This window comes from Bos indicus, chromosome 3 (assembly GCF_029378745.1).
Source record: "Bos indicus isolate NIAB-ARS_2022 breed Sahiwal x Tharparkar chromosome 3, NIAB-ARS_B.indTharparkar_mat_pri_1.0, whole genome shotgun sequence".
NCBI lineage: Eukaryota > Metazoa > Chordata > Mammalia > Artiodactyla > Bovidae > Bos > Bos indicus.
This window is the reverse complement of record NC_091762.1, coordinates 13669580-13741668: the sequence shown is the minus strand read 5'-3', so window position 1 is coordinate 13741668 and position 72089 is coordinate 13669580. Positions and strand designations below refer to the sequence as shown.

The following is a 72089-nucleotide window of genomic DNA, read 5'->3' as shown; positions in this document are numbered from 1 at the left end:
CCACAGGACTGGAAAAGGTCAGTTTTCACTCCAATCCCAAAGAAAAGCAATGCCAAAGAATGTTCAAACTACCGCACACTTGCACTCATCTCACATGCTAGCAAATAATGCTCAAAATCCTCCAATCCAAGCTTCAACAGTAAGTGAACCGTGAAATTCCAGATGTTCAAGCTTGTTTTAGAAAAGGCAGAGGAACCAGAGATCAAATTGCCAACATCCGTTGGATCATCAAAAAAGCAAGAGAGTTCCAGAAAATCACCTATTTCTGCTTTATTGACTAGACCACAGCCTTTGACTGTGTGGACCATAGTCACAAACTGTGGAAAATTCTTCAAGAGATGGGCATAGCAGACCACCTGACCTGCCTTCTGAGAAATCTGTATGCAGATCAAGAAGCAACAGTTAGAACTGAACAAGGAACAACAGACTATTCCAAATCAGGAAAGGAGTACATCAAGGCTGTGAATTGTCACCCTGCTTATTTAAGTTATATGCAGAGTACATCATGTGTGATGCTGAGCTGGAATCAAGCTGGACTCAAGACTGCTGGGAGAAATATTAATAACCTCAGATATGCAGATGACACCACTCTTAATGGCAGAAAGCAAAGAAGAACTAAAGAGCCCCTTGATGAACGTGAGAGAGGAGAGTGAAAAAGTTGGCTTAAAACTCAACATTCAGAAAACTAAGATCATGGCATCTGGTCCCATCACTTCATGGCATGTAGATGGGGAAACAATGGAAAGAGTGATTTGAGGGGCTCCAAAATCACTGCAGATGGTGACTGCAGCCATGAAATTAGAAGATGCTTGCTCCTTGGAAGAAAAGCTATGACCAACCTAGAGAGCATATGAAAAAGCAGAGACATTACTTTGCCAGCAAAGGTCCGTCTAGTCAAAGCTATGGTTTTTCCAGTAGTCATGTATGGATGTGAGAGTTGGACTGTAAAAAAAGCTGAGCACTGAAGAATTGGTGCTTTTGAACTGTGGTGCTGGAGAAGACTCTTGAGAGTCCCTTGGACTGCAAGGAGATCCAAGCAGTCAATCCTAAAGCAAATCAGTCCTAAATATTCTTTGGAAGGACTGATGCTGAAAGCTGAAGCTCCAATACCTGTGGCCACCTGATACAAAGAAGTGACTCACTGGAAAAGACCCTGATTCTGGGAAAGATTGAAAGCAGGAGGAGAAGGGGATGACAGAGGATGAGATGGTGGGATGGCATCACCGACTTGATGGACATGAGTTTGAATAAGCTCTGGGAGTTGGTGATGGACAGGGAAGACTGGCGTGCTGCAGTCCATGGAGTCTCAAAAAGCTGGACACGACTGAATGACTGAACTGAACTGAAGTTAGCCTCTTAGCGATTGGCAAAATTAAAATTTGGATGAACAGCTAAACCTTTTCTGCCTCTGGAGGGTTCTAAGGTAATTTCTCTACACACAGGTTCATGTGACAGAAAGAAGCAATGTAACACTTATTTTACTAATTCATATTGGGGAGGGGTTAGGGTTAGGGTTAGGGCCTTGAGGTGTATTTCGAATTGTTTTTTGAGAGAGGCTTTTGCACCTTGAGTTCTCACCTGAAGGGTGAGCTTTAATTAAAAGCCTCAGTCACTTGTAACAAAGACTCTGCACAAGTCATTTGCAACAGTACTGAAAGCAGAGTTTCTGCTAAATTTTTGAAATGAACATAAACCCCTTGAAGCCAAAGCTATTGGATAAATATAAAAATCAACAGTCAATAGATCTTAATGAGTGCAGTGAATGAACCTGGTCTCACATGACATTTTGTTTATAAAGGAGAAAGTGTAGAAATGATACATGGTGTCTAAAATAATTAAATCACCTTCACAGTATAATACATTTCACCATATCAAAAGTAAAGTACATTTTCCCCATTTACTATCTTGATATAAAACTCTCAATGGTGGGCTCATAAAAATCATAGGTTTAAATTTTGTTTTAGAGGTAATGTTCCATTCTCTCTTCAGATACAACTTTCAGGTTTATAAAACAATTGAATTTATCCAGTAGTTTGGAGCATCTCTCTGTAATAGAAAGATAACACTATTTTTGCTTGAGCCTAGCATCTGTATTTGCATCAAGAAGTGTTGATGATTTAGCTTAAAAAAATATATATATATACTATAAAAATGTCAGCAAAATGATTGCAGTGGTGGCAATAGTGACTACAGGCCAATAAAATGTAGGAATCTTGTACCTCTGTGTTATTTGTTTTCTAAGTCTTATATCTCCCCCCCCCCCCTCAGTTAGTTCCTTCAATATGTTTCTTTCATGTTTGGCTAATTTTTGTCTAGTGTACCATTTTGATTTCATTTAACTGCCTTTTCTGTATAGTTTCAATTATTCTCCAAATGTCTGCTACCATGAAATAGTAAACATTTTAAATATTAACACCCTTAATTTATAAAAATATAGTTTGCTAGATTGATACCATTTTAGCTTCAATAGGCTGCTTTAATTCTGCTCCTGTCCAGTTCCATCAGCTACTTTATTTTGTTACTGTCATGAATTACAGCTTTATACACTGTGTGCTCATTAACATAGGTATAATTATTGTTTAAGCATTTTTCCTTTATATTGCATAGGAAGCAAAAAGAGGAGCTACATATCAAAAATACAATAACTCTATCTTCTATATTTAACAATGCAGTTACTTTTACTGGTGATCTTTATTTCCTTCTATGGCTTCTAGCTGAGTGCTGAAGAATTGATGATTTTGAACTGTGATGTTGGCGAAGACTCTTGAGAGTCCCTTGGACTGCAAGGAGATCCAACCAGTCCATCCTAAAGGAGATCAGTCCTGGGTGTTCATTGGAAGGACTGATGTTGAAGCTGAAACTCCAATACTTTGGCCACCTGATGGGAAGAGTTGACTCATTGGAAAAGACCCTGATGCTGGGAGGGATTGGGGGCAGGAGGAGAAGGTGATGACAGAGGATGAGATGGCTGGATGGCATCACTGACTCAATGGACGTGAGTTTGAGTGAACTCCGGGAGTTGGTGATGGACAGGGAGGCCTGGCGTGCTGCGATTCATGGGGTCGCAAAGAGTCGGACACGACTGAGTGACTGAACTGAACTGAACTGATGGCTTCTAGTGTCCTTTTGTTTCAGCCTGATTCTAGTGCCCTTTTATTTGAACCTGAAGGCCTATCTGAAGGCAGATATATTAGCATTGAATTCTCTTAGTGTTTGTTTTTCTGGGAATTTCTTAATTTCTCCTTCATTTTTGGATAGTTTTGTAAATAACAGAATTCTTATTTGACTATTTTTTTTTACTTTCAGAACTTTAATTATATGATCCCACTATCTTTTGGCCTACATGGTTTCTTATGACAAATACGCTGTTTATCTTATTGAGCAGCCTCGTATATGTATGTGACAAGTCAGTTCTTGCTGCTTTCAAGATTTCAGTTATTTTATAACATCACATAAAGAACTGCCTTAATATTTTGTATGGTTACTATATATCAATAACATATTAATCCTCCTTTGTCTCCAAATAATGAACATTTAAGTACGTTTCATATATATATTTTTTGTATTTTTATATGAGTTTCATTATCTGTCCTAATTTCTGATTTTTAAAAACGTATAGCTAGTTTTACCATGAAAGAAATTTTATTTTTATGTTTTTAACTATATCAACCTTTTCTGGTTTCAGAGATTTTTGATTATTTGTGTGTTTGTCATACTTAAGTTTTTACTGCTCTTGGATATTAAAAAAAATCATTCCAATATTTTTTCATTTTTTTTACATTAGATATTTTGTATTTTGGTGTGGTGTATTTCTTATTGTGGAAAAATAAATGTAACATAAAATTTATCATCTTAATCAATTTAGGTGTACAGTTCAGTGTCATTAAGTATACTCATAATGTTTTGCAGTCATTGGCACTATCCATTTCCAGACACATTCAAGTCTTTGTGAAATTTATTTTTGTATGAATCATGTTGTGTGACTTCATTATTTTTTCCTGATGGTTAGCCAATTGTCTCAAAACATTTTTGTGTCTTATTCTAAATTTTTTATGCCTATTTAGGTGCTGATACCATGCTGCTTTAATAATGGTAGTTCCATGGTATGTTTTAATTTCTTTGGAGTAATCTCTTTTTTGTGTTTATTTTTTAGGATGTCTTTGAATGTTCTTGCTTCTTATATTTTCATATAAAAAACCCTGCTTGTCTGGATTTAAACAAAAATCCTGTTGGTGTTTTTATATTAAGATCATATTAAATTTGTAGATTAATTCAAGAGAACTGGTTATTTATATTTTAATTTTCCTGTTGAAGAACATGGTTTGTTTTTCCTTTGTTCAGGAATTATTTTGAAATCTTCATTGGACCATAAAGAAGGCTGAAGGCGAAAAAACTGATGCTTTTGAATTGTGGAGAAGACTCTTGAGAGTCCTTTGAACTGCAAGGAGATCAAGCCAATCAATCCAAAAGGAAATCAACCTTGAATTTTCATTGGAAGGACTGATACTGAAGCTGATATTGATAATGATACTTTGGCCACCTAATGTGAAGAGCTGACTCAGTGGAAAAGACTTTGATGCTGGGAAAGACTGAAGGCAAAAGGAGAAAGGAGAGGCAGGGGATGAGATGGTTAGATAGTATCACAGACTCAATGGACATGAATGTGAGCAAACTCTGGGAGTTTCCCTGAAGGACAGGGAAGCCTGGCATGCTGCAGTCCATGGGGTTGCAAAGTCAGCCAATACTGAGTGACTGAACAACAACATCATTTGAATTTTATATTTTTTGTCATAAATCTTTCCCATATTTTCTGTTATATTTTTACACAGGCATTTTATTTATGTGGTGCCCAAACATCCCGTTCTTTTTATTAGTATCATGGATGAGGGCAGTGGAAGATGAGATGGTTAGATAGCATCACTGACTCAATGGACATGAATTTGAATGAACTCTGGGAGACAGTGAAGGACAGGGAAGTTTGGTATGTTGCAGTCCATGGGGTCTCAAAGAATTGAACATGATCTAGCAACTGAACAGTAACAACATTAATAACAAGTCTATTTATTTTGCTATATTAATTTTGCACCCGACTCTTTCCCTGAGTTATTCATATCACATGCAATAATTTTCATATGGGTTCTTTTGGCGTTTTCAAGTAAAAAAGTTAAGAGTCTATAAATAATATAAACTCCGTCTTTAAAAATTTTATATTTCATTTCTTTCCCTGGCCTAAGTGTGTTAACTGTGTTAACTAGTATGTCTAACACTGTAAAATTATAGTGATAGAATGGTAGAATTATCTGTTCTCTAAACTTTGGTTATAATTAACCTATGAAATTGCCTAGGTCAGCTTCTTTCTTAGGAGTACTATTTGATGGTAAAAATTTTAAAAATAAGGTAATTTATCTGTCTATCAGTTCAGTTCAGTTCAGTCACTCAGTTGTGTCCGACTCTTTGCGACCCCATGAATTGCAGCACACCAGGCCTCCCTGTCCATTACCAACTCCTGGAGTTCACTCAAACTCATGTCCATCGAGTCGGTGATGCCATCCAGCCGTTTCATCCTCTGTCGTCCCCTTCTCCTCCTGCCCCCAATCCCTCCCAGCATCAGAGTCTTTTCCAGTGAGTCAACTCTTTGCATGAGGTGGCCAAAGTACTGGCGTTTCAGCTTTAGCATCAGTCCTTCTGAAGAACACTCAGAACTGATCTCCTTTAGAATGGACTGGTTGGATCTCCTTGCAGTCCAAGGGACTCTCAAGAGTCTTCTCCAACACCACAGTTCAAAAGCATCAATTCTTCGGCACTCAGCCTTCTTCATAGTCCAACTCTCACATCCATACATGAATACTGGAAAAACCATAGCCTCAAGTAGATGGACCTTTGTTGGCAAAGTAACGTCTCTGCTTTTGAATATGCTATCTAGGTTGGTCATAACTTTCCTTCCAAGGAGTAAGTGTCTTTTAATTTCATGGCTGCAGTCACCATCTGCAGTGATTTTGGAGCCCCCCAAAATAAAGTCTGACACTGTTTTCGCTGTTTTCCCATCTCTTTCCCATGAAGTGATGGGACCAGATGCCATGATCTTTGTTTTCTGAATGTTGAGCTTGAAGCCAACTTTTTCACTCTCCTCTTTCACTTTCATCAAGAGGCTTTTTAGTTTCTCTTCACTTTGTGCCATAAGGGTGGTGTCATCTGCATATATGAAGTTATTGATATTTCTCCCAGAAATCTTGATTCCAGCTTGTGCTTCTTCCAGCATTTTCTTTCTATTTTGGAGTTTGTTGTTGTTGTTTAGTCATTAAGTTGTGTCCAACTCTTTGCAACCCAATGGACTGTGGCCCACTTGGCTTGTCTGCCCAAGGGATTTCCCAGGCAAGAATACTGGATTGGGTTGCTATTTCCTTCTCCAAGGGATCTTCCTAATGCAGGGGTCTAACCTGCATCTCGTGCATTGGCAGCTGGGTCTTTACTGATGAGAATCAGGGAAGCCCTCTTGTGGAGTTACTATTGGAAAATTATTTCTCCCCAGAAAATTATTCTTTTTATCTAGATTTTCAATATATTTGTTTGATATTGGGCAAAGTATTTTGTTTAACTTCCTTTGTATGTGGTTATTTTCTGATTTTTAATTTCTTTCTTTGGTTATTCAGGCATTAAAATGAAAGTTTTTGAAAGATTGGAGACATTAAATCATACTTGTCAGTGGTAATGATTCAGGGGCTTGATCTCTTTCAGATAGGATATTTCAGAGAAGACCTTTTATTTACCCCAAATCAATGTTTGTTTGTTTGTTTTTAACAGAGAACGTACATCTGTATGTCTGTGTGGTCTGTGAGCTTCTTGAAGTCTACTCTTCCTCTCTCTCTCTCTCATATAAAGAAACTTATTAAACTATTTCTCATAAGCTACAGAAACAATTCTTTACCATGACAGGGAGATGGAGTTCTAATTTACAGCCAAAATGAGAAAACATTTGATGCTGGAATCTGTATAAGATCCAAGTTGTTTCCAATTTTTTTTTTTTTCTCACTGCACTTATGGAACCCACAAAAGATACAGGAAGAGGACCGAATCTGAGAATGACTGAAAGTCTGGGTAATAGGTAAGGTCATTTCCATCTCTCATGTATACCAGCACATCCTGTGTACCTGCCTTGAGGACACATGCAAATATGTGTCCATAAGATTTTTTCCTTGTAAACTTTTAAGGAACTAAGAGTAAATATAATGATTTAATGCAGTATGCTTTAAAGTTTTAAAACTTGTTCTTTTATAAAAGACAATTGTATCTCCTTCTCTGAAGGACTTCTGGCCATCACTGGTTGTTGGGTAACCAATAGCACACAGAGAGCTGCTGAAATCAGAGGTGGTTTCCTGGGCACCCTTTGCCCTGCCACCTACACAGCTCTCAGAGAATGATGACAAATGATATAATAGTGGTACTGTGGAAGTGCTCTGGTAGCACAGAGGAGAGCCAGCCTAAATGTAAACAGCAACTCAACGGAAAAAAAAAAAAAAAAAAAAAAAGAAAACCCATTCAGGTTTCCTGGAACTACTCACCGATCCTTTAAACTCCATGACACTGGCCAGAAAATGATAGCGTTTGTTGAGCAGAAAAAGGAACAGGAATACAGATAGGAAAAAGACTCAGGGGGTGGCTGTTTCCCTACTGAGATAATTTTCGTAGAAACTGGGATGGAAAGGGAAGGCCAGAAGTTGTGAGAGGAACTAATTAAAATAATGCACATTCTGACTTGTCTGATATAGGGACACAAATTACTTATGTATGTATTATACTTTTCTGTTTTGATAAAAAACTTGCAAGTAAAAGATGAAAAATGGGGTTTTCTTGTTTCATAACTGATACTTTTTTCATGATTCACAGTTTAAAAACAGAAAAAGCTTTCTTCTGGGAATAGAATGGATATCAGTAACACACAGATTACACACTTTCCTATGTTCTCTAGCCCCTTCCACCTCCTCTATAATAGTGAACATTGTGGAAACTTCTAGAAAAGTCAGTTCTCCCTCACAAATCAGTAATGTTTATCAGGAGAGGAATCTGAAGCTCAGAGGGGTAAAGCCGCTTGTTTTATGGTATATACGAGTTGCCCAAGACTTTCTAGCCAATAATGGGAGAACCAGAAATTGAGACCCACTGTCTGACTGCAGAGTTCAGTCCTTCTTTCCAACATAAGGAAATTCTGGGGACAAGGACGGGGCAGGGTCACCATGTTGAAGCCTGTTTCACATGAGGCAGCATCTGGAGTATACCTGCCTCCCTCCATAGAGAGTGTGTAAACAGCTTGAAATTACAGAGGTCACCAGCCACAGGCTGCAGGGATCCCAGTGCGCCTTCTCTCCTGTGTCTGCAGGTGGCGCTATAGCTCAGCTGTCCCTGAATGATGGGACAATGGAGGGCTGTTCTGGCTTCATACTCACTCTTCATGTTCTTCTCAGCCTGGGAGTAGAAGAAGGAAGGAGTTTGAGGGGTAAATACTGGGTGGAGAGAAGGGCCTCAGGTTGTGGACACTGTACTCCCAAGAAACAGGAAACTGGAAGATAAGACACCACTCTTAAGACTGAAAACAAGAATTTAAGATGGCAGCTGCAGTAGCTGATAGAGCAGGACAAACATTTGCCTTTTGAAATTTAATGGTGATTTTCCTATTCTGAGGGCTGGAATAGCCTGACCTGTTACTCACCAAACACGAGGCTGATTTAGAACATGAGGGTCTAGGTGGGGAATCAGCTGCTGCAGAAAGAACAATGAAAAGTCTCTCCTTGCTTGATGGGCTAAAGGACAAACATATATATGTATATTCTCGGAGAAGGCAATGGCACCCCACTCCAGTACTCTTGCCTGGAAAATCCCATGGATGGAGGAGCCTGGTGGGCTGCAGTCCATGGGGTCGCTAAGAGTCGGACACGGCTGAGCGACTTCACTTTCACTTTTCACTTTCATGTTGGAGAAGGACATGGCAACACACTGCAGTGTTCTTGCCTGGAGAATCCCAGGGACCGGGGAGCCTGGTGGGCTGCCATCTATGGGGTTGCACAAAGTCGGACACGACTGAAGCGACTTAGTAGGAGTAGCAGCATATATATCTATATCTATATCTATATCTATCTATATATATCTACACACACACACACACACACACACACACTTTGATGATTTGAAAGAGATTTACTTTTCATGGACAGAGGAGCCTGGCAGGCGACAGTCCATGGGGTCACGAAGAGTTGGACATGACTGAGTGACTTTCACTTTCAAGGAGGAGCCCTGTGACACTATTTTTCATAGTTCTGGAGGTTAGAAGTTCAAGAGCATGATGTTGGCAGGTTTGGTTTTTTCTGAGAACTCTCCTCTTGGCTTGCAGATGGCCAACTTCTTGCTAAGTTCTCATATGGTCTTGTGGGCATATATACTTGATGTCTCTTTGAGTATCCAAATTTCCCCTTCTTCTAAGTACACAATCATATTGGATTAGCACAAGCATTAAGGCCTCATTTTCATCTAATTTACTTTAGTACCCTTAAAAGATCAAAAGTTTAGATATAAATCTAACAAAGTAGGTACCAGATCTATATGAGGAAAATTATAGAAGTCTGATGAATTAAAGAAGAACTAAATAAACAGAGAGATATTCCATGTTCATGGATAGGATTCAACACCCCAGGATGTCAGTTCTTCACAACTTGATCTATAGATTCATTGCAATTCCAATTAAAATCCCAGAAAAATACTTTGTGAATACTGATAAACAAATTCTAAAGTTTATTTGGAAAAATAAACACCCAGGATAACCAACACAATATTGAAAGTGAGCAAAGGTGAAGGACTAACACTACTTAACTTGGTGACTTAAACAAAGCTATAGTAATCAAGACAGTACGGCAGTGGCAAAACAATACACAAATGGATCAATGAAAATAGACTAGAGAGCCCAGAAATAGTCAGCTTATCTTTGACAAAGAAGCAAAGGTAACACGGTAGAGCAATGACAATCTTCTCCACAAATAGTGCCAGGACAGGGGGGCGGTCCTAAGATGGTGGAGGAATAGGACGGGGAGACCACTTTCTCCCCCAGAAATTCATCAAAAGGACATTTGAATGCTGAGAAAATTCCAGAAAACAACTTCTGAATGTTGGCAGAGGACATCAGACACCCCAAAAGGCAGCCCGTTGTCTTTGAAAGGAGGTAGGACAAAATATAAAAGATAAAAAGAGAGACAAAAGAGTTAGGGATGGAGACCCATCCCAGGAAGGGAGTCTTAAAAGAGACGAAGTTTCCAAACACCAGGAAACCTTCTCACCATCGGGTCTGTGGGGAGTTCTGGAATCTCAGAAGGCAACATAACTGTTAGGAAAAATAAATAAATAAATAAAACCCACAGATTACATGCCTAATGGCAACTCCCAGCAGAAAAGTAGCCCAGACGCTTGCATCTGCCACCAGCAAGCGGGGGCTGAACAGGGAGGCGCGGGCTGCATTGCTTAGGGTAAGGACTGGGCCTGAATGCCTTGAGGGCAATCTGAGGGAGCTAAGTGAGACAGCAACCCAAACTGTGGGATAGCCAGAGAGGGAGAGAGAGAGAGAGAGAGAGAGAAACTATCCTGCGAAAAGCCCAGTGTCAGACTTTATTTTTTTGGGATCCAAAATCACTGCAGATGGTGACTGCAGCCATGAAATTAAAAGCTGCTTACTCTTTGGAAGAAAAGTTATGATCAACCTAGATAGCATATTCAAAAGCAGAGACATGATTTTGCCAACTAAGGTCCATCTAGTCAAGGCTATGGTTTTTCCTGTGGTCATGTATGGATGTGAGAGTTGGACTGTGAAGAAGGCTGAGCACTGAAGAATTGCTGCTTTTGCAGTGTGGTGTTGGAGAAGACTCTTGAGAGTCCCTTGGACTGCAAGGAGATCCAACCAGTCCATTCTGAAGGAGATCAGCCCTGGGATTTCTTTGGACGGAATGATGCTAAAGCTGAAACTCCAGTACTTTGGCCACCTTTTGCGAAGAGTTGACTCATTGGAAAAGACTCTGATGCTGGGAGGGATTGGGGGCAGGAGGAGAAGGGGACGACAGAGGATGAGATGGCTGGATGGCATCACTGACTCGATGGACGTGAGTCTGAGTGAACTCCGGGAGTTTGTGATGGACAGGGAGGCCTGGCGTGCTGCGATTCATGGGATCGCAAAGAGTTGGAAACGACTGAGTGACTGAACTGAAGTGAACTGAAGGCACTGCTGGGCCACTCACAGAACAAAGGACTGAGCAAACACCAGAGGAGAGCTAGCCGGCAGCAGACTGGCCAATCCTCCGCTGGAGGCAGGGAGGTGGGGAGGCAGGTGGGTGGCAGACAGAGCTGGAAAGGGGCAATCTTGGCCCCGGAGACGGCATCCTCTACCAAACTTCAATCAGGCTCCCACTTGCTAACCAAGACTTCCTGGGATTCTGGATGGATTACATCTGCTGGGAGGGTCGCAGCCAGAGATCAGTTTCCCAGAAGAGACATGTGGCACACCTGAGACGGGGCGCCCACCGCACACCCAGGAAACTGAGCAGCTGGCGTAGGGGAGGTGATAAGACACTCCCCCACCTCCAACCTGGGGAGAGTGCCCTTGCCAAGCACCTGGTGGCCTGAGCTGCTTGGACCTGGGAAGGGCACAAAACGCAGGTCCAACCATATCTGTGCCTTTGTGGAGTACCTGAGAACCTGAACCTGAGAGGCTTAGACCTGAGAAGTGCACACAACCCAGGGCCCGCTTTAGATAGTTCCCCTGAAGAGCAACCCGGAGCATGAGTAGTGTAGTGTGGGAAAGCACACACGCTGTGAGTGGGGGAAAACCCATTGTGGCCGAGACACTGAGAGCACTCCTTACACACACCAATGATATTTGTTTGCAGTGTTCCTCCCTCCCCACAGCACGACTGAACAAGTGAGCCTAAATAAGTGACCACCTTTGCCCCATTGTGTCAGGGCAGAAATTAGACACTGAAGAGACCTGCAAACATAAGAACCCCAAATAAACAGAAGGAACCGCTTTGGAAGTGACAGGTGCAAGAGATTAAAACCCTATGGTTAGCACTGACTACATTGGAAGGGACCTATGGATCTTGAGAAGTATAGGCTGGAACAAGGAGCTATCTGAAACTGAACTGACCCCACATTGCCCGCAACAGCTCCAGAGAAATTCCTGGATATATTTTTACCATTATCATTTTATAAAGTTTTAAAATTAAAAAAATTTTAAGTCCTATATTAGTCCTTTAATTTTCATTTTTATAACCTATTACCTTGCAAAAAAAGACTCTATTTTAAAAGCAAACTTCATATATATTTTTAATAATTTTTGTCATTTTTTTTTAATATTGTATTTTTGAGAGTCTAACCTCTACTCTGGGAGAAGGCAATGGCACCCCACTCCAGTACTCTTGCCTGGAAAATCCCATGGATGGAGGAGCCTGGTAGGCTGCAGTCCATGGGGTCGCTAAGAGTCGGATGCGATTGAGTGACTTCCCTTTCACTTTTCACTTTCATGCATTGGAGAAGGAAATGGCAACCCACTCCAGTGTTCTTGCCTGGAGAATCCCAGGGACAGTGGGGCCTGGTGGGCTGCCGTCTATGGGGTCGCACAGAGTCAGACACGACTGAAGTGACTTAGCAGCAGCAGCTGCAACCTCTACTCTAGATTTTTAATCTTTGCTATTTGGTATTTGTTATCAATTTTGTACCTTTAAGAATCCAATCATCAGTACCCATTTTTACTTAGGAGTGTAATTACTGGCTTGATTACTCTGTCTGCCTTTTGACTCTCCTTTTTCTCCCCCGGGTCACCTCTATCTCCTCCCTCCCCCTTCTCTTCTCTACCCAACTCTGTGAATCTCTTTGTGTGTTCTGGGATGTGGAGAACACTTAGGGAATTGATTACTGGCTAGATCTGTCTCTCTCCTTTTGATTCCCCCCTTTTCTCCTCCTGGTCACCTCTGTCTCCTTCCTCCTTCATCTCTTCTCTATGTAACTCTGTGAAACTCTCTGAGGGTTCCAGACTGTGAAGAGCATATAGGGAATTGATTACTGGCTAGATTGCTCGCTCCATTTTTGATCCCCACTCTTCTCCTCCTGGTCACCTCTGTCTCTCTTCTCCCTCTTCTCTTCTCCATGCCACTCTATGAACCACTCTGGGTGTCCCTCATTGTGGAGAATCTTTTCACTATTAACCTAGATGTTTTATCATCAGCGCTGTATGGATGGAGAAGTCTTGAGGCTACTTTAAGAATAAGATGAAAACCAGAGGCAGGAGGCTTAAATCCAAAACCTGAGAACACCAGAGAACTCCTGACTCCAGGGAGCATTAACTGATAAGAGATCATTCAAAAGTCTCCATAGCTACACGGAAACCAAGCACCACCCAAGAGCCAACAAGTTCCAGAGCAAGACATACAATGCAAATTCTCCAGCAACACAGGAACATAGCCCTGAGCTTTAATATACAGGCTGCCCAAAGTCATACCAAACCCACAGACATCTCAAAACTCACTACTGCACACTTTATTGCACTCCAGAGAGAAGAAATCCAGCTCCACCCACCAGGACATCGACACAAGCTTCCCTAACTAGGAAACATTGACAAGCCACTCATCCAACCCTACCCACAGGGAGGAACCTCCACAATAAAGAGGAACCACAAACTACAGAATACAGAAAGGTCAAACACAGCAATCTAAACAAGATGAAAAGGCAGAGAAATACTCAGCAGGTAAAGGAACATGATAAATGCCCACCAAACAAAAGAGGAGGATGTAGGGAGTCTACTTGAAAAAGAATTCAGAATAATGATAGTAAAAATGATTCAAAATCTTTTTTTAAAATTTTTATTTTATTTTAAAACTTTATATAATTGTATTAGTTTTGCCAAATATCAAAATGAATCCGCCACAGGTATACATGTGTTCCCCATCCTGGACCCTCCTCCCTCCTCCCTCCCCATACCATCCCTCTGGGTCATCCCACTGCACTAGCCCCAAGCATCCAGTATCGTGCATCGAACCTGGACTGGCATCTCATTTCTTACACGACATTTTATGTGTTTCAATGTCATTCTCCCAAATCTTCCCACCCTCTCCCTCTCCCACAGAGTCCATAAGACTGTTCTATACATCAGTGTCTCTTTTGCTGTCTCGTACACCGGGTTATTGTTACCATCTTTCTAAATTCCATATATATGCGTTAGTATACTGTATTGATGTTTTTCCTTCTGGCTTACTTCACTCTGTATAATAGGCTCCAGTTTCATCCACTTCATTAGAACTGATTCAAATGTATTCTATTTAATGGCTGAGTAATACTCCATTGTGTATATGTACCACAGCTTTCTTATCCATTCATCTGCTGATGGAGATCTAGGTTGCTTCCATGTCCTGGCTATTATAAACAGTGCTGCGATGAACACTGGGGTACACGTGTCTCTTTCCCTTCTGGTTTCCTCAGTGTGTATGCCCAGCAGTGGGATTGCTGGATCATAAGGCAGTTCTATTTCCAGTTTTTTAAGGAATCTCCACACTGTTCTCCATTGTGGCTGTACTAATTTGCATTCCCACCAACAGTGTAAGAGGGTTCCCTTTTCTCCACACCCTCTCCAGCATTTATTATTTGTAGACTTCTGGATCGCAGCCATTCTGACTGGTGTGAAATGGTACCTCATAATGGTTTTGATTTGCATTTCTCTGATAATGAGTGATGTTGAGCATCTTTTCATGTGTTTGTTAGCCATCTGTATGTCTTCTTTGGAGAAATGTCTATTTAGTTCTTTGGCCCATTTTTTGATTGGGTCATTTATTTTTCTGGAGTTGATTTTTTTTTATTTTTTATTTTTTTAATTAATTTTATTTTATTTTTAAACCTTACATAATTGTATTAGTTTTGCCAAATATCAAAATGAATCCACCACAGGTATACATGTGTTCCCCATCCTGACCCCTCCTCCCTCCTCCCTCCCCATACCATCCCTCTGGGTCGTCCCAGTGCACCAGCCCCAAGCATCCAGCATCGTGCATTGAACCTGGACTGGCATCTCGTTTCATACATGACATTTCACATGTTTCAATGCCATTCTCCCAAATCTTCCCACCCTCTCCCTCTCCCACAGAGTCCATAAGACTGTTCTATACATCAGTGTCTCTTTTGCTGTCTCGTATACAGGGTTATCGTTACCATCTTTCTAAATTTCATATATATGCGTTAGTATACTGTATTGGTGTTGAGCTGTAGGAGTTGCTTGTATATTTTTGAGATTAGTTGTTTGTCAGTTGCTTCATTTGCTATTATTTTCTCCCATTCTGAAGGCTGTCTTTTCACCTTGCTAATAGTTTCCTTTGATGTGCAGAAGCTTTTAAGGTTAATTAGGTCCCATTTGTTTATTTTTGCTTTTATTTCCAATATTCTGGGAGGTGGGTCATAGAGGATCCTGCTGTGATGTATGTCAGAGAGTGTTTTGCCTGTGTTCTCCTCTAGGAGTTTTATAGTGTCTGGTCTTATGTTTAGATCTTTAATCCATTTTGAGTTTATTTTTGTGTATGGTGTTAGAAAGTGTTCTAGTTTCATTCTTTTACAAGTGATTGACCAGATTTCCCACCACCACTTGTTAAAGAGATTGTCTTTAATCCATTGTATATTCTTGCCTCCTTTGTCAAAGATAAGGTGTCCATATGTGGGTGGATTTATCTCTGGACTTTCTATTTTGTTCCATTGATCTATATTTCTGTCTTTGTGCCAGTACCATACTGTCTTGATAACTGTGGCTTTGTAGTAGAGCCTGAAGTCAGGTAGGTTGATTCCTCCAGTTCCATTCTTCTTTCTCAAGATCGCTTTGGCTATTAGAGGTTTTTTGTATTTCCATACAAATTGTGAAATTATTTGTTCTAGCTCTGTGAAGAATACTGTTGGTAGCTTGATAGGGATTGCATTGAATCTATAAATTGCTTTGGGTAGTATACTCCTTTTCACTATATTGATTCTTCCAATCCATGAACATGGTATATTTCTCCATCTATTAGTGTCCTCTTTGATTTCTTTCACCAGTGTTTTATAGTTTTCTATATATAGGTCTTTAGTTTCTTTAGGTAGATATATTCCTAAGTATTTTATTCTTTCCGTTGCAATGGTGAATGGAATTGTTTCCTTAATTTCTCTTTCTGTTTTCTCATTATTAGTGTATAAGAATGCAAGGGATTTCTGTGTGTTGATTTTATATCCTGCAACTTTACTATAGTCATTGATTAGTTCTAGTAATTTTCTGGTGGAGTCTTTAGGGTTTTCTATGTCGAGGATCATGTCATCTGCAAATAGTGAGAGTTTTACTTCTTCTTTTCCAATTTGGATTCCTTTTATTTCTTTTTCTGCTCTGATTGCTGTGGCCAAAACTTCCAAAACTATGTTGAATAGTAATGGTGAAAGTGGGCACCCTTGTCTTGTTCCTGACTTTAGAGGAAATGCTTTCAATTTTTCACCATTGAGGATAATGTTTGCTGTGGGTTTGTCATATATAGCTTTTATTATGTTGAGGTATGTTCCTTCTATTCCTGCTTTTTGGAGAGTTTTTATCATAAATGGGTGTTGAATTTTGTCAAAGGCTTTCTCTGCATCTATTGAGATAATCATATGGTTTTTATTTTTCAATTTGTTAATGTGGTGATTTGTGGATATTGAAGAATCCTTGCATCTCTGGGATAAAGCCAACTTGGTCATGGTGTATGATCTTTTTAATGTGTTGTTGGATTCTGATTGCTAGAATTTTGTTAAGGATTTTTGCATCTATGTTCATCAGTGATATTGGCCTGTAATTTTCTTTTTTTGTGGGGTCTTTGTCAGGTTTTGGTATTAGGGTGATGGTGGCCTCATAGAATGAGTTTGGAAGTTTACCTTCCTCTGCAATTTTCTGGAAGAGTTTGAGCGGATAGGTGTTAGTTCTTCTCTAAATTTTTGGTAGAATTCAGCTGTGAAGCCGTCTGGACCTGGGCTTTTGTTTGCTGGAAGATTTTTGATTACAGTTTCAATTTCCGTGCTTGTGATGGGTCTGTTAAGATTTTCTATTTCTTCCTGGTCGAGTTTTGGAAAGTTGTACTTTTCTAAGAATTTGTCCATTACTTCCAAGTTGTCCATTTTATTGGCATATAATTGTTGATAATAGTCTCTTATGATCCTTTGTATTTCTGTGTTGTCTGTTGTGATCTCTCCATTTTCGTTTCTAATTTTATTGATTTGATTTTTCTCCCTTTGTTTCCTGATGAGTCTGGCTAATGGTTTGTCAATTTTATTTATCCTTTCAAAGAACCAGCTTTTGGTTTTGTTGATTTTTGCTATGGCCTCTTTTGTTTCTTTTGCATTTATTTCTGCTCTAATTTTTAAGATTTCTTTCCTTCTACTGACCCTGGGGTTCTTCATTTCTTCCTTTTCTAGTTGCTTTAGGTGTAGAGTTAGGTTATTTATTTGACTTTTTTCTTGTTTCTTGAGGTGTGCCTCTATTGCTATGAACTTTCCCCTTAGGACTGCTTTTACCGTGTCCCACAGGTTTTGGGTTGTTGTGTTTTCATTTTCATTCGTTTCTATGCAAATTTTGATTTCTTTTTTGATTTCTTCTGTGATTTGTTGGTTATTCAGCAGTGTGTTGTTCATCCTCCATATGTTGGAATTTTTAATCGTTTTTCTCCTGTAATTGAGATCTAATCTTACTGCATTGTGGTCAGAAAAGATGCTTGGAATGATTTCTATTTTTTTGAATTTACCAAGGCTAGCTTTATGGCCCAGGATGTGATCTATCCTGGAGAAGGTTCCATGTGCGCTTGAGAAAAAGGTGAAATTCATTGTTTTGGGATGAAATGTCCTATAGATATCAATTAGGTCTAACTGGTCTATTGTATCATTTAAAGTTTGTGTTTCCTTGTTAATTTTCTGTTTAGTTGATCTAGCCATAGGTGTGAGTGGGGTATTAAAGTCTCCCACTATTATTGTGTTATTGTTAATTTCTCCTTTCATACTTGTTAGCATTTGTCTTACATACTGCGGTGCTCCCATGTTGGGTGCATATATATTTATAATTGTTATATCTTCTTCTTGGATTGATCCTTTGATCATTATGTAGTGACCTTCTTTGTCTCTTTTCACAGCCTTTGTTTTAAAGTCTATTTTATCTGATATGAGTATTGCTACTCCTGCTTTCTTTTGGTCCCTATTTGCATGGAAAATCTTTTTCCAGCCCTTCACTTTCAGACTGTATGTGTCCCCTGTTTTGACGTGGGTCTCTTATAGACAACATATATAGGGGTCTTGTTTTTGTATCCATTCAGCCAGTCTTTGTCTTTTGGTTGGGGCATTCAACCCATTTACGTTTAAGGTAATTACTGATAAGTATGATCCCGTTGCCATTTACTTTATTGTTTTGGGTTCGAGTTTATACACCGTTTTTGTGTTTCCTGTCTAGAGAATATCCTTTAGTATTTGTTGGAGAGCTGGTTTGGTGGTGCAGAATTCTCTCAGCTTTTGCTTGTCTGAAAAGCTTTTGATTTCTCCTTCATACTTGAATGAAATCCTTGTTGCGTACAATAATCTGGGCTGTAGGTTATTTTCTTTCATCATTTTAAGTATGTCTTGCCATTCCTTCCTGGCTTGAAGAGTTTCTATTGAAAGATCAGCTGTTATCCTTATGGGAATTGCCTTGTGTGTTATTTGTTGTTTTTCCCTTGCTGCTTTTAATATTTGTTCTTTGTGTTTGATCTTTGTTAATTTGATTAATATGTGTCTTGAGGTGTTTCGCCTTGGGTTTATCCTGTTTGGGACTCTCTGGGTTTCTTGGACTTGGGTGATTATTTCCTTCCCCATTTTAGGGAAGTTTTCAACTATTATCTCCTCAAGTATTTTCTCATGGTCTTTCTTTTTGTCTTCTTCTTCTGGAACCCCTATGATTTGAATGTTGTAGCGTTTAATATTGTCCTGGAGGTCTCTGAGATTGTCCTCATTTCTTCTAATTGGTTTTTCTTTTATCCTCCCTGATTCATTTATTTCTACCATTCTATCTTCTGATTCACTAATCCTATATTCTGCCTCTGTTATTCTACTATTTGTTGCCTCCAGAGTGTTTTTAATTTCATTTATTGCATTATTCATTATATATTGACTCTTTTTTATTTCTTCTAGGTCCTTGTTAAACCTTTCTTGCATCTTCTCAATCCTTGTCTCCAGGCTATTTATGTGTGATTCTATTTTAATTTCAAGATTTTGGATCAATTTCACTATCATTATTCGGAATTCTTTATCAGGTAGATTCCCTATCTCTTCCTCTTTTGTTTGGTTTGGTGGGCATTTATCCTGTTCCTTTATCTGCTGGGTATTCCTCTGTCTCTTCATCTTGTTTAAATTGCTGAGTTTGGGAGTCCTTTCTGTATTCTGGCAGTTTGTGGAGTTCTCTTTATTGTGGTGTTTCCTCGCTGTGTGTAGGTTTGTACAGGTGGCTTGTCAAGGTTTCCTGGTTAGGGAAGCTTGTGTCAGTGTTCTGGTGGGTGGAGCTGTATTTCTTCTCTTTGTTCAGTCGCGCTCCTTTCAAAGAGTTGGGGTGCTTTTCTGGGTGCCTGATGTCCTCTGCCGGCATTCAGAAGTAGTTTTGTGGAATTTACTCAACGTTTAAATGCTCTTTTGATGAATTTGTGGGATTTGTGGGGGAGAAAGTGTTCTCCCCGTCCTACTCCTCCGCCATCTTGGCTCCTCCGATTCAAAATCTTGAAACCAAAATGGAGTTACAGATAAATAGCCTGGAGACAAGGATTGAGCAGATGCAAGAAATGTTTAACAAGGACCTATAAGAAATAAAAAAGAGTAGATATATAATGAATATTGCAATAAATGAGACAAAAAAAACACTCTGGAAGGAGCCAACAGTAGAATAATGGAAGCAGAAGATAGGATAAGTGAGGTAGAAGGTAGAATGGTAGAAATAAATGAAGCAGAGAGGAAAAAAGAAAAAAAGAATTAAATGAGCACAACCTCAGAGACCTCTGGGACAATGTTAAATGCCCCAATATTCGAATCATGGAGAAGGCAATGGCACCCCACTCCAGAACTCTTGCCTGGAAAATCCCATGGATGGAGGAGCCTGGTAGGCTGCAGTCCATGGAGTCGCTAAGAGTCGGACACGACTGAGCGACTTCACTTTCACTTTTCACTTTCATGCATTGGAGAAGGAAATGGCACCCCAATCTAGTGTTCTTCCTTGGAGAATCCCAGTGGCAGGAGAGCCTGGTGGGCTGACGCCTATGGGGTCACACAGAGTCGGACACGATTAAAGTGACTTAGCAGCAGCAGCAGCAGCAGGAGCCCCAGAAGAAGAACAAAAAGGAAGGCCATGAGAAAATACTTGAAGAGATAATAGTTGAAAATTTCCATAAAATGGGGAAGGAAATAGCCACCCAAGTCCAAGAAACCCAGAGAGTCCCAAACAGGATAAACCCAAGGTGAAACACCCCAAAGACACATGTTAATCAAATGAACAAAGATCAAACACAAAGAACAAATATTAAAAGCAGCAAGGGAAAAACAACAAATAACACACAAGGGGATCCCCATAAGGATAACAGCTGATCTTTCAATAGAAACTCTTCAGGCCAGAAAGGAATGGCAGGACATACTTAAAATAATGAAAGAGAAAAACCTACAGCCCAGATTACTGTACCCAGCAAAGATCTCATTCAAATATGAAGGAGAAATCAAAAGCTTTACAGACAAGCAAAAGCTGAGAGAATTCAGCATCACCAAACCAGCTCTTCAACAAATACAAAAGGATCTTCTCTAGACAGGAAACACAGAAAGGGTGTAGAAACTCGAACCCCAAACAACAAAGTAAATGGCAATGGGATCATACTTATCAATAATTACCTTAAATGTAACTGGGTTGAATGCGCCAACCAAAAGGCAAAGACTGGCTGAATGGATACAAAAACAAGACCCCTATATATGTTGTCTACAAGAGACCCACCTCAAAACAAGGGACACATATAGACTGAAAGTGAAGGGTTGGAAAAAGATATTTCTTGCAAATGGATACCAAAAGAAAGCAGGAGTAGCAATAGTCATATTAGATAAAATAGACTTTAAAAGAAAGGCTGTGAAAAGAGACAAAGAAGGACACTACACAATGACCAAAGGATCAATCCAAGAAGAAGATATAACAATTATATATGCACCCAACATAGGAGCACCGCAACATGTAAGGCAAATGCTAACAAGTATGAAAGGGGAAATTAACAATAACACAAAAATAGTGGGAGACTTTAATACCCCACTCACACCTATGGATAGGTCAACTAAACAGAAAGTTAACAAGGAAACACAAACTTTAAATGATACAATGGACCAGTTAGACCTAATTGATATCTATAGGACATTTCATCCCAAAACAATGAATTTCACCTTTTTCTCAAGTGCACATGGAATCTCCAGGATAGATCACATCATGCGCCATAAATCTTGTCTTGGTAAATTAAAAAAAAATGAAATCATTCCAAGCATTTTTTCTGACCACAGTGAAGTAAAATTAGATGTCAATTACTGGGAAAAAAAAAAAAAAAAACTATAAAAAATGCCAACATATGAAGCCTGAACAACGTGCTTCTGAATAACCAAAAAATCACATAAGAAATCAAAATGTGCATAGAAATGAATGAAAATGAAAACACAACAACCCAAAACCTATGGGGCACTGTAAAAGCAGTGCTGGGGGAGGGTTCATAGCAATACAGGCTTACCTCAAGAAACAATAAAAAAGTAAAATAAATAACCTAACTCTACACCTAAAGCAACTAGAAAAGGAAGAAATGAAGAACCTCAGGGTTAGTAGAAGGAAAGAAATCTTAAAAATTAGGGGAGAAATAAGTGTAAAAGAAATAAAAGAGACCATATCAAAAATCAACAAAGCTAAAAGCTGGTTCTTTGAGGATATAAATAAAATTGACAAACCATTAGCCAGACTCATCAAGAAACAAAGGGAGAAGAATGAAATCAACAAAATTAGAAATAAAAATGGAGAAATCACAACAGACAACACAATACAAAGTATCATAAAAGACTACTCTCAGCAACTATATGCCAATAAAATGGACAACTTGCAAGAAATGGACAAATTCTTAGAAAAGTATAACTTTCCAAAACTGAACTAGGAAGAAATAGAAAATCTTAACAGACCCATCACAAGCACGGAAATTGTAACTGAAATCAGAAATCTTCCAGCAAACAAATGCCCGGGACCAGATGGCTTCAGAGCTGAATTCTACCGAAAATTTAGAGAACAGCTAACACCTATCCTACTCAAACTCTTCCAGAAATTGCAGAGGAAGGTAAACTTCCAAACTCATTCTATGAGGCCACCATCACCCTAATACCAAAACCAGATATGCCACAAAAAAAGAAAACTACAGGCTAATATCACTGATGAACATAGAAGCAAAAATCCTTAACAAAATTCTAGCAAACAGAACCCAACAACATATTAAAAAGATCATACATAGTGACCAAATGAGCTTTATCCCAGGGATGCAAGGATTCTTCCATATTCTCAAATCAATCAATGTGATATACCACATTAACAAATTGAAAGATAAAAACCATATGATTATCTCAATAGATGCAGAGAAAGCCTTTGACAAAATTCAACATCCATTTATGATAAAAACCCTCCAGAAAGCAGGCACAGAAGGAACATACCCAAACATAATAAAAGCAATATATGATAAACTCACAGCAAACATTATCCTCAATGGTGAAAAATTGAAAGCATTTTCCCTAAACTCAGGAACAAGACAAGGGTGCCCACTCTCACCACTACTATTCAACATAGTTTTGGAAGTTTTAGCCACAACAATCAGAGCAGAAAAAGAAATAAAAGGAATCCAGGTTGGAAAAGAAGAAGTAAAACTCTAACTGTTTGCATATGACATGATCCTCTACATAGAAAACCTTAAAGACGCCATCAGAAAATTACTAGAGCTAATCAATCCGGTCCCACCACTTCATGGGAAATAGATGGGGAAACAGTGGAAACAGTGTCAGACTTTATTTTTCTGGGCTCCAAAATCACTACAGATGGTGACTGCAGCCATGAAATTAAAAGACGCTTACTCCTTGGAAGGAAAGTTATGACCAACCTAGATAGCATATTGAAAAGCAGAGACATTACTTTGCCAACAAAGGTTCGTCTAGTCAAGGCTATGGTTTTTCCTGTGGTCATGTATGCATGTGAGAGTTGGACTGTGAAGAAGGCTGAGTGCCGAAGAATTGCTGCTTTTGCAGTGTGGTGTTGGAGAAGACTCTTGAGAGTCCCTTGGACTGCAAGGAGATCCAACCAGTCCATTCTGAAGGAGATCAGCCCTGGGATATCTTTGGAAGGACTGATGCTAAAGCTGAAACTCCAGTACTTTGGCCACCTCATGCGGGGAGTTGACTCATCGGAAAGGACTTTGATGCTGGGAGGGATTGGGGGCAGGAGGAGAAGGGGACAACAGAGGATGAGATGGCTGGATGGCATCACTGACTCGATGGACGTGAGTTTGAGTGAACTCCGGGAGTTTGTGATGGACAGGGAGGCCTGGTGTGCTGCGATTCATGGGGTCGCAAAGAGTCAGACACGACTGAGCGGCTGATCTGATCTGATCTGAATCAATGAATATAGTAAAGTGGCAAGATATAAAATTAACACACAGAAATCCCTCGCATTCCTATACACTGAGAAAGCAGAAAGAGAAATTAAGGAAACAATTTCATTCACCATTGCAAGGAAAAGAATAAAATACTTAGGCATATATCTACCTAAAGAAACAAAAGACCTATACACGTGTCTTTCCATTCTGGTTTCCTCCGTGTGTATGCCCAGCAGTGGCATTGCTGGGTCATATGGTAGTTCTATTTCCAGTTTTTTAAGGAATCTCCACACTGTTCTCCATAGTGGCTGTACTAGTTTGCATTACCACCAACAGTGGAAGAGGGTTCCCTTTTCTCCACACCCTCTCCAGCATTTATTGCTTGTAGACTTTTGGATAGCAACCATTCTGACTGGAGTGAAATGGTACCTCATTGTGGTTTTGATTTGCATTTCTCTGATAATGAGTGATGTTGAGCATCTTTTCCTGTGTTTGTTAGCCATCTGTATGTCTTCTCTGGAGAAATGTCTGTTTAGTTCTTTGGCCCATTTTTTTATTGGGTCGTTTATTTTTCTGGAATTGAGCTGTAGGAGTTGCTTGTATATTTTTGAGATTAATTCTTTGTCAGTTGCTTCATTTGCTATTGTTTTTTCCCATCTGAAGGCTGTCTTCACCTTACTTACAGTTTCCTTTGTTGTGCAAAAGCTTTTAAGTTTTATTAGGTCCCATTTGTTTATTTTTGCTTTTATTTCCATTACTTTGGGAGGTGGATCATAGAGGATCCTGCTGTGATTTATGTCGGAGAGTGTTTTGCCTATGTTCTCCTCTAGCTGAGTGCCGAAGAATTGATGCTTTTGAACTGTGGTGTTGGAGAAGACTATTGAGAGTCCCTTGGACTGCAAGGAGATCCAACCAGTCCATTCTAAAGAGATCAGTCCTGGGTGTTCTTCAGAAGGAATGATGCTAAAGCTGAAACTCCAGTACTTTGGCCACCTCATGAGAAGAGTTGACTCATTGGAAAAGACTCTGATGCTGGGAGGGATTGGGGGCAGGAGGAGAAGGGGATGATAGAGGATGAGATGGCTGGATGGCATCACTGACCTGATGGACGTGAGTTTGAGTGAACTCCGGGAGTTGGTAATGGACAGGGAGGCCTGGCATGCTGCTATTCATGGGGTCGCAAATAGTCGGACAGGACTGAGCGACTGAACTGAACTGAACGCGTATATATGGAATTTAGAAAGATGGTAATGATAACCTTATATGTGCGACAGCAAAAGAGACACAGATGTATAGAACAGTCTTTTGGACCCTGTGGGAGAAGGCGAAGATGGGATGATTTAAGAGAATAGCATTGAAACATGCATATTATCATATGTGAAACAGATCGCCAGTCCAGGTTTGATGCATTAGACAGGATCCTCAGGGCTGGTGCACTGAGATGACCCAGAGGGATGGGATAGGGTCTGAGGTGGAAGGAGGGTCCAGGGTGGGGAACACATGTACACCCATGGCTGATTCACGTCAATGTATGGCAAAAACCACTACAATATTGTAAAGTGATTAGCCTCCAATTAAAATAAATAAATTAAAAAAATACTGCCAGAACAGTTGTACATCTACATACAAAAAAATAATCTGGACACAAAATTTACATCCTTCACAAAGCTTAATTCAAAATGGACCATAAACCTATACATAAAATACAGCACTTTAAAACTTCTGGATGACCTAAAGGGGTGGGATGGGAGAGTTGGAGGAAGGCTCAAGAGGGAGGGAATATATGTATACTTATAGCTAATTCATTGGAAAAGACCCTGATGCTGGGAAAGATTGAGGGCAGGAGGAGAAGGGTGCGATAGTGGATGAGATGGTTAGATAGCATTGCTGACTCAATAGACACAAATTTGAGCAAAGTCCAGGAGATAGTGGAGGACAGGGAGGCCTGGCATGATGTAGTGCATGGGATTGCAAAGAGTCAGACATGACTGAGCTCTGAACAACAACATAGCTGATTCACGTTGTTGTACAGCAGGTACTAACACAGCGTTGTAAAGTAATTCTTTTTCATTAAAAAAAAATATGATACTTCCAGAGGATATAATGGGAGAAAACCTTGGGTATGGTGATGACTTTTAAATACATAAAGACATAATTCACGAAAGAAATCATTGATGTGTTGGACTTTATTAAAATTAAAAAGATTGACTCTGTGAAAGACAATGACAAAAGAATGAGAAGTCGAATTATATCCTGGGAGAAATACAAAAAACACATTGAACAAAGGACTTTTATCCAAAATATACAAGAAACTCTAAAAACTCAAGAATAAGAAAACAAATGACACAATAAAAAAATAGGCCAAAGACTCCAACAGACACCTCACCAAAGACTATAAACAGATGACAAATAAACACATGAAAAAAAAATGCTTCACATGATGTGTCCTCAGGGAAATGTAAATCAAAACAATGACATCACTATGCACCAATCAGAATGGCCAAACCCAGAATACTAACAATAAGATGAGATACAACAGGAAGTTGCTGCTGGTGAGTATGCAAAATGGCACAGCAAACTTCGAAGGCCATATGGTAATTTCCTAAAGAACCAAACATACTCTTTCCAAACTACCTGGCAGTTGTATTTCTTAATATTTACTCAAAAGAGTTGAAAACTTCTGTGCAGGTCCACACAAAAACCTGCACGCTGATGTTTATAGAAGCTTTATTCCAAAGACTATACATTCATTTCAAGTGTATAATTGTAATGAAATTTGTATAAATATTTATACAATTGAGCTTTAATCAGTTAGATTTTAGGAAACTATAAAATTATTTTAAAAATATAGTTGGCTTGATTTTCAAACCTGCACATCAATAACATTAAGATATTGATATATTTGAAATATTTATAACAAAAAAACTCTGAGATCATTAGCCTTAAATTCTCTTATAAATCTTATACACTTTGTGACTAAAAAATACATAAATAAAATCTCAACAACCAAGAATCATTAATTATTTGCTAATACAACACACTTTTCCTCTTTTGGCATTAGGACAAACAAATTTTTAAAAGTGAGTCTTTTCCTGATAAGAATAATCCATGGTAATCAATAATCCAGTTTGATTATATAAAATTTGAAAAACATTGAAAAATTATACAGAAGAATAAAAATCACTTGTTATCACATCACAAAGCTAGCTATCAAAATATTCTATTTTTCCAGTCCTATTGAGATATTATTGATTTATAGGACTTGTAAGCTAGTGTTTAAGGTGATTATGAAACATATAATATTGTGAAATAATTAGTACAGTGAGGTTATTTAAACTTTCATCCCCACATAATTAGTATTTTTTTTTTTTTTGGTAATAAGAATTAAAATATATCCTCTTAACAACTTGCAAGTATATATAAAGCCTTTCCTTCTCCAGGTTCTTTACTGTCTGAGCCACCAGGGAAGTCCCAAGAATACTGGAAAGAGTAGCCATTCCCTTTTCCAGGGGATCTTTCCAACCCAGGGATTGAACATGGATCTTCCCACACTATAGGCAATTTCTTTACCATCTTTGCCACCAGGGAGACCCATGTATAATACAGTATTGTTAATTATTGTCGCCATGCTGTACATTAGATCCAAAGAGCTTATTCATTTTGTAAGTGGAAATTTGTACATTTTGACCAACATCTCCCAATCTCCTCCATCCTGACTCCTGGTAAGCATCATTCTACCATGTTTCTATGAGTTTGGCTTTTTAAAATTTCACATATAAGCAAGAACATATAGTATCCATTTTTCTCTGCCTGACTCACTAGTATAATGCCCTCAAGGTCCATTTATCTTGTTACAAATAGCAGGATTTTCTTATTTATGGCTGAACAACTTTTCCTTATGTATACTACATTTTTCTTCATCCATTGTTCTGTTGATGGACATTTAGGTTTCCTTCTTGTGGTTACTGCAAATAATGCTGCAATGAACATGGGAGGTGGATATCTCCTCCAGATAGTGCTACCATTTCCTTTGGATACATACCCAGAAATGCGTTTGATAGATCATGTGATAGTTTTATGTCTTCTCTGGTGGTGCTAGTGGTAAAGAACCCGCTTGCCAGCACAGGAGACGTAAGAGACACAGATTCGATCCCTGGGTTGGGAAGATCCCCTGGAGAAGGGCATGGCATCCCACTCCAGTATGCTTGTCTGGAGAATCCAATGGACAGAGGAACCTGAAGGGCTACAGTCCATAGCGTTGCAAAGAGTCAGACACAACCAAAGCAGCTTAGCACATGGTCGTTTTATTTATTTGTTTATTTATTTATTTTTTTGAGGAGCAGTCATAGTTTTTCATGGTGGCTGTACCGATGTACTTTTACACACTCTACATAATGGTTCCTTTTTTTCCCCATAGCTATAAACTCAATAGTTGTTGTCTCTTGTCTTTTTGATAATAGCCATTCTAACAGGTGTGAGGGTCACATGCATGTCTTCTTTGTAAAAATGTTTATTCAGATATTCAATTATTTTTAATTGTATTGTTAGCTTTTTTGCCAATGAGTTGTATGAGTTATACATAGAGGTTGTGTATTAACCCTTTATCAGATATATGTTTAAAATTTTTTTTAAACAATACCATTCAGTAGGTTAGGTTTTCATTTTGCTGGTGATCTCCTTTGCTGTGCACAAGCTTTTAGGTATTATGTGGTCCCACTTATTTATTTTTTCTTTTATTGCTTTTGCTTTTAGCATCAGATTAAAGAAATCGTCACCAAGACCCATGTCAATGGGATTACTGCTTATGTTCTCTTCTAGAAATTTTATGGTTTCAGGCCTGATGTTTAAGTCTTTAACCCATTTTGAGTCAATTTTTGTGTATGGTATGAAATAAAGGTCATTTCACATGTGGCTGTGCAGTTTTCCCAACATCATTTATGGAAGAGACTGTCATTTTCCCACTATATATTCTTGGGTCCCTTGTTAATAATTAATTAACTGTATGTGTATGCATTTATTTTTTGGCTCTCAGTTCTGATTATTGATCTGTGTCTGTCTTTATGTTAACATCATACTGTTTTAGTTCCTATAGCTTTGTAATACATTATGAAATCAGGCAGTGTGGTGTCTCCTGGTTTGTCCTTCTTTCTCAACACTGCTTTTGATCTTTGAGTGTGTGTGTTTCCATAAATTTTAGTATTATCTGCTCTATTTATTTGAAAAAAATCACAGGAATTTTGGTCGGGATTGCATTGAATTTATAGATTGCTTTGGGTAGTGTAGACAATTTAACAATATTGATTCATCCAATATATGAGCCCTGAAAAAATTTTCATTTATTTGTGTCTTCTTCAATGTCTTTCATTAATATCTTATAGTTTGCAATATACAGGTCTTTCACCTCTTTGGTTAAATTTATCCTTAGGTGTTTTATTCTTCTTGACGCAGTTATGTGTGTGTGTGTGTTGGTCGCTCAGATGTGTCCAACTCTTTGCGACCCCATAGACTGTAGCTCGTCAGGCTCCTTGGTCCAAGTGATTCACCAGGTGAGAATACTGGAGTGGGTTGCCACTTCCTTCTCCAGATGCAGTTATATGTGGGATTATTTTCTTAATTTCTCTTTTTGGTAAGTGTTATTAATGTATACAAATACAGCATTTTTGTGTATTGATTTTTAATTCTGCAACTTTACTGAATTTGTTTATCATTTCTAACAGTTTCTTGATGGAGTCATTAGAGTTTCCTATATATAATATTTTGTCATCTGCAAATAGTCATATATATATATGGCCTTTATTATGTTGATATACATTCCATCTATATTTAATTTGCTGAGAGTTTAAAAAATCATAAATGAATATTAGCTTTTACCAGAAGCTTCGATGTATCTACTGAGATGATCCTGTAAATATTATTCTTCAATTTTGGTGAAGTGGTATATTTGATTTGCGAATATTGAACCATCCTTGAAATCTTCGGATAAATTCTACTTGATAAAATCTACTTTTAATGTATTGCTGAATTCAGTTTGCTAATATTTTGTTGAGGATTTTTGCATCTATGTTCATCAGTGATATTGACTCGCAATTTTCTTTTTCTGTAATATCTTTGTCTGGTTTTGTTGTCAGGGTGCTGCTTACCCTGTAGAATGAGTTCAGAAGCTTTTCTCCCTCTTTGATTTTTTGGAATAATTTGAGAAGGATAGTTGTTAACTCATCTTTAAATGTTTGGTAGAAGTCACTTGTGAAGCTGTTTGGTCTTGGACTTTTGCTTTTGGGGAGTTTTGTTTTATTACTGGTGTTTGCTCTGTTCATACTTAACATTTCTTCCTGATACAGTCTTGGGAGATTGTACATTTGTAAGAATTTGTTCATTTCTTCTAGACTGTCCATTCTATTAGTGTAAAGTTGTTTGCATTACACTCTTTTGAGCCTTGCTATTTCTGTGGTGTCAGTTGTAACTTCTTTTTCATTTCTTATTGTATCATTTGTGCCTACATTCTTTTCTTGATGAGTCTGGCTAAAATTTACCTATTCTGTTTGTCTTTTTAAAGAACAGCTCTTATTTCATTGATCTTTTATATTGTCTTTTTAGTCTCTATTTTCTGCTCTGCTCTTTATTATTCTTTCATTCTAACTTTGGGTTTTGTATGCTCTTTTTTTTTTTTTTTTTAGTTTCTTCAGGTATAAAGTTAGGTTGTTTATTTGAACTTTTCCTTGTTTCCTGTAGTAGGCTTGTATTGTTATAAACTTCCTTCTTAGAACTGGTTTTGCTGCACCCCATAAATTATGAGTCATTGTATTTTCACTTGTCTCCAAGTAGTTTTTGATTTCTTTTTAAATTTCTTCAGTGACTCTTGTTGATTAGTAGCATGTTGTATAGTCTCCACATATTTGTGTGTGTGTGTTTTATTTTATTTTTTAACTTTACAATATTGTATTGATTTTGCCGTATATCAACATGAATCCGCCACAGGTATACACGTGTTCCCCATCCTGAACCCTCCTCCCTCCTCCCTCCCCGTACCACCCCTCTGGATCGTCCCAGTGCACCAGCCCCAAGCATCCAGTATCGTGCATCTTTGCACGAAATGCATGAAATGTTCCCTTGGTATCTCTGATTTTCTTGAAGAGATCTCTAGTCTTCCCCATTCTATTGTTCTCCTCTATTTCTTTGCACTGATCATGGAGGAAGGCTTTCTTGTCTTTCCTTGCTATTCTTTGGAACTCGGCATTCAAATGGGTATATCTTTCCTTTTCTCCTTTGCTTTTGGCTTCTCTTATTTTCACGGCATTTTATAAGGCCTCCCCAGACAGCCATTTTGCTTTCTTGCGTTTCTTTTTCTTGGAGATGGTCTTGATCCCTGTCCTCTGTACAATGTCATGAAGCTCTGTCCATAGTTCATCAGGTACTCTGTCTATCAGATCTAGTCCCTTAAATCTATTTCTCACTTCCAGTGTATAATCATAAAGAATTTGATTTAGGTCATACCTGAATGGCCTAGTGGCTTCTCCTACTTTCTTCAATTTAAGTCTGAATTTGGCAATAAGGAGTTCATGATCTGAGCCACAGTCAGCTCCTGGTCTTGTTTTTGCTGACTGTATAGAGCTTCTCCATCTTTGGCTGCAAAGAATATAATCAATCTGATTTTGGTGTTGACCGTCTGGTGATGTCCATGTGTAGAGTCATCTCTTGTGTTATTGGAAGAGGGTGTATGCTATGACCAGTGCATTCTCTTGACAGAACTCTATTAGCCTTTGCCCTCCTTCATTCTGTACTCCAAGGCCAAATTTTCCTGTTACTCCAGGTGTTTCTTGAATTCCCACTTTTGCATTCCAGTCCCCTATAATGAAAAGGACATCTTTTTTGGGTGTTAATTATAGAAGGTCTTGTAGGTCTTCATAGAACCGTTCAGCTTCAGCTTCTTCAGCATTATTGGTAGGGGCATAGACTCGGATTACTGTGATATTGAATGGCTTGCCTTGGAAACAAACAGAAACCATTCTGTCATTTTGGAGGTTGCCTTGAAGTACTGCATTTTGGACTCTTTTGTTGACTGTGATGGCTACTCCGCTTTTCTAAGGGATTCTTGCCCACAGTAGTAGATATAATGGTCATCTGAGTTAAATTCACCCATTCCAGTCCATTTTAGTTCACTAGTTCCTAAAATGCCGATGTTTACTCTTGCCATCTACTGTTTGATCACTTCCAATTTGCCTTGATTCATGGACCTAACATCCCAGGTTCCCATGCAATATTGTTATTTACAGCATCAGACTTTACTTCCATCACCAGTCACATCCACAACTGGGTGTTGTTTTTGCTTTGGCTCTGTCTCTTCATTCTTTCTGGAGTTACTTCTCCACTGATCTCCAGTAGCATACTGGGCACCTACCTACCTAGGCAGTTCACCTTTCAGTGTCCTATCTTTTTGCCTTTTCATACTGTTCATGGGGTTCTCAAGGCAGTAATACTGAAGTGGTTTGCCATTACCTTCTCCAGTGGACCACATTTTGTCAGAACTCTCCGCCATGACCCGTCCATTTTGGGTGGCCCTACACCACATGGCTCATAGTTTCATTGAATTAGACAAGGCTGTGGTCCATGGCTTAGATCAGATGGGTTAGTTTTCTGTGATTGTGATTTTCAGCCTATCTGCCCTCTGATGGAGAAGGGTAAGAGGCTTATGAAGGCTTCCTGATGGGACAGACTGACTGAGGGGGATACTGGGTCTTGTTCTGATGGGCGCAGCCATGCTCAGTAAATCTTTAATCAAATTTTCTGTTGATGGGTGGAGCTGTCTTCCCTCCCTGCTGTCTACCTGGGGCCAAACTATGGTGGGGTATATCCTCTTGGCCACCGCCCCTGACCTCGGACATGGAGTAGCTCCTCTTGGCTGCCGCCCCTGAAATTGGGTGAGGGGTAGCTCCTCTTGGCCACAATTCTTCTCGGTCCATTGCAGCTGGTGCGCTTCTGTGTGGTCTGTTGCAGCCAAGATAATCACGATGGTGTGATCACTCACCTAGAGACAGACATCCTGGAATGTGAAGTCAAGTGGACCTTAGAAAGCATTACTATGAACAAAGCTAGTGGAGGTGATGGAATTCCAGTTGAGCTATTTCAAATCCTAAAAGATGATCCTGTGAACGTGCTGCACTCAACATGCCAGCAAATTTGGAAAACTCAGCAGTGGCCACAGGACTGGAAAATTTCAGTTTTCATTCCAATCCCAAAGAAAGGCAATGCCAAAGAATGCTCAAACTACCACTCAATTGCACTCATCTCTCATGCTAGTACAGTAATGCTCAAAATTCTCCAAGCCAGGCTTCAGCAATATGTGAACCGTGAACTTCCTGATATTCAAGCTGGTTTTAGAAAAGGCAGAGGAACCAGAGATCAAATTGCCAACATCCGCTGGATCATCGAAAAAGCAAGAGAGTTCCAGAAAAACATCTATTTCTGCTTTATTGACTATGCCAAAGCCTTTGATTGTGTGGATCACAAGAAACTGGAAAATTCTGAAAGAGATGGGAATACCATACCACCTGACTTGCCTCTTGAGAAATTTGTATGCAGGTCGGGAAGCAACAGTTAGAACTGGACATGGAACAACAGACTGGTTCCAAATAGGAAAAGGAGTACATCAAGGCTGTATATTGTCATCCTGCTTATTTAACTTCTATGCAGAATACATCATGAGAAACGCTGGGCTGGAAGAAGCACAAGCTGGAACCAAGATTGCTGGGAGAAATATCAATAACCTCAGATATGCAGATGACACCACCCTTATGGCAGAAAGTGAAGAGGAACTCAAAAGCCTCTTGATGAAAGTGAAAGTGGAGAGTTAGAAAGTTGGCTTAAAGCTCAACATTCAGAAAATGAAGATCATGACATCTGGTCCCATCACTTCATGGGAAATATATGGGGAAACAGTGGAAATAGTGGCAGACTTGATTTTTTTTTTTGGCTCCCAAATCACTGCAGATGGTGACTGCAGCCATGAAATTAAAAGACGCTTACTCCTTGGAAGGAAAGTGATGACCAGCTTAGATAGCATATTGAAAAGTAGAGACATTACTTTGCCAACAAAGGTCCATCTAATCAAGGCTATGGTTTTTCCAGTGGTCATGTATGGATGTGAGAATTGGACTGTGAAGAAAGCTGAGCACCGAAGAATTGATGCTTTTGCAGTGTGGTGTTGGAGAAGACTCTTGAGAGTCCCTTGGACTGCAAGGAGATCCAACCAGTCCATTCTAAAGAAGATCAGTCCTGGGTGTTCTTCAAAAGGACTGATACTAAAGCTGAAATTCCAATACTTTGGCCACCTGATGGGAAGAATTGACTCATTGGAAAAGACTCTGATGCTGGGAGGGATTGGGGGCAGGAGGAGAAGGGGATGACAGAGGATGAGATGGCTGGATGGCATCACCGACTCGATGGACATGAGTTTGAGTGAACTCCTGGAGTAGGTGATGGACAGGGAGGCCTGGCGTGCTGTGATTCATGGGGTCGCAAAGAGTCGGACGCGACTGAGTGACTGAACTGAACTGAACTCCTTGGAAGGAAAGTTATGACCAACCCAGACAGCATAGTAAAAAGCAGAGACATTACTTTGCCAACAAATGTTCATCTAGTCAAAGCCACGGTTTTTGCAGTTGTCATGTATTGTTGTGAGAGTTGGACTCTAAAGAAAGCTGAGCGCTGAAGAATTGATGCTTTTGAACTGTGGTGTTGGAGAAGACTCTTGAGAGTCCATCGGACTGCAAGGAGATCCAGCCAGTTCATCCTAAAGGAAGTCAGTCCTGAATGTTCATTGGAAGGACTGATGTTGAAGCTGAAACTCCAATACTTTGGCCTTCTGATGCGAAGAGATGACTAATTGAAAAGACACTGATACCGGAAAAGATTGAAGGCAAGAGGAGAAGGGGACAACAGAGGATGAGAAGGTTGGATGGCATCACTGACTCAATGGACATGAGTTTGAGTAAACTCCAGGAGTTGGTGATGGACAGGGAGGTTGGAGTGCTGCAGTCCATGGGGTCACAGAGAGTTGGACATGACTGAGTGACTTAACTGAACTGAACTAACTTCTTATTGTGAATATAGATAATTTTTTTTTACTACTTTTCTCTTTTAACCTTCTTCATAGCTTTGTGTCTGGACGATTTCCTATCTTTTCTATATATCTGCCTTTGCTCATTAGCTTTTTCCTTTCGTAGTTTTTATATTTGTAGTTGTGGTCTTTTCTTATTTTACTTAAAGAGGGTCCTTTAACATTTGTTGTAAAGCTGGTTTGTTGGTGCTGAACTCTTTTAGAACTTGCTTGCTTATAAAACTTTTGATTTCTCCATCAAATCTGAGCGAGAGCCTTGCCAGGTAATGTGTTCTTGGTTTTAGGCTTTCCCCTTTCATCACTTTATCATGCCACACCCTCTGACTGACAATTTCTCCTGAAAAATCAGCTGATGGTCTTATGTGATTTCCTCTGCATGTAACTTGTTGCCTTTTCCTTTTTGCTTTTAATAGTCCCTCTTTATCTTTAATTTTCCCTGTTTTAATTACAGTATGTCTCAGTGTAATTCTCTTTGGTTTATCATCCTTGGTACTCTGTTCTTTCTAGAACTGAATGCATGACCTTTTTCAGATTATGGAACTTTTCAGCTACTATGTCTTCAAATATATTCTATAACCCTTTCTCTTTCTTTTACTCTTTTGGGACCCCCTGTAATGTGAATCCTAGTATGCTTGATGTTGTCTCAGAAGTCTCTTAAATGGTCTCTAATTTAAATATTTTTCTTTTGTCTATTAAGCTTGAGTGATTTCCATTCTTCTCTTTTCCAGTTTGCTGATTTTTTTTTTTTTTTGTAGCATCTAATCTATTATTGACTCCTTATAGTGTAATTCTTAGTTCAGTTATTATGTTTTTCAGTTCTGTTTGGTTCTTTTTTTAAAAAAAATTATTTGGTCAACATCTCACTGTGTTCATGCATTTTTTCTTCTGAACTAAAAATTACACTATAAAGAATCAACAATAGATTAGAACATTTAATGTTCATAGACTCTGTTCAGTTTAAATATATAAAGATGTGCTTTACTATTTTTATTCCTAAGTAGTATCCCTTCATGTAGATAGATTATAATTTATTTAGTCAATATAATATAGTGGTCAAGATCAGGGACCTTAGAATCTGACTCCAACATTTAAATCATAGTTTTGCCCACTTAATAGCTATGTGACCTGGGGAAAGTTTATTAACTTATCAGTGTTGTAATTTCCTGGGAATAATAATGATATTTGTATATTAGCATTTGCAGGTTACTTTTTGAAACTTGATTTGCACATTTGTTTTAGAGGAAAGCCTAGATTAAGTACATATTGCCTCAATCTTATGATGAGTGCTATAGATAAAACAGAGCAGGGAGGAGTGAGGAGGTGCCAGAAGGGTGTGGTATTAAAAAGGGGGTGAGGAAGACAAAATTTGTGCAAAGACCTGAAGAAGGTAAGGGAATGAGACATATAGATGCTGGAATAAGAGAATTCTAGGCAGAAATAAAGACTCTGAGGCAGGAGCATGACTGTTGTGTTAAAGGTATAGCAAAAAGCCCAATGTCCTAGAGGGGATTAAGGAAAGAAGGGCGTGTGGGAGATGGGGTCAGGTGGTGTAGGGCTTGCGGGAAAAGTGGGAGTGAAAGAAGAATACTCAGCTCAGGAGTAATGAAATGAAGCATGTTTGAAGGGATCACTCTTGATGGTATCTTGTGAATAATCTTTAAGGGACTGGGAACAGAAACAGAGAGACTCTGAGACTATTGCAGTAGTGCAGATGAGAGATGATTGTCATATTGGATCAAGTAGGTAGTGACAGGTAGTTATGTGTATGTGTTTATATATATAAAATGAAAAGATAATCAGTATTTGCTGAGAGTTTGGGGTATAAAAAAAGAATGAAGTCAAGGGTGACACCAAGGTTGGGTACCCAGAACAAAAGGGAGAAAGATAACATTTACTGAATGGATGCATATGGAAAGTATGTTTAGCAAGTTCAAATTTAAACATTTTACACATCCAAATGAAGATGTCATGTAAGCAGTAGATATTTTAGGTAGACAATGTGGTTAAAAGAATAAGAGAATGGAATACAAGAAACTTAATGAGGATTATCTCAAAGGGACATGGTGATTGGTTGGTTGTCTGGGATGAGGGAGACAGAGTCAAAATGAATGAAATTATGATTCCCTGTGACCCAAATAATTTACACTCAGGACACTTTGTGGAAGTACTTAATATCTTTGGATTATATGTCTTCATTTGTATGATAGAGATCTTTGCTCACAGAATTGTTAAAGGCATAAATGAGAGACTTACAGAAAGTTTATCGAATGTTGAATGATTTTATGAATAACATTGCAAAAGGGAAGCTGGTTTGAAGATGAGGTGATGACATCCACACATACCTTACAAGGAAAGACAGAGACCCAAGGGGAAGAAACATCTTCCCTTAAAATGTCTCATCTGCATCAGAAATCAAGGTCTCTCATTCTATGTTTCCCATCCACCAAGGCCACATTGGCCACTTCAGGAGTAATTCCTTTTTAACCACCAGCCGCTCCATATCAATGAGGATACTAAAGCACCTCAGTCAGAGTCTGGGATCCTTGGGAGAGAAAAAGCTGGAGGATATTCCCACCTGAATACTTGAGAATTCCAAGGTCTTCAGTGACTAATGTGAAGGGGTAAGCTATGAACTTTGTTAGATTCAGGTTTTGCGGTACCACCAACTAGTTTGAGATACTGGTTTTCTGTTCTGCAAAATGGGAATAATAATATCAACCTTAGAGTGTCATTGTTAGAATTAGAAGAATAATATTTCTAAAATGCATGGAACAAACCCTGGTTCATTACAGGTTCAGAAAAAACCAGGCCCCTTCATTTTATTTTTTTCTAAGTTTGGTGGGGGTGGGAATGGCTACCAGATGGTCCCATCTTACAATGCTCTTGGGCTTATGGGCACTGATGCCCAACCATGATCAGTTACCTGAGAAGTTCATGAGGAGATGGAGCCTATCTTTCCTTCAGTTTTCTGCTCCACCTGAAGGACAGGAGATCAGAAGTGGTGTCCTATTACAGATCCCCTGCCTCCTCCCTCACCTGTTCACCATCCAGCAGGCTCTTAGTATTGCTTCACAATGCTCAAGCCCTGAGCAGGGACGATGTTTAGACAGTCTGAAGGCAGATATGAGGCAGCTGAACTGAGGTGAGCACGGAGGAGAACCAAGTGACCCAGGAATCTGGGTCAGTTTAGAAATCACAGCAACTCACACTACTAGATTGAGCCCACTTCTGACCCAAGAGCTGGGACCCAAGGCAGGAAGCAGGGACTTCCAAGAGGTGAGGACCTCCAGAGAAAGGAGAAGCTCCACCACACCACAGTGCAGCTGAAACAGGTCTTCGGGTAGTATGAGGCTGTCGGTGGAGTGGGGATGTCCCCACCTCAAACCTCTGGGACAGGTGGGGTTGCTGGAGGTCATCATGTCCATCTTTAATTCCCTTTTAGACTCACTACCAGAAAAATCTTCAGCAACCTCTTCTTTGTGTCTCAGTCTGCTGAGTCCCCCTGGGAGTTCGGAAGAATGGTTGCTCAAATCTTTCACAGACAGAGGGGCTTGTCCTTGTCTCCTTGGCACTGGTTTCCTGTGGCCCCAACACCCTTGAGGAAGCCCTAGGTGAGTCTAGCAGGGAAGACTCATGACCAATCTCATGGCAGACTGTGACAGAGCCTCAGTTATGTGTTTGAAAAGATCAGTATAGGAGAGACCATGTCTAAACCTCTGTGAACCAGACAGGCTTCATGGAACATGTGGTTAGGAAGAGGGCTTTGGGCAGGATGGTAGGGTTCCAGTAGTCAGGGGTGGGAGCAAGGAGCAGGGAAAGGGAACTATAATTCCCGACAGAGGGATGTGAGTGAGCCAAAAAGAGGCTGACCTAGAGACTGAGGCCAGCAGGACTCTTCAATAGAAGCAACTGGAGAGGTCTAGTTCAGATCTTCCCACAAAATTCACTCTTCCTATCCCCTGGAAGCCTCATCAAGGATGGTCGGCGGATACTGACATCCATCTTCATGACCAAGTACTCTTATTCCAGAAAGGGACAGGCTAGAGCTGTTTTTCTAAGAATGCAACTCCTGACTTTGAGGTTCTAGGATTATTTTCTGAGAAAAATAAGTCTTGGAAGGGGGTGAAGTGGCACAGATTCCTCTTTCAACTTTAAAGGAAGCTGGGTTTGGGGCCCTTGGGCAGAGTTGAGGCCGAAGTCCAGGTTAACACAAGTAGCCAAGAATAAGATATATAATGTACAGTAGACACTCTTCCCAAGACTTCGCCCTGTGTGAGGCACAAAGAAAGCCTCAGGCCAGTCCTCTGTGGGCTCCTGCCTATATGTGTTGCCTCCATGGACCCCCAGCTCAGCATCCAACACCAAAGTCTTAACTCCTTCCTCTGTGGCATGGACCATCTCCACACAGTCTCCATGCCTGGAGTCATGTTCTCAGAAAGACATACACCAACCACACATCAGAGGCTATGGGGATTAACACAGTCAGGAAGGTCCTTTTTGGGAAGCTTCAGGAGGAGAGGGGTCAGAAGTTGAGTCAATGGCAGAGGAGGAGTGCTTGCTCTGCAGCTGTGAGGATCCTTAGTGGGAGGACAGCTTGGAGAGGCATCAGAGGAAGTGGTAGGACCACATAGGCCCAGGGAATGGTGGCCAGGAGGATCAGAGTACAGCAAACCAAAGGCAGCTGGAACTGGACCAGAGGTGAGAGGCAGGTGTCTGCAGGGATCAAGCTCCTGGTGGAGTTGTCCTGGGAATGTCAGTTCTTCTGTTTCCTCCAATTAAATTATCTGCACGGCATGACCTGGCTTACAGACTTCACTGTAGATAGTAATGAGAGGTACCCTTTCTTTCAGATGCTGTTCTCTGATAACCTGGGAATGCAAGACAAAAGGTTCCTGAAACAGCTGAGGGATAGAGGAGCCCTAGAAGGATCAGAAAAGAACCAGTGGATGACATGCAATACTTATGAATTCCCCTAAGTGCCCAGCATTATATTGGTCCCAAGCGCAAATTTTCTTAGTTAACATTGTTGACTGTCTGAAAAGTGTTAAAGAGGCAGTAGGAACAGAAACATCAGTGACAAGATTTGACAAACTCAGGCCAGGCAGTGAGAGACCTGGGAGAGCACACAGCCCAGCTCTCACCTTGTTTGAGCTCTCTTGAGATTTCTGCTGGCTCAGCTCTACATACTGGATGCTATCATCATCAGCATCTTGTGATCTTGCACCTGAGAGACAGGCAGAGTGGAGGTTGAATCTGAGCCTTGGAAATCTGCACTCTCACCCACTGCTATGGACACAGACCATGGCCAGACCTACTAAACCCTCTGCAGGGACATTTCAAGGGAACAAACTGTAGGAGAAAGGATATCAAGAATGCAATGAGAAAGAGAGGTTTGTGGGCATGGAAGGAGAAGGGAAACCTGCCTTTTCCAGTCTCCATCTTCTTCCTACGTATCTTCCAAAGGTACAGTCCACCTCCGAGGATCAATAACACAGCCGCAACTGCCCCAAGGATGCCTGGCAAGAGTTCAGCAATGACCAGATTGGCTGAATCTGTTTTCCTCAAACATAGAGGGCAAATAAGTTAAAGTCAAGAGAGAGCTTGAGATATTCATTGCCAAAGGAAGATAGACAGCAGGTGGAGAAGTCTAAACAGTCCTGGTTCAGAAGCTGAAGAGGGAAGAGTATAGCAGTTTCTTTCCTTCAACCAGGTCCTAAGCTCCTGCTTGGTGACAAGGGTACTAAGATGAGTAAGATGGGGTGGAGATGACTGAGAAAGTATCTAAGTCTGCTAGCCAGAGGGATTGCAGTAAAACAGAGCTTTACCCCTTGCAAAGAGGTCCTCAGGGAGGGCCTCCCAGAGGAGGTGATGCATAAACCGACCTTGAGGGATGAGCAGCAGTTTCCCAGATATTCACGGTGGGCACAGTATTCCAGGAAGGAGGGGTACCACATTTGGGAAATGGCAGTATCTAAAGCCAGCCCCTGGGAGTTGCCAGCACTTTATTGCAGCAGGCAGGACTGGGCAGGGAATGAGATGTAGGTGAGAGGGATTAGTGAGGGCTTGTGGGTAATGCTGAGTATTGAAAATCACCTGACACTCTAGTCTTAGGGTAGAGAGGTCCAATTAACAGATGTTTTAAGTGATCCTGACATTTCAGACCCCTGCACCAGCTCATGGAGGATGGTTTACAGAGGGTGAGACTGCACACAGGATAAGGTTATTCATTCATTCAGTGCAACTTTGATTACATAAACTTTGGCCAGAAGCTTGTGCTTGCACAGGGATTCAAAGAATAAAACATGGCTCCTGCCTTCATAGTGTTCCTGCCCATGGAGGAGACAAATCCATAAACAGATAATCAGCACTCAGTGTAGGAGTTGCCACAGACACCCTGAGGGAGTCAATGCCTGAAGGCAGGATGGCTATATCATGGCAGGACTCTGTGCAAAATGAAAAGGCAGACTCCTTGTTAAAAAATTATGAAAATTTCAAGACATCAGTAGATTTTTAGACAAATTATCAGATTTTTAGACCAATCATGGGGCCTATCTTAGGGCAGGGCCATGTGTGAATGCATTTTCACATGCCCACATATCTGCAGTGGCTGAGGAGAATCCTCCATGAAGAATGAGACAGGGAGTCAAGGACATAGGGTGAAGAAGGGCTGATGGTCAAGGAAACAACATGTCCAGAGGTGCAAAAACTTGCAAAAGCAGGGCACATTCTGGAATGACAAACAAGGAATTCAGTGGTAAGTGTATAAATAAGGTCAGAAATGTGGACAGAGGAGCGTCTGAGCCCGTCCATGACATCCCACCGGAAGTCATGGAGGTTAGACTTGAAGAAAAGCCACAAATGACCCAGTGTGATTACTTTCCTGAAGACCATGCTGAATGCACAATGGATGTTGGATAGTGGTGGAGAGAGGCACTGAAAAACGACTACCTGGGCTAGCAGGGGCAAGCAGTTTAGAGCAGGTCATGGATGTGAGACACACTGAAAAGCAAAGGTAAGTTGGATGTTTTTCCTACACTCCTGTATGAAGTGGTCAGAAAGCAGTGCTAAGAAAATGGTGGGAAGAAAAGCCCTGAACCCCCAGACCTCAGTGCTATCTGACCTCTGAAAGTGCTCCTCCCCTCTGGCAGATTGCACTCACCATGGACGCAGACTCCCCCAAGGTTGAAGAAGGCAGTTTTATATCCCACCGGGTTGCTGACCACACAGACGAGGCTGGCATTGGGCTGGCCTCTTGGCACACTCACAGCCAGAATGTATGGGCTGGAAGCTGGTTCTAATGTCCTTCTCTGCTCCCATTCTCCGGGGATGCCCTTGTTCTCCCAGGTCACGTTCAGATCGTCTGTGGCCCCAGAGGCTCTGCACTCCAGGGTGACGTTGCACCAGTCTGGTGTGATGGATGTTGATCCCACCAGAATCTGGGGAGAGGGCACGGGCTCTGGGGTAGGAGGCAACAAAAGAATTAAACTTCACATATGTGGAAAACTTTACATGCCACAGTTTAATATCTATTACCTCATTGAAGCCAAGGTGTATAAGGAAGCCTTATAAAGAAAGTGAAGGAGTGAGTGATAGTTGCTCAGTCGTGTCTGACTCTCTGCGATCCCATGGACTGTAGCCTGCCAATCACCTCTGTCCATGGAATTTTCCAAGCAAAAACATTGGATTGGGTTGCCATTTCCTTCTCCTATAAAGCAAGTGGGTGCATTTTATACTTAAAACATAATTTTCCTAAAGCTGAATATTCACCAAAAGCTTGGAATGGGGCTATTGGGTTAGGCCCTATGTAATTTCAGTAAGTTTCACAAGCCTTAAGAGTCATCCACAAGAAAATAAAATTTGCATTCCATTTTCTTAGGGCTTATTATTTTTTTAAAATTGGATTTTTCCCAGAAGAGCAAGAAGCTTGGGAGCTTGGGACAGAAGGGCTTGTCCTGGTTCATGGCCTGTGTCTCCAGCTGAGATGAAGCATGGGACAGCACAGCTTTTATGGAAAAGGACATCTGGTTAGTTCTGGAAGGCCGGAGAAAGGCACTAGGCTCCCAAAAGTAGAGAGGCATTTGTGGGAGATGCTGTGGTAGTAACTAGGAATGACAATTCCAAGTGTGGTTAGAACATTCCACTGAACTTGTGGTATAGACAGGAAGAAAAGTGACAGATTTACAAGCTGCCTTAGAAATCCCGTGGGGACTTATGAATTGTCTTCTCCATAGAAGGATATTTCCCTATGCAGGGAGGATATTTAGGAAAAGACAGAAGACAGTGTTCACTAAATGGGTTCCTTAATAAGCATTACAGTGTAAACTTTCTCTATACTTATGTAGCATTTAAGAGCTAAACTGTGGTGTCTTTTCTTAGTGAGGCCATTAATGGATTGGCTCTGAGCGAGAAGACAGTGTACAGGGGATTCTAACTACACTTGGATTTCCAAATCATGGTAGAATAATGGGCCCTCAAAGATGGTCCATGTCTTAATCCATTGAACCTGTGGTTATGTTACATTACATGAAAAAGGGGAATTAAGGTAACAGATAGAATGAAGGCTGCTAATCAGTTGACCTTAAAATTGTGAGATTATTCTGGATTATCTGGATGGGCAAAATGCAACCATAAGTTTCCTTGAACGAGAAAGAAGGCACGGATGCGAGCAAGACACTAGGATATATGACTTAACAACTATCCATGGTCAGAAATACCTCTATGAGATCTTCAGAGTTCAGGTGGGGGGCTCCAACACTTTGATGGACCAAAAATCCTAGGTCAGCCACGGGGAAAGGGTAAGAAGAGTTTTGCTTTACCTCATCACCTTGATCCCAGGCCAGCATGACTCAGTGCTGAGAGAGATACCTCTAGACTGTGACTTTTCCCACAGGAGAAAGAGGGAATGAAGTGATAGTCTAGCTTCCCCATAATTTGTGAGGCATTGCCTGGGAAGCTGGCTTCTGTCTCACGGCACCCAGAACAGTGAGGACATTATCTGAGGTTTCATGCACACGTGCTAAGTCACTTCAGTTGTGTCCAACTCTTTGCAAACCTATGGACTGTAGCCCACCAGGCTGCTCTGTCCATGGGATTCTCCAGGCAAGAATACTGGAATGGATTGCCACGCCCTTCTCGAGGGGATCTTCTCAACTCAGGGATCGAACCCACATTTTTATGTCTCCTGCATTGGCAGGTGGGTTCTTTACCAAACAAATGTAAGTGGAAGGGCATCTCAGCAACTGGGACACATGGCCTGGAAAACCATTTCTCACATATACCTACAGATGGTGGTCAATGCAACCCTATACCCAGAACCTCACATACTCCTGCAGCCAGCATCCCACATGCCTCTACAGCTGAAGCCTCACATTTGTTGAACTTTACAGTAAATGTCTTTTTTTTTTTCCTTAAAGCCAGCCCTAAAATACTAGAAGAAGAGACTGCTTACTCAAATACACAGACACCAATGCAAGGCTACAAAATGGAGAATAAGGGAAACATGACAATACCAAAGGAACAAAACTAACTCCAATAACCAACCTCAAAGAAATAGAGATCTATAAAATGCCTAACAAATAATTCAATATAGTAATGTTAAATAAGCTCAGCAAGATACCAAAGAACACAGACAGACCATTAAGAAAAATTTGGAAAACAATTTGTGACCAAAATGAGAAGAACCATTCAGAAGAACCAAACAGAAATTCTGGAACTAAAAATATGACTGCATTAAAAATTCAATAAAGGGTCTCATCAGCAGACTTGATCAAGCAGAAGAAACAATCAGCAAAATCAAAGACAGAGCATTTGAAATTATACAGTCAGAGTAGGAAAAGGAAAAAGAGTGAAAAAAATCTATGGGATACCACAGGAAAATCAATACACACATTATGGGAGTTCCAAAGAGAAGACAAAGAAAAAAAGTAGAAAGCTTATTTAAAGAAATTATGGCTGAAAAATTCCTAAGTCTGGGCAAGTAAATGTACATTCAGATTCACAAAGCCCAAAGGTTCCACGATGGTATAATCAAAGAAGTATAAATCAAGACCTGTAATAACTGAATATTCAAAAGTCAAAGAGAAAGACAGACTTTTGAAAATAGTAAGAGAAGGGCATCATATACGAGGGAATCTCTTCAAGAATATCATCAAAGGGAGAGGAGGAAAGGAAGGAGGAGGGGAGACAGGAGGAGGAGGGAGAAGGGCGAAGAGAAGAAACAGCAGCACCAGCTAACATCCATGGGCATCAATCCTCCAGGGTTGCTTTAAGTGCTTTACATTAGCTTATTACAAAACCTCTAGAGAAAGATACTGTTTTTATTTACATAATACAAGAGGACACTTAGGCACACCAAAATTGAGTTAACAGAGATCCCATGGCCAATACCAATAAGACACTGTTCATGTCCTTCGATGATTTGTTAATGTCTCTTGGTACTATTATTGAGTTCTCGAGCATGGTCACCTCTAGAAGTGGTGCCTTACTCAACACAATGCAATGGCTATAACCATTAAGGCTGGAGTGGAGAGATGCAGAAGGACCTTCATTCAGAACGGGCAAAGAAAGTGAGACCACCATAAAAATTTGTTGACAATAGCTTTAAGCAACATGACATGGCTTGGAGAATTTGGTAATTAGCATTGACAAAAGTATCCCTTTATTATGAGAGATACTTTTGACTGAGTAAGGGATGTGGTCAGTGTTCTTTTCTACACTCATAGTTATAGCCGCCAACCACCAGAAGTCTTTGCAGGTGACAAAAAAGCATGGGGAAGATGTCATTTGTTCAGCCTCTCTATATACTTGACTGACAGCTTCAACATCAGAACTTTTGTAGCTGTAGTGCAAGCTCTTGGAAGGGCGGGGCCACTTAGTCTTCGCCTGCACAGTGTCTAGAACTCAGCAGTCATTTAGATATATGACCTAATATTCATTTAGGAAGAATGATTATTAAAAGCCCATAAACCACAATGGATACAAGAAATAACATAAACCTCTGGCCTTTAGGCTTTGGGAAAGCTTGTGCTGTGGGTCCAGGCTCTGCCACCTCCTGGCTGGGTGATTAAAGAAATCACTTAAGCATTCTAAACCTCAATTTCCTTACTTATAGAAAGAGAGAATTACAACATATATTTCTTGGAGATATTTTGAAGATGTGATTATGAGGTAAGAATTGAGAGTATGAATTGTGGAACAGACTTGCAAGGATTTTGAACTTTTGCCCTGTTTCTTAATTAGATACATGATCCTGTAGAAATTGTCTAAACTCAGTGCATCTCAGTTTCGTCATCTGAAAAATGTGATAATAATAGTACTTATCTCATGGGGTTTTTGTGAGGACCAAGTTAATACGTATAAAGTGCTGAGAACAATGTCTGGCACACAGGAAGATCTGTTTAAATGTTCAGTCATAGAATGCGTTTAAAGTTCATGGCACACTGAAAATGCTCAATTAATGGTTGCTATAGTGTATTTGGAGAAGGCAATGGCACCCCACTCCAGTACTCTTGCCTGGAAAACCCCATGGATGGAGGAGCCTGGTAGGCTGCAGTCCATGGGATCGCTGAGGGTGGGAAACGACTGAGCGACTTCACTTCCACTTTTCACTTTCATGCATTGGAGAAGGAAATGGCAACCCACTCCAGTGTTCTTGCCTGGAGAATCCCAGGGACGGGGGAGCCTGGTGGGCTGCCGTCTGTGGGGTCGCACAGAGTCGGACGTGACTGAAGTGACTTAGCAGCAGCAGTATAGTGTATTTTACTGGTAATAGTCAACATAAGCTGAAAGGAGGGGGCATCTACTGTGAAATGTGAATGAATTGCAAATTGCTACAAGTTATGATTTTAATTTAGTGCTATTGTCTGTTTCCTGTTAATGACACTCTAAACTTCGCACATCAAAAAAAAAAAAAAAAAAGAATATCATCAAATTTCTCAGCAAAAACCTTATAGACCAAGAGAGAATGGAATGATGTATTCTAAAGTACTGAAAAAACCCCACTGGTAACCAAAATTTTTATACCTGGTAAGAATGTCTTAAAAAAGGAGAAGAGATAAAGACTCTCCAAGACAAGCAAAAATTGAGAGAGTTTTTCATCATTAAACCTGCCTTATAAGATATGCCAAAGGGAGCTCTTAATGTTGAAACTAAAAAATGCTAAAAATATACAAAATCATATGAAAGTATAAGTCTCATTGACAATATAGATAAATATAATATGCAATGTTGCAATAATATGTAATTGTGGTGCATAAGTCACTTTTTAACTTTGATATAACAGTTAAAGACAAAAGTATTCAGAATAACTATAATAGAAACATATATTAATGAGTACAAAATATAAAAAAATTTAAATTGTGACATAATAACATAAAATATGTTTGTGTGGGTAAAAGTAAAAGTGCAGAGTTTTTATATGTGATTGAAATTAAATTAGTTGTTCAAAATAGGGTGTTATAAATATGTTTTATCTAAGCTTCACGGTAACCACAAAAAAGTATACCTATAAAAGATACATGCAAGAAAAAGAAATAAATCAAAACATATTAATATAGAAAAACCATCAAATTGCAAGGGAAGACAGTAAGGGAGAAAGAATGGAACAAAAGAACTACAAAACAGATTAAACAAAATGACAATTACAAATAAAAAAAATGGGGCCTAATTAAACTTAAAAGCTTTTGCACAGCAAAGGAAACCATAAACGAGATGAAAAAAGGCCTCAGAGTGGGAGAAAATATTTGCAAATGAAGCAATGAAAGACTAATCTTCAAAATATACAAGCAGCGCACGCAGCTGAAAAAAAAATCAGTCAAAAAATGACAGAACCTAAATAGATATTTCTCCAAAGAAAACATACACATGACCAACAAACACATGAAAAGATGCTGAACATTGCTCATTACTAGAGAAATACAAATCAAAACTATAATGAGGTATCACCTCACACAGGTCAGAAGGGCCATCACCAAAAATTCTACAGAAAATAAATTCTGGAGAGGGTGTGGAGAACTTGCACAGTTGGTGGGAATGTAAATTGACACAACTACTATGGAGAACAGTATGGGGATTCCCTAAAAACTAAAAATATAACTATCATATGACCCAGCAATTCCACTACTGGGCATACACCTGAGAAAACCATAATTCAAAAAGACACAAGTCTTTTGATGTGGCTTTCTTCACTTGTAAAAATACATTTATGAAAAAATATATTTATGATTCATCCACCTGTTGCATGCATCGAGTAGGTTACTTTTATTGCCAACTAGAATTCCATTGTATAGATATAACATAGCTTAAAAATTTTTTGTTTGTTTTTGACAGTTGTCTTTTATATCTTGGTTGTTGCTAGTTTGGAGTGATTATGAATAAAGCTACCCTAAACATTAAAAAATAATTAAACTTTAAAAAAAGACACATGTACCCCAATGTTCATAGTAGCACTATTTCCAATAGCCAGGGCATGGAAGAAATCTAGCTGTCCATCAACAGATGAATGGATAAAGAAGTTGTGGTACATATATACAGTAGAATACTACTCAGCCATAAAAGGAAATGAACCTAAGTTAGTTATAGTGAGGTGGATGAACCTAGAGCCTGTTATACAAAGTGAAGTAAGCCAGAAAGAGAAAAAGAAATATTATATAGTAACACACATATATGGAATCTAGAAATATGGTACTGATGAATTTATTTGCAGGGTGGGGATAGAGATAAAGAATGTAAGGAATAAACTTATAGACACAGTTGGGGAAGAAGAGGGTGGGATGAATTGAGAGAGTAGCATTGATATATATACCCTGCAATGTGTAAAATAGATAGGTAGTGAGAAGCAGCTGTAGAACACAGGGAACTCAGCAGTGATGACCTACTGCACTGGGATAGGGGGTGGGGTGGGAGGGAGGATCAAGATGGAGGGGATATATGTATACGTATAGCTGATTCATATTTTTTATGGCACATACCAACACAACATTGTAAAGCAATTATACTCCAGTAAAAAAATATCCCCCAAAACAAAAAATGAAATTGTAAATTCTTATACTTTAAATATAGATTAAGCTCCCCAATAAAAGACATAGAGTAACTGAATGAATAAAACAAGACTTAACTTTATATATATATGATATACAATATCAATATATGATATCTACAAGAGACTCATTTTAGTTTTAAGGGCACACATAGGCTAAATGTGAGGGATGGGAAAAGATATTCCATGGAAATGGGAACCAAAAGAGAGTATGGGTGGCTACACTGATGGCAAACAAAATAGACATTAAATCAAAAGCTGTCATGAAGACGAAGGAAGTCCTTACATAATGATAGAGGGTCAATTCAATAGGAAGATATAACAATGATAAATATTTATGCATCCAACATCAGAACACCTATAATATATAGAGCATACAGTGACATAAGAAATAGATAGCAATAGAATGATTGTGGACTTGAATACCCTGCTTTCAAGAGTGGATAGAAAATTTAGACAGGAAGTCAAGAAGGAAACAGCAGACTTGAATGATACTATAGACCAAATGGAGCTAACAAACATATACTGTATGTATGTATGTATTTTGTATGAAAGTCACTCAGTTGCATCTGATGCTTTGCAACCCCATGGACTATACATTCCATGGAATTTTCCAGGCCAGAATTCTGAAGTGGGTAGCCTTTCCCTTCTCCATGGGATCTTCCCAACCCAGGGACTGAACCCAGGTGTCCCCCATTGCAGGGAGGTTCTTTACCAGCTGAGTCACAAGGGAAGCCCAAGAATACTGGAGTGGGTAGTCTATCCCTTCTCCAGGGGATCTTCCTGACTCAGGAATCAAACTGGGGTTTCCTGCACTGCAGGCAATTTTTTAAAATTTAATTATTATTATTATATTTTATACTTTACAATATTATATTGGCTTTGCCATACATAAACATGCATCCATCACAGATGTACACGTGTTCCCATCCTGAACCCCCCTCCCACCTCCCTCCCCATACCATCCCTCTGGGTCATTCCAGTGCACAAGCCCCAAGCTTCCTATATCTGCAGGCAATACTTTACCAACTATAACGAACCAAATGGATGTACCAAACAGAATATTATACCCAAAGCAGTAGAATTCATATTCTTCTCAAGTGCATACAGTACATTCTCCAGGATACATCATATGTTAGGCCATGAAACAATACTTAAAATTTAAGAAATTATATCAAATATCTTTTCCATCACAATGGAATGAAATTAGGAAACAATAAATGAAGAAAAATAGGAAAATTTACAAACACATGGAAATTACTAGCACATTTTTGAATAACCATTGAGTCAAAGAAGAAATCTTAAGGGAAATAAAAAAATATCTTGAGTAAAAGAAAAGGAAAAAAATACCCAACCCAGGGATTGAACTCAGGTCTCCCACATTGCAGGCGAATTCTTTACCATCCAAGCCACAAGGGAAGCCCATAAAACCTACAGAAGGAAGCACAAGCAGTACTAACCAACAAACACATGAAAAGACGTTCAGCATTGCTCATTATTAGAGAAATGCAAATCAAAACTACAATGAGGTATCACCTTACACAGGTCAGAATCAGCTCAGTTCAGTTCAATCTCTCAGTCATGTCCAACTCTTTGCAACCCCATGGACTGCAGCATGCCAGTTCTCCCCGTTCCTCATCTTTTCCCAAAGTGTGCCTAAATTCAAGTCTATTGTGTCAGTGATTCCATCCAGTCTTCTCATCCTCTGATGCCCTCTTCTCCTTCTGCCCTCAATCTTTCCCAGGATCAGGGACTTTTCCAATTAGTTGGCTGTTCACATCAGATGACCAAAATACTGGAGCTTCAGCTTCAGCATCAGTCACTCCAATGAGTATTCAGGGTTGATATCCTCTAGGATGGACTGGTTTGATCTCCTTGCTGTCCAAGCGACTTTCAGGAGTCTTCTTCAGCACCACTTATTTTGCATTCTGCATCAATTATTTTGCGTTCTGCTTTCTTTACTGTCCAGCTTTCACAACCATACGTGACCACTGGGAAGACCATAGCCTTTACTATATGGACCTTTGTCGGCAAAGCAATGTCTCTGCTTTTCAACACACTCCAGGTTTGTCATAACTTTCCTGCCAAGAAGCACTTGTCTTCTGATTTCACGGCTGCAATAACTATCCACAGTGATTTTAGAGCCCAGGAAGAGGAAATCTACCACTACTTCCACATTTTCCCTTTCTATTTGTCATGAAGTAATGGGGCCAGTTGCCATTATCTTAACTTTTTTAATGTTTAGTTTAAAGTCGGCTCTTTCACTCTCCTCCTTCACCCTCATCAAGAGGCTCTTTAGTTCCTCTTCACTTTCTAGAGTGGTATCATCCACATAACTGAGGTTGTTGATATTTCTCTAACCTATTTTGATTCCAGTTGTATCTCATCCAGCCTAGCGTTTCTCATGATGTGCTCAGTGTATAGGTTAAACAAACAGGGTGACAGCAGGCAGCCTTGTCATACTCCTTTCACAAAAGCTACCATCAGTTCAGTTCAGTTCAGTTCAGTTTAGTTGCTGAGTAGTGTCTGACTCTTTGTGACCCCATGAATCGCAGCATGGAGCTACTATATGACCCAGCAATTCCACTACTGGGCATATACTCAGAGAAAAAAATAGTTCAAAAAGACATATGCCCCAGTGTGCACTACAGCACAATTTACAATAGCCAGGACATGGAAGCAATCTAGATGTCTATAAGCAGATAAAATTGTTACCTATACAATGGAATATTACTCAGCCATGAAAAGGAACTAATTTAAGTCAGTTGTAGTGAAGTGGATGAACCTAGAATCTGTTATGCAGAGTGAAGTAAGTCATAAGGAGAAAAACAAATATCACGTATTAGCACATGTATATGGAATCTAGAAAAATGGCACTGATGAACCTAATTTCAGGGCAGGATAGAGATTTGGAAGTACAGAACAAACTTGTGGACACAGTCAGGAAAGAGGAGGGTGGGATGAATTAAGAGAGTAACTTTGCAATATATGCATTATTATGTGTGAAATAGATAGCTAGTGGGAAGTTAACACAGCCAGCTCAGCCCAGTATTCTGTGATGACCTAGAGGGGTGGGCTAGCTGGAGTGGGAGGGAGGATTAAGAAGGAGGGAACATATTTTTACTTATGGCTGATTCATGTTGTTGTAAGGTAGAAACCAACACAATATTGTAAAGCAATTATCCTCCAATTAAAAAATAAATTAAAAAAGCAGTATTAAGAAAGAATTTTATAGTGATAAACATATTAAAGAATAAAGTTCTCAAACTACTTAAGTTTACATCTCAAGGAACTAAAACAAAGAAAAACCTAAGCCAGAAGTTGGCAGAAGTAAGGAAGTCATAAGCATTACAGCAGAAATGAATGAAATAGATACTAGAAAGACAATAAAAAACTCAGTGAACCTAAGAGTGTGTTGGAAAGATAAGCAAAATTGACTTAGCAAGACAAGAAAAAAAACAAGGAAGAATCAATTAATATCAGAAAATGAGATTACTGGTGCACAGAAATAAAGAGATCTTAAGAAACCATTATGAACAATTATATACCATCAAACTACAAAATCCTGAAAAAACAAAAAGGATAAATTCTTGGAAACATACAGCCTATATAGTTTGAATCAATAGAAAATACACAACTAGAACAGATCAATAATAATAAATAAGGAGTTTTAATTAGCAACAAAAAACTTCCCAACAAAGAAAATTTCATGACTGAATGGAGTCACAGGTGAATTTTATAAAATCACATACCAAAGAATTAATCTAATCCCTCTTAAACACTTCCAAAAAAAGTAGTAGTATAGGGAACAAACACATTTAAAGATGTTGGCATATCCTAAGCCAAACTAACACACCACACAAAAAATTATAGGCCAATGACCCTGATGAACATAAATGCAAAATCTCCACCAAAGTACTAGTAAATGGAATTCAACAAAATATTAAAAGGATCAAACACCATGACCAACTGGGATTTAATCTAAAGATGCAACGATGTTTCAGAATATGCAAATCAAAGGATGGGGAACACGTGTACATCCGTGGCAGATGCATGTTGATGTATGGCAAAACCAATACAATACTGTAAAGTTAAAAAAATAATAAAAAAGAAAAAAAATAATGTGATATACCACATTAAAACAATGAAGGATAAAAATCACACAATAATTCAATAGATGTGGAAAAAGCATATGACAAAAACCAATATTCTTTCATGATTTAAAACTCTCAAATTAAGAATAGAAGGAAGCTATTTTAACACAATAAAGGCCATATATGAAAGCCTACAACTAACATCAAACTCAATGGTGAATGATTTAAAGCTTTCCTCTAACGTTAGGAACAAGGCAAGTGTGTCTGTTTGCTGTTTCTATTCAATTTAGGACTGGAAGTTCTAGCAACAGCAAGCAGGCAAGCAAAAGAAATAAAAGGCACCCAAATTGGAAAGGAAGAAGTAAAATTACATGATCTTGTATGTAGAGAAATCTAAAGATTCCACAGAAAAATTATTTTAGAACTAGTGATTTCAACAAAATTGCAGGACACAAAATCAACATATGAAAATCTTTTGCACATCTATACACTAACAATGAACTATCTGAAAATGAAATCAAGGAAACAATCCCACTTACATTACAATCAAAATGAATAAAATATTTAGGAATAATCTTAACTAAGGATTGAAAGATCTGTGTACCAAAAACTATAAATATTGATGATAGATATATACACACAAATATATAGAAAGACATTACACGTTCATGAATTTGAGGAATTAATATTGTTGAAATGTTCACAGTACCAAAGCAATCTATAGATTCTGTCCAAACTGTTTAAATATAATTAGGGAGTTTTTACAAAAAGAGAAAAAAATCTTGAAATTCATCAGTTCAGTTCAGTTCAGTCACTCAGTTGTGTTTGATTCTTTGTGACCCCATGAACCGCAGCAAGCCAGGCCTCCCTGTCCATCACCAACTCCTCGAGTCCCCCCAACCTCATGTCCATCGAGTCGGTGATGCCATCCAGTCATCTCATCCTCTGTCATCCTTTTCTCCTCCTGGCCCCAATCCCTCCCAGCATCAGAGTCTTTTCCAATGAGTCAACTCTTTGCATGAGGTGGCCAAAGTATTGGAGTTTCAGCTTTAGCATCAGTCATTCCAAAGAACACCCAGGACTGATCTCCTTTAGAATGGACTGGTTGTATGGAACCACAAAAGATCCCAAATAGTAGAAGCAGCTTAGAGCAAGAAGTAGTAAACTGGAGGCATCACATTTCCTTATTTCAAAGTATACAGTGCTACTTAAAACAGACATAAAAACAGACATATAAACTAATGGAACAGAATAAAAATCCCAGAAATAAGCCCATGCATATATGATCAACTGATCTTTGACAAGGAAACCAGGAATACACAATGGGGAAAGGGAAGTCTTCTCAAAAAATGGTGCTTTGGCAAAGACAGAAATATAGATCAATGGAACAAAATAGAAAGCCCAGAGATAAATCCACTCACCTATGGACACCTTATCTTTGACAAAGGAGGCAAGAATATACAATGGATTAAAGACAATCTCTTTAACCAGTGGTGCTGGGAAATCTGGTCAACCACTTGTAAAAGAATGAAACTAGAACACTTTCTAACACCATACACAAAAATAAACTCAAAATGGATTAAAGATCTAAACATAAGACCAGAAACTATAAAACTCCTAGAGGAAAACATAGGCAAAACGCTCTCTGACATACATCACAGCAGGATCCACTATGACCCACCTCCCAGAATATTGGAAATAAAAGCAAAAATAAACAAATGGGACCTAATTAACCTTAAAAGCTTCTGCACATCCAAGGAAACTATCAGCAAGGTGAAAAGACAGCCTTCAGAATGGGAGAAAATAATAGCAAATGAAGCAACTGACAAACAACTAATCTCAAAAATATACAAGCAACTCCTACAGCTCAACTCCAGAAAAATAAATGACCCAATCAAAAAATGGGCCAAAGACCTAAATAGACATTTCTCCAAAGACAAACAGATGGCTAACAAACACATGAAAAGATGCTCAACATCACTCATTATCAGAGAAATGCAAATCAAGACCACTATGAGGTACCATTTCATGCCAGTCAGAATGGCTGCAATCCAAAAGTCTACAAATAATAAATGTTGGAGAGGGTGTGGAGAAAAGGGAACCCTCTTACACTGTTGGTGGGAATGCAAACTAGTACAGCCACTCTAGAAAACAGTGTGGAGATTCCTTAAAAAACTGGAAATAGAACTGCCTTATGATCCAGCAATCCCACTGCTGGGCATACACACTGAGGAAACCAGAAGGGAAAGAGACACATGTACCCCAATGTTCACCGCAGCACTGTTTATAATAGCCAGGACATGGAAGCAACCTAGATGTCTATCAGCAGATGAATGGATAAGAAAGCTGTGGTACATATACACAATGGAGTATTACTCAGCCATTAAAAAGAATACATTTGAATCAGTTCTAATGAGGTGGATGAAACTGGAGCCTATTATACAGAGTGAAGTAAGCCAGAAGGAAAAACACCAATACAGTATACTAATGCATATATATGGAATTTAGAAAGATGATAACAATAACCCTGTGTACGAGACAGCAAAAGAGACACTGATGTATGGAACAGTCTTTTGGACTCTGTGGGAGAGGGAGAGGGTGGGAAGATTTGGGAGAATGGCATTGAAACATGTAAAATATCATGTATGAAACGAGATGCCAGTCCAGGTTTGATGCACGATACTGGATGCTTGGGGCTAGTGCACTGGGACACCCAGAGGGATGGTATGGGGAGGGAGGAGGGAGGAGGGTTCAGGATGGGGAGCACATGTATACCTGTGGTGGATTCATTTTGATATTTGGCAAAACTAATACAATTATGTAAAGTTTAAAAATAAAATAAAATTAAAAAAAAAACACACAAAAACCTTAAAATGGATTAACAACTTAAAAGTAATACCAGAGATTGTAAAACTCTAAGAAGAAAGCAAAGGGAAAAATCTTCCTGACACTGGCCTCAACAACAATTATTTGAATATGACAACAAAAGCATAGACAATAAAGCAAAAATAGACAAATGGGATTATGATAAACTGAAAAGTTTTTCCACAGCACAGGAAACATTCAACAGAGTGAAAAGGAAACCTACAGAAATGGGAGAAAATAGCTGCAAACTATATATCTGATAAATGGTTAGTATTCAAATTTTATAAGGGACCCATACAACTCAATAGGAAAAGACCTAAATAATCCAGTTAAAAATGGGAAAATGAACTGAACAGACATTTGTCAATGGAAGATATAAAAATGGCCAACAAGTATATGAAAAATCACTCAACATTATTAATCACCAGGAAAGTGAAAATCAAAACCACAATGTGTGAAAGAATACTGGAGCAGGGTGTCATTTCCTCCTCCAGGAGATATTCCTGACCCAGGGATCAAATCTGCATCTCCTGTGTTTCCTGCACTGCAGGCAGATTATTTTACTGCTGAGCCACACGGGAAGTCCAAAACCACAGTGAGTATACTCTTATGCCAGTTGTAATGGCTACTACCAAAAAGAAAAAAAAAGATGTGTTGCTGATGGGCTGGAAAAAAAGGGATATTCATACACTGTTGGTGGGACTGTAAATTGGTGCAGCCATTTTGGAAAATAGTACACAGTTTCTCAAAAATTAAAAATATAACTACTCGCTGTTGTTCTGTTGCTCAGTTGTGCATCCAGCTCTTTGCAACCCCATGGACTGCAGAATGCCAGGCTTCCCTGTCTTTCACCAACTCCCGGACCTTGCTCAAACTCATGCCCATTGAGTTGGTGATGCCATCCAACCATCTCGTCCTCAGTTCAGTTCAGTCACTCTGAACTGTCGTGTTCAGAGTGTCCAACTGTTTGCGATCCCATGGATCAAAGAATGTGAGGCTTCCCTGTCCATCAACTCCCAGAGCTTGCTCAAACTCACATCCATCAAGTTGGTGATGCCATCCAACTGTCTCATCCTCTGTCATCCCCTTCTCCTCCCTCCTTCAATCTTTCCCAGCATCAGGGTCTTTTCCGCTGAGTCATTTCTTCTCATCAGGTGGCCAAAGTATTGGAGTTTCAGCTTCAGCATCAGTCCTTCCAATGAATATTTAGGACTGATTTCCTTTAGGATTGACTGTTGGATCTCCTTGCAGTCCAAGGGACTTTCAAGAATCTTCTCCAACACCACAGTTCAAAAGCATCAATTCTTCGATGCTCAGCCTTCTTTATGGTCCTACTCTCACATCCATACCTGATGACTACTGGAAAAACCATAACTTTGTCTATGACTTATAACTACTCTATGATTCAGCAATTATGCTTTGGTATATATCTAAAGGGACAGAAACCAGGATTTCAAAAATACATCTGCACTTCCATGTTCACTGCAAAATTTTTACAATATACAAGACATGGAAGCAACCTAAATGTCCATTGCCAGGTGAGTTGATAAACATGTGGTATATACATACAAAGGAATATTGTTGTTGGTCAATCACTAAGTCATGTCCAACTCTTTGCAACCCCCTGGATTGCAGCATGCCAGGCTTCCCTGTCCTTCACTGTCTTCTGGAGTTTGCTCAAACTCATGTCCATTGACTTGGTGATGTCATCCAACAATCTCATCCTCTGTCTCACCCTTCTCCTCTTGCCCTCAATCTTTCCCAGCATCAGGATCATTTCCAAAGAGCTGGCTCTTTGTATCAGGTGGCCAAAGTATTGGAGCTTCAGCTTCCGCATTGGTCCTTCTAATGACTATTCAGGGTTGATTTCCTTTAGAATTGATTGGTTTGATCTCCTTACTGTCCAAGAGACTTTCAAGAATTTTCTCTACCACTATTTGAAAGCATCAATTCTTCGATGTTCAGCCTTCTTTATGGTCCAACTACTCTCACATCTGTACGTGACTACTATAAAAACCATAGCTTTGACTAGATGATGTTTGTTGGCAAAGTGATGTCTCTGCTTTTTAATATGCTGTCTAGGTTTGCCATAACTTCTCTTCCAAGGAGCAAGCATCTTTTAATTTCATGGCTGCAGTCACTGTGTGTGGTGATTTTAGAAACCAAACAAATAAATCTGTCACTGTTTCTACTTTTTCCCTGTCCATTTGAGATGAAGTGATGGAACCAGATGCCATGATCTTTTTTTGAATATTGAGTTTTAAGCCAGCTTTTTCACTCTCCTTTTCACTGTCATCTAGAGAAATATTATTCAAACTTAAAGAAGAAGGAAATTTTGTCTTTTGTGACAAACATAGATGAAGCAGTAGGACATTACACTAAGTAAAGTAAGCCAGAGAGAGAAGAACAAATAAATGCTACATGAAACCACTTATATGATGAGTCTTATATTTTCAATCTTATAGAAGCAGAGAGTGGAAGGGTTCTTGCACAGATCTGGGAAGAGGGTGAAATGAGTAGGTATTAGTCAAAAGGTACAAAGATTCAGTTACACAAGATGAATAAATCTTAGAGATCTACTGTATGGCGTAGTGCCTAAAGTTAGCAATACTATATAATATATGTAAAGCAATTATAATGCCTATAATTAATAACACTGTAGACTACACTTAAATTTTGTGCTGTTACATAAGCAACAACAACAACAATCAAATGAAGAAGGCAGAAGGAAACTTTTGGAGGGGATGGATCTAATTTTTTGGCATAAGTTATGGTGACAGTTTCACTAGTATATGTGCTTGCTCAGTCACTTCAGTCATGTCTGACTCTTCATAACCGTATGGACCATAGTCTGCCAGGTTCCTCTGTCCATGGAATTCTCCAGGTAAGAATATTGAAGTGGGTTACCATGCCCTCCTCCAGGGGATCTTCCCAACCCAGGGATCGAATCTATGTCTTCTGTGGCTCCTGCACTGCAGGTGGATTTTTTACTGCTGAGCCTCTGGGGAAGTCCATACATACACACACACACACACACACACACACACATATGAAAATTACCTATAGTTCTTTTGAAAAATAATACTATATAGTTAATATAAACTTTATTATAATTTATGAGCCCATCTGATATATCTGATAATGTCTTAAATTTTTGAGGAAATATCTTCTTGAGACATTTCCCTAAGATAATTCACCAATTCAATCTCTCTTAGAACTGGAAGGAATTTTAAGCAATTGCCTGGTTCAGCGAATGCCTTAAGAAAAATAAAGAATTACTGTCACTTCTTAGATCAAGTTACATGATGTTAAATGACTCACCCAAAGCCACCTAACTATTATTTCTTTTCTCAACTATTTCTTTTTTCTAGCCAAACAGATCTCAATACCTATTTCATCTGCAACTATAAGACATTCAAGTGCAAAATAATTCACTTAGAAATCCTATTACAAGGTTGGATATATTAAATATGCACAGCTCTTTGTATGTCAATCAAACCTCAATAAAGTGTTTTCTTAAAAAAAAATTAACTTCATACTAGTTCGAATTGACTCTGTTACCATTGTTTATTGGCCTAAACATTTGGTATCTTAATTTTCCTTTCTCAAGTGGCCTCTTGCTTAGTATCTGTGTATTTTGGCAACTGCAAATATTCAAGGACTTCTTATTTTTTTAATAAAAAAGTTGCTTGTTGCTATCAAGCTGTTGTTGTTGCTGTCGTTGTTCACTACAATGCTGAATCTAGCTGATTTGTCACAGATCACAGTAAAAGGCATACTGTAAAAAAATTAAATACTTCTCATCAAAAATGAAGTGAAAAAGACAGGCAGAAGAACAGATCAGATGGATGCAATGTGAGATGAATTTGATGATTTGAAGATGAATGAAGGGGGGACACCAGCCAAGGAAATCAGGTATCCACTTGAAGGTCGGAAAGGCAAGAAATGGATTCTCCCCTGAGTCACCATGTAGGAATACAGGCCTGCCAACACCTTGATTTTGCCCCATGAGACCCAAGGCTGACTTATGACCTACAAAATGGTAAGATAATCAATTTGAGGTTTTAAGGCCATAAGTTTTTTCTGGTAGTTTGTTACAGTAGTAATAGAAAACAAATAGAGAAATTAAGCAACTCAGTTTTGGAAAGAACAATTAATGTTACCATATAAATTCCCATTTTCCTCCCTCAAAATACTGAAGGGATTTTCTCCCTTTGGTGAATCTCAAGTCTGCTCTCCTTTTGTGGCTAACATGCAACACCTTATTGTTGGGTGAGAAGACAGAGTCTGAAGGTTGGGGGTCTAAATAAAATCTTACAAAATGGGGTCTATGTGATCCTCCTAGGACAAAAGCAGGAGGGAAGCCATGGTGAGGAGGGGTCACTTACCATAGACAGTGAGGCAGAAAACCTGGATAAGTTCGAGTCCTCCAGGGAAGCTGACTCGAGCCCGGTACTGTCCACTGTCCTCAGAGGTTAGGTTCTCAATCTTCAGGGACAAGATGTTGGGCACATGGACCCTCTGCTGGTACTTGTCCTGGAGGCTGACCCAGGTTGGAGTATCTGTCCCACGATGGACTCGCAGCAGGACACTGTAGTTTGACTCAGGGCCAAAGGCCCACGAGACCTCCTCTGGTTCAGCTTCTTGCTTCTTGGTCACGTTAAACACCACAGAACCTCCTCGGATCCCCTGCAGGGGGACACAGGCTCCAGGATCCTGAACTTCAGAACCATGTGCACCAGGACTCTTGGCCCCAGTGCTGCAGATGCCTAAAGGACTGGAAACTGGACATACGTTTTTTTCATCAATAATAAAGGAAGAACCCACACAAACCTCTTTTTAAAGAAATCCACCCAGGATAATTCCTTAATTATAGTAAGACAGCCAAGTACAATTAATTGAAACAACTTTTGGAATCAAGTCCTCTTTCTAATGAAGTTTAACATTGAATAGGTTACATATATTTGCTAACCTGACATTTCCTTACCGACCTCATAAGGTCAGTATAAGTTAAATGGCATCACAAGTGAAAAGCACGAGCACTTTTTCAGGCACAAATTAGGTGCAAAACTGTAGAAGGTGCTTCTAAACTGCCTCCTTACATCTCTGCCTCCTTGTGCTCGCACATTTGTTTAACCCCTTTCCCTGCAGTGTGGACTGCACCTAGTGACTTGCTCTCAGGAATGGACCGCAGCAGACACGATGGATGCCACTCGGTGATTTCAGAGTACACGAGACTGCGACTTTCCTCTTGCTTATACTCACACACACTCTTTCTCTCTCACTCTCTCCCTTGCTTGCTCTGAGGAATCCAGCTGCCATATTGTCAGTTGCCCTACTGGGGTGACCCATGTAACAAGGAACTGAGGGAGCCTCCGGTCAACATCCAGGGAGGAGCTGAGGCCCTCAGTCCAACAGCCACAGGAGCTGCCTGCTAGCAGATCTTTCCCAGATGACCCGGAGCATCAGGGTCTAGCCTAGCCTCAGTCAAGACCTTGATTTCAGTCTGAGAGACCCTGAGCCAGAGGACTCAGCTGAGCCACCCCTGGGCCCTGACCTAGAGAAAATGTGACACTCTACCTGACGGTGTTTAAGGCATTAACTTTTGGGGTGACAGGTTACACAACAGTAAATACCTAATACAAATATGAATGCTGTTCTCCTTCTTGCTTCTAGGCAGTGTGGTAGTCAGGAGAGGCTAGGCTGTGCTGTGTAACAAGCAGTTAATACCTCAAGGTCTTAGAACAAGAGGAGTTTATGTCCCCCACCACAGGTCCCCACAAGAGAGCAAGGGAGGGTTCCCGTCACACAGAGTGGAGGCTCCACCACCTCCTTGGAGCCCACAGAGTCCTCACAGGGTCCCAGCCCCACAGCAGGGAGGGGAAACGGGAGAATCACATTTCTGTCCAGAAGTAGGATGCTGTCTGCTCTTGCTTTCTGGCCAGCACGGGTCACAAGGGCCTGGCTAACTGCCAGGGACTAGAATATGAGAGTGAGCAAGTGATCATTTAGTGAGCTTTGCTGTCCCTGCCACCGAGTCAGCACTTCCCTAGCCAGTGCCCAAGATGTTGCAGTGGGCCTTCCCGGATCACTTTCCTGCGGAGCTGAGACCAGTGGGCACATTCCCCTTAGGGCCACCCCATCCTGAGCCCACCTTCCTTCTTCAGATACAGGCCCCAGGGACCGGATACCCTCTGCCCTTTTTGGGGACAGGGTAGGACAGAACAGGACCAGAGAAAGTAATGCAGAACAGCCTTATCCTGAAGGGAACATTAATTTGCTTTTTCCAGGAGGTCAGGATCCGCCTGGGTTGGCCTCTGCCTGTCAGGAAAAAATGTTCTCTCTCCAAATGAGTAAGTTCTCCTCATATCAAGCCTGCCTCCTCTATTGTACTTATACCCATTCCTGGTTCTCATTAGAAGCAGAGAATGACTCAGGCCAGTATTCATATATATGTGTATTTTGGATATTTCTTTGTATTTATTTAATCACTTATTCACTGAATCTCCCTGGGGTCAGGCCTCCATCCCAGTCCCTTCAGCTTCCCTCACAGGCCTGGAGTCTTACATTAGGCTTAATACTGCTTTACTATACTTTCAGAGCATGGTGTGCAAACAAAGTTTCCATAGACTCTGAAGGGTGATGTCTTTCAGGAGGTGGTCTAAACACCCCTCTCAGGAGCAGAGGCAGAGAAAACAGAGGGCCAGACTGGATTCCAAAGGGAATGCTTGAAGAACAGCATCCCTCATTCTACACAGGGCCTAGAAGTGACCACAGTGATGGTCCGGGGTCTCCTCTTTGAAGGAACCCTAGACAGGTTCACTGCTGTCAGTCCCTGGCGTGACACAGGGCTAGGACAATATGGGATGAAGAGACAGAGCAGAGGCCTTGATGTACACACAGGAGAGTCCTCTCAGGGGACAGAAGCTGGGAAGGGCTTCAGGGGGGAATCTGCCCAGTCCCCTCCTGTCACAGAGGAGGAGGCCCCCCAGCGGGTGAACCTCTCCTGGGTCACACAGGGCAGAGCCACACCTGGCACTGGGGCTTCCCTCTCCAGCCCAGGGCTTCTCCCCTGCAGGAGCTCCCACCAGCCCCCCACCCTGTCCCTGCCCTCCCCAGGGGCTCCCCTCCCAGCACTGCTGTCTCATCACCAGGATCTGAGCAGCTTCTGGAGGCTAATTCTCCAACTTTCTCTCCTGGGAAAAGGGAAGCAAGTAATTACAGAGCTTTAGCAGAGCAGGGCCCACTCCAGTACTCTTGCCTGGAAACTCCCATAGACGGAGGAGTCTGGTAGGCTGCAGTCCATGGAGTTGCTAAGGGTCAGTCGTGTCTGAGCGACTTCACTTTCACTTTTCACTTTCATGCATTGGAGAAGCAAATGGCAATCCACTCCAGTGTTCTTGTCTAGAGAATATCATGGACAAGGGAGCCTGGCGGGCTACGGTCCATGGGGTTGCAGAGTCAGACATAGAGCAGACCAGGGACTTCTGGCCAGCAGGGAGTTAAACAGCAGATCCACCAGACCCTACACTTGCTGGAAATGAGAGAACCAGGGAGAGAGGAGGCTCATCTCTCAGGCTGCAGGGAGGATGGACTCAAGCTGGTGGTGAGCACCAGCTGTGAAGAAGATGAAAGAAGACATAGAAAAAGAAGGCAGACAGTAAGAGCATTGTGAACTACAAAAGGGCTAATCCTGAAGAAGAAAATTAAGCCAGAAAGGCTGTGGTTATAAAGAAGAGAGTAAAGTTTATTTAAATGATATAAAATTAAAAAATCAACATAAAATTTTGTTCCCGTTTCTGACCCTTCTTTCGTCATCACACCAGGAAATCAATCGCCGTTGTCTCTCAACTCGTAATCAAACCCACCTGTGCCTTTGCACATCTCCGTCTCCATGACTCTCTCTAGATGCCAGTGATGGTAGGGACCCTTTCTTCTTTGTGTTCTGCCAGTAGACACAGGGACACACTGAGGGCATGAAGGAGACTATTGCTATGGTGAGTGCATCTCCCCAACCTCTCCAGTAGCTTCTGTGTCTCTGGGAAATTACAGCGCGAACTGAACTCACCTTCAAGCTTCCTTTCCCACTACTTCCAAACTCATGTCCAGAAAAGGGTTAAAGATGTTAAGAATGATAAAGAAAAAGATACTTCACCCACAGCATCACCCCTCACCACCCACCCCTCCAAATGTATAGAGCAGTTTAACATTCCTTCCAATGATGCCTCTTCCAGTTCACCCAGGGTGCCCAACCTCCACTGGGAAGTGTCCATCTCACTCAGTACCATGGAGGTTGGGGCTAAGGGGGCAACAAGTTCCACTCCTTCCCAGATCCCGGGGGACCCCGAGGAAGTCATGTTCCTTCTCTGTGTGCAGATTGTCTCATCTCTAACATGAGAAATTCAAACCATTTCTCTCTCTTTTTTTCTCCCTTTATCTCACTTTGTGTCCATCTCTTTATTTTTTATTTGTGAATTTCTAGTCCCAGACTTTGGATAAGACTATAATTTTGAACATATTTTTGCAGTTAAATAACACTGGAAAAGTGAAGACAGTCTATATTTTACTGTAGACAGAAGCAATCTAGTTAAATGGGATATAGTCCTTATTTCAATGCCCTTCAGTAATATAAGTTGGCCCGGTTTTACAAATGCTCTCTAATTTGTTTAATTTTATCCAGAACTGAACTGAACTGATCCAGAAATCACAATCCACAATGTTTTCTTCTTTTCTTCATTAGTTTGTATTTAATTTTTATATATACAATTGTCTAATCTTTCATAAATTTATAGATGTATCTACATTATTCCTGTGAATTTTCTAAATTAATTTATTTTTAATTGAAGGATAATTGCTTGGTACACATCCTTCTTTAGGACATTCTCTTTTTCTTTCAGTTCCTCATTTTTGCTCAACTCCTTATTCCCTCCACTTTTTATTCTCCCACCTCCAAACTTTTCCCCCATTTTAATCCCCTGTTAGTCATCTATTAAATTTTCTTCTGCATTTTCTCCTACTTTTATAAGTACGTGGGTGTATAGATGATTTTAAATATCGAAGATTACTGTTTCATTTACAAGTTTAAGATTTTATTATATATAGTTTTCTGCATCTTACTGATGGAAATCCATGCATCTGACACTATCAAAAATTAGAAATACCTCCCAGCCAATTGGTAGACTGTTTTTTTTTTTTTTTTTAAGGCTTCATAATACTCTACTGTACAGAAACTTCCCATCTTGTTCAATCATTTCCAAATTGATGTAAAGATTCATTGTTTCTAGAATTTTGCCCTAAAACAGTGCTTTGCATTATAGAGGGCATCCTCCCAGAGAACTTGTTTTACTGGGAGGTAATTTTTCAACTTTTCAAAATGAAAACTAACACTGAGGTGGAATGCAAAATTTATAAACTCCTGTGAGATAAACTGGAGACTGCAAGGACCCTCTCCTTTGTGAAGATCTTCTAGGATCTGCACCCCAAACCCTGGTGGAGAGTGCGTGTTCACTATCCCTTTCTAGTAGAGAAGCCCAAGGAGCCTGACCATAGTTGCTTTCTCTGGCTCAGACCTGGGGCTCTAGTCGGCCTCTTCCTCCCTGATGTCTTGTATAAGCTTCCAGGGCCTCTCTGAGTCTAGACCAGGAGAACCTCAATCCCTTGCCCTCTGCCCCAAGGAGCCATGTTCTTTGATTCACTCCTTCTCCCCAGGACCCTGCGCAGGCTCTCTTGGCTTCCCTGTTACCGTAGCAGAAGCAACCTTACCTCCTTAGAAATGGTTCTCTTAATGCAGACAAGGCTGCCTGAGCTCAGGGGTCCCAGACTTGCAGCAACCAAAAAGGCCATATTATTCTTTCCTTGCACTCTGAGGCTCTAAACCAAGTACACTGCATTTGAAAACTTATAACAGAGTTTTGTCCCTTTTTGTTCAACAGAGACGTCAAAACCTAAAGGGCACTCCAAGTGGTAGGGTCCTGCTTTGCTGGCTTTATCCGACATCCCTCCCTCCCCAGGAGCCCAGGCCACTCACTGAGAAGGAGACTGATGAATCCCAGGAGCCAGGAGGTCCAGCAGAGGTGGGCGTCTTCTGAGCAGGGCCTCATTGCAGGTTGCCTCCCAGCCCGTTCAGCTGCAGAGGAAATATTGATGAAAGTAGCTGCAAGAGAAGAGAAAAGCTTGGGCCCCAGCTTCCCACCCTCAGGGTGGAGCTAACAAATTTGTTTCTAGTGGACCCTGGCCAGCAGGTTAGTTCTCTGTCAGTCTATGTCTCCTGCATTGGCAGGCGGGTTCTTTACCACTAGCGCCACCTGGGAAGCCCGAGCTCTGTCAGTCTAGAGAAAGGCCTTTTATCTTATCCCCAGCACATACAGTACACACTCAATAAGTAATTCTAAAATGAAGGTATAAATAATCTCACTCTGTGATGTGCCTGGCATACTGTTGGACAGACCCCACTCAGTGAAGCTAGCTTGGAGTTCTCACATACTCTTCCGTGATTCCCTGGGGTAGCAGCTCTGTCCCAGGCAGCCCAGCTCACCAGTGCCAGGCTGTGGTCAGGCACAGAAGTCATGCTCTGCAAAAAGCCTAGGCTAAGCCCCATCTTGGGCTTCCCAGGTGCTCAGGGGTAAAGAATCTTCTTACCAATGCAGGAGATGTAGGAGATTTGGGTTCGATTCTCAGGTTGGGAAAATCCCCTGGAGAAGTAAATGGCAGGCCACTCCAGTATTCTTGCCTGGAAAATTCCATGGACAGAAGAGGCTGGCAGTTTACTGTTCATGGTGTTGCAAAAGAGTTAGATATGATTTAGAGACTAAACAACAATAAAGCCCCATCTGGGCTGGTGGCTGCTCTGTCTCTCTTCCATTTAATGAGTAAAATTTTCTTTGTAATTTTTCAGAAACTTCAACTCTCAGTTTCCTATGTAAGAAGCTGTGGGCAAGGAACAAAGTTCTTTGTGGAAGTGTCAACTTCCCACATCCCAACACAAATATTGTTGTGCTTGCATCTATAAGGCCTTCCCAGCTGTCACCAGGGCTCCCTGTATACCCAAGGCAAATCCAGACCCCCCATAGAAATTGTGCCACAACCAAGCATTTCCCTTTAGTCTCTGCCAGCTCCATTCCTGCTCTCACAGAGGGGAAGAGATAGACATCTACACACTCCTCCTGGCCACAGCCTCAGCTGTGTCAGCCTCCACACAACTGGCTGAGGGTCAGGCCCTGGCTTCTTCTCCCCATGTTGGATACCCCACATTATCTGAGACTTTCACCTCCCATGTTCTGGAGGAGCAGCACCATCCTCTTAAAGTACTTCCTTCTCCTTCCCATTGTGGCTTCTCCCTCAGCTTCTCAGGCAGAAAGCCCCAAAGCTGGGTCCACAGGACTGGCCCCATGACCATGCACTTAAGGTAGTCAGGTACTGCATATTAAATCTTTTATGGATGTAAAACCCTCCTCCAAGAGGGATTTTATTACCTGTAAAAGGTCATAGAGCTAATCAAAGGGCAAGACCTGGACTCTTGACAGCAAGCTGAAGACACATCCCCCCAATCACAGCCCCTTTCCCATTCTAAGCAAGTCTTCTGAAGTCTAGTCTGTGCTCCTTCCAAAACTTGCTGTGCAGTATCCCAGACAAGAGAATATTCAAAATTAGTATTATTTTCCCCTACTCCACCTAATAGCACACAAATCAGCTTAAAATGTGGTTCATGCATCCTGTGGTCAAAAACTATTTATATTGATTGAAAATATGGGCTGCTCATTCACTGGTTGCCTTTAAGGCAATGGAGAGCAAGCCACAATCCCCTCCTCCACTGGTCCTCACAATTCTCATGAGAGAAATCCTAGTGTGGGAACATTTTAGTTATGAAAACTATGTGGGTCATGGGCTGTGGGAAGGAGGACCCTGGAGAGGGGAAACCAGCAATGTCACTGGAGACCAGGGACACTGGGAGGAGAGTCAGCCAACAGATAATCCATCTTGGTAAAACATCAGTGATTTTAAAAGTATCCAGAGGTCTGATCTCATTTTCAGCATCCCAGCCATCCTGTTCTAAGGCATAGCACATACACATGCACACATTCCCCGACAGAAACTTTGGTAAGAGTTTATTACATGAACCTACTTGGTACTGGTAATGTTTTGGGGAATTAAAGGAAGGCACACTTGGCTCTGCTGCAGCCAAGTATATACATGTGTATATATGGGGTACAGGATAATAAAGAAGTGTAGAGCTGAGTGAGATGGGGAGCCCTGGAAAACCAGTCAGAGAAGTGACCATGAGAGTAAAAATCCCTAGGAAATGCCAGAAATTATAGGAAGGCTCTGGACCTCTAGAAAACATCACAAGTGGTCATGTCTTTCTTCTTTGAATTGCACAGGACAGTACACCCGACCTAAGGACTGCATTACATGAAGAACTTGTTGTTGTTCAGTCGCTAAGTCATGTCCAACTCTTTGTGACTTTATGGACAGCAGCATGCCAGGCTTCCCTGACCTTCACTATCTCCCAGAGTTTGCTCAAGCTCTTATCCATTGAGTCTGTGATGCCATCCAACCATCTTGTCCTCTGTTGTCCCCTTCTCCTGCCCTCAGTTTTTCCCAACATCAGGGTCTTTTCCAATGGGTCAGCTCTTCACACAGGTGACCAAAGTATTGATTCAATATCTACTCTTTACCAGAAGATTTATACGTGTCATTTCGGCTAATCAAAATTATTTGCTGAATTAAATCCTCAAAACAACCCTATTACCTAATCATTACATGCATCTTATAGAAGAGTATCCAGAATGTCCAAAGCTATTACATAACTTGTCCAAGGTTATATTTCAAGTAAGCAGCAAGGTGTTTACATACTGTCAACATCAGCTGGGCAATGGACATGACCAGGAGAGAGAGAAGAGTGTAGATTTTGAGAAAGTCAAGTTTTAACTGAGAGAGAAAGGACCTCAGTATGGAAAGGATGATTGCTGCCTGATGTAGAAGGAAACTTCAGCCCCAGGAGTAAGAAGGGCTAGGTGCTTAGATAAAAGATGTTGGTAGAGAGGATCTGAGTTATGATCTTCTCCCTGACCACTCTGCCTGGCTTGAGAGAGAAAAGCCACCATTCCAGCCTGTAGTATTTGCAGCAGAGCACCAGGGCATTTCAGAACTGGGTGGGGAGGAGAACAGATGGCAGCAGTTGCAGGGTGACAACTTGCCTTCATTGTCCATTTTTTCCTCCTTACCTCCTGCTCTATAATCAGGTATCTATTTGCTGCTAAAAATTATCAAATAAAACAAATGAACATATATAGCAAAGCAGAAACAGACTCACAGATATAGAAAAAGGACTAGTGGTTACCAGTGGGGAGAGGGAAGAGGAGGGAAAAATAGGGGAATGGGATTAAGAGATACAAGCTACTATATAAAAGAGGTAAGCAGCAAGAATATATTGCACAGCACAAGAAATTATAGCCTTTATTTTGCAATAACATTTTTGTTTTGGCTGTGCATGGGCTTTCTCTCTAGTCGTGGTGAGCGGAGCCTACTCTTTAGTTGTGGTGTGGAGGCTTCTCAATTCTCTTATTGTAGAGCATGGGCTCTAGAGTGTGCAGGCTTCAGTAGTTTGTGGCAGATCAGCTCAGTTGCCCTGCAGCATGTGGAATCTTCCCAGACCAGGAATGGAACCCATGACCCTTGCACTGGCAGGCAGATTCCTAACCACTGGATTAACAGGGAAGTCCTCTAATAACTTTTAATGGAGTATAAGCTGTCAGTATATTGACTCACTATGCTGTACACCTGATAATAACATAATACTGTATATCAACTATACATCAATAAAAATTATAATAAAAATCATAAACAGGATGAAGGATGGTTTCAATGGGCCAAATATTCATTGGATCATGGAGAAAGCAAGGGAGTTCCATAAAAACATTTACTTCTGCTTTATTGACTATACTAAATCCTTTGACTGTGTGGATCACAACAAACTGGAAAATTCTTCAATTTATAGGAGTACCAGACTTCTTTACCTGTCTTCTGAGAAACTTGTATGCAGGTTAAGAAGCAACAGTTAGAACCAGACTTGGGACAACTGGCTGGTTCAAAATTGGGAAATGAGTACAACAAGGCTGTATATTGTCAAATCCCTGTTTATTTAACTTATATGCAGAGTACATTATGAGAAATGCTGGGATGAATGAGTTTCAAGCTGGAAAAAAGATTTATGGGGAAAATAACAACAACCTCAGATATGCTGGTGAAACCACTCTAATGGGAGTAAGTGAAGAGGAACTCAAAGAGTCTCTTGATGAGGGTGAAAGAGGACAGTGAAAAAGCTAGCTTAAAATTCAACATTCAAAAAACTAAGATCATGGCATCTGGTCCCATCACATCATGGCAAATAGATGGGGAAATAGTGGAAGCAGTGACAGACTTTATTTTCTTGGGCTCCAAAATCACTGCAGATGGTGACTGCAGCCATGAAATTAGAAGGCGCTTGCTTCTTGGAAGGAACGCTAAGACAAACCTAGACAGCATATTAAAAACCAGAGACATCACTTTGCCGACAAAAGTCTATCTAGTCAAAACTATGTTTTTTTCAGTAGTCATGCATGGATGTGAGAATTGGACCATAAAGAAGGCTGAGCACTGACGAATTGATGCTTTCAGACTGTGGTGCTTGAGAAGACTCTTGACAGTCCCTTGGACAGCAAGGAGATCCAACCAGTCAATCCTAAGGGAAATCAACCCTGAATATTCGTTGGAAGGACTGATGCTCAAGCTGAAGCTCTAATACTTTGGCTACCTAATGTGAAGAGCTGACTCAGGAAAAACCCTGATGCTGGGAAAGACTGAAGGCAAAAGGAGAAGGGAATGAAGAAGATAAGATATTTAGATAGCATCACCGACTCAATGGACATGAATTTGAGCAAACTCTGGGAAATGGTGGAGGACAGAAAAGACTGGTATGCTTCATTCCATGGGCTTGTAAAGAGTCAGACATGACTTAGTGACTGAACACATAATATACACAGCACACACTGAAAAACTTTAGATATGATTAGGAAACAATGAGTATTTTAACATGTGTATTTAAATGTGGAGGGTAGAAAATTTAGGATCATACAAAATTCTCTCCTTCATAGAAGAAGTGAGAAAACCAACTACACTTTTGGATATCTTTTTCAGAATGCTGGAAATTATCCAATGGTTTGCAGCAACCTGAGGAGCATGTAGTAAAGAAAAATGGCTGAATCACATTCAGAACAGTAATATGAACCAAATGTTTGTTTTCTCCCAAAATTTTTATGTTGAATCACTAACCTCCAATATTATGTTATTTGGAGACAGGTCAATTGGGAGGTAATGAGGTGGATGAGGTCAAGAAGGTGGGGCCCTCATGATGGGATTATTGTCTTTCTAAGAAGGGATACTAGAGAGCTCTTTCTGTCTCTTCCTTGTGAGATACAGCAAAAACTGGTCATCTGCAAGGCAAGAGGAGAACCCTCACCAGGAACTGATTCAGTCAGTACCTTGATTTTGAACAAGCCCCATAACTGTGAGAAATAAATGTTGTGTTTAAAACCATTCAATGGTATTTTGCTATAGCATCTCAAGATGACAGAGACAAACAAGGAGCTTTAACAAAGACAAACAGAAGCATTGCCAATAAATTGTCATGATATCAAGTATTTGGTGATAAATTGGAAGACTTTATTTGCAAGGAAGTCTGTATTTGGCCTAACTCAGAGCTCTTCCATTGTGAAATGGCTTTACCCAGTGGCATTCATCAAAGCAATTATGAGCAAGTTTTCATTTTGTGGATACCTGAGGAGTTGGATAACTGGTAATGCAAACAAGACACTAACTAATATCTTAAAAGGAAAATCTTGGTAATGATATGTTCATAGACACATTGAAAAGTTCTGACATATCCCAGGAATCTATAAGTCCAAGAAAATGCATAACAGTCCAAGAAAATGCCACTGTGTACAATTTTCAGAAAAAGCCTGAGATGGTCTTATTCTCTAACTTGCAGCTGACCTTGGAGATCATCATCACAAGTAGAAACTGAAGCCTAAGGTAGAGTTGTGAACTGTATGAATGAGTGTTGAAGACAAGCCCAAAATTCAAACAGAGATCTTCACCAAAGACTAAAAGATGTATTAGTTCCAGACATTTAAGGAGATTTCCTTTCAACACTAGTTGCCTATTAAGCCAACCAATCAGAAACTCCACTGGACACACACAACAAAATTCAGAATATTTTCAGAAAAGTCAAAGGAAAAGTCAACTTTTAAATAAAAATG

The 72089-nt window shown here is 40.2% G+C and overlaps 1 protein-coding gene across 3 annotated transcripts; it reads right to left on the bottom strand.

Annotated features, from left to right (window-relative positions):
- Positions 1-16753: 16753 nt before the first annotated feature.
- On the bottom strand, positions 16754-66076 carry LOC109579169 (CD48 antigen-like). Of its 3 annotated transcripts, none has more exons than XM_070784330.1 (7): positions 65822-66076; positions 63663-63762; positions 60183-60578; positions 41960-42256; positions 40224-40352; positions 39942-40024; positions 16754-39668 (listed from the first exon to the last, which is right to left on the bottom strand). In XM_070784330.1, the coding sequence occupies exons 2-7, from the start codon at positions 63688-63690 to the stop codon at positions 39576-39578; spliced, it is 1026 nt and encodes a 341-aa protein (XP_070640431.1). In that variant the 5' UTR covers positions 63691-63762; positions 65822-66076; the 3' UTR covers positions 16754-39575. The 3 variants fall into 3 exon arrangements, with proteins under 3 accessions (XP_070640431.1, XP_070640428.1, XP_070640421.1); XM_070784327.1 differs by having other exon boundaries at positions 63663-63739; XM_070784320.1 differs by lacking the exon at positions 63663-63762.
- Positions 66077-72089: the final 6013 nt, after the last annotated feature.

Bases quoted from the DNA above. Each gene is read 5' to 3' on its own strand.
- LOC109579169 (XM_070784320.1), bottom strand. From the start codon at position 65,894: ATGAGGCCCTGCTCAGAAGACGCCCACCTCTGCTGGACCTCCTGGCTC. The intron at 60,579-65,821 runs GTGAGTGGCCTG...ACGTATGTCCAG, and splicing joins ATTCATCAGTCTCCTTCTCA to TTTCCAGTCCTTTAGGCATC. The intron at 39,669-39,941 runs GTGAGAGCTGGG...TTGCATTCCCAG, and splicing joins CTCAAGAGAGCTCAAACAAG to GTTATCAGAGAACAGCATCT.